The sequence below is a fragment of a genome, unplaced genomic scaffold (genome assembly GCF_019419815.1).
Source record: "Pyrus x bretschneideri cultivar Hongxiangsu unplaced genomic scaffold, Pyrus_bretschneideri_v1 Contig3, whole genome shotgun sequence".
Taxonomy (NCBI): domain Eukaryota; kingdom Viridiplantae; phylum Streptophyta; class Magnoliopsida; order Rosales; family Rosaceae; genus Pyrus; species Pyrus x bretschneideri.
Window position 1 is genome coordinate 2,619,629 of NW_025999612.1, and position 72,089 is coordinate 2,691,717.

Genomic DNA, 72,089 nt, shown 5'->3' on the forward strand with positions numbered 1-72,089 from the left:
TAGGCTGCTCTTTAAAACCATAACCCTAGTTCTACATTAAGGTTCAATATAATAACACAACAACACGTGTCACATTTGTGTTATTTGAGTTAGATATGGGGTAATTTTGTAATAGTATAGAGTCTCTTGTTATTATTTTCTCTCAGCTTCTATTTCCTTATTCTTCTTCGATAGCTTACACTTTCCCTATCTAGATTACTGTTTCTCTGATTAACATTCCATAGCTTCAGAACTGTGAAAACAATATGGCTCAGGTACTGCCAAGTCTTTAATATTCTTCTCGTCTTATTAGTATATATTGTTGGAAAATAACAATATATTCCTAGTTTGATAGCTTTTCGTTCACGCGTTCTGATACGTACTATGGTTTTCAACTTAATTATATACTAGTTGCATGTGAAGGAAATTAAGATCCAATTTTATTTCCAATGTTGTGTTTTTTTGTAGAAAGTTGTGGTGAGGATCATGACTATGGATGACGAGAAGACAAAGCAGAAAGCCATAGAGGCCGTTGCCGACCTATACGGTTTTTTATCTAATTTTTCCAAGTTTCTTTTAATTTATTTATGCACCTGCTCTTACTTGGAGCAAGACGCTTTCTTTTGTAGTTTATTAAATTTAGCTGGGAATGGGCTGGGGTAGACCTGGCAATTTCTGACACGACCCGATAACCCGACACGACACGACACGAAATTAACAGGTGTTTGGGTCGACACGATAACGAATCGGGTAACCCGATAAGCACCTGTTAAGATAACGGGTTGGGTCGGGTATACACGTGGGTAAACACGATACACGATAAGCAGAATATTATTTTTATAATTTTATAACCCTAAAAAAATACTGTAATAATTATATACATTAATTTTACAATTTTATACCCCTAAAAATTATAATATATATATATATATATATATTAAATTAACTATAAAATTTATAATAATTATAATTATTATATATACTATAATAATTATACCCCCAAAATATTAAGTCTATCTATACTAATTATATATATATATATATTAAATTTTATAAAAACTATAATGCATATTAATTAATAATTTAATATGCATGAATCATGATCATGCATTTGCCAACTTGCCGCCCTTTTTGAAAAAAAAAATGGAGGGAAAATGAAAATGTTAAGAAAAGTTGAAAATAAAACAAAAAAGTGAGGGAATTAGGGAAAGATGTTGGAGGGAAAAGTGAAAATGATAAGAAAAAGTTGAAAAGGAAACAAAAAAAAGAGGGAAAAATGAAAATTAATAGAAGTGGTGAGAAATTTTTTTTTTTTTTTTTTAAGTTATTAACTTTTTATCACACACATGACTGTCATGACATATCTCACTATTTTTATAATGACACACGTGACACGTGATGTATGTACTATTCCGTGTACCAGTCAATTATAATTTATACGTACAAAATAAATAGATTTAAATCTACTTAATAAATATATATACACACACACACACACACACACACGGAACTTGATTGATGGCATACGAATTCTCCAAAACTAATTTCAACGATCCCAACCGTCAAACTTGTTTGTATATGCTTTGAGATCACATCACCAAAAAATCATAAAAAATAAACATTCAGAGATCAAGTAACGGGACAAAGCTTTTCAACGGTTATAAACGAAAAATCATGATTTAACGATTATTTTAACTCTGATTTTGATGATTTTTTATAACTACACTCCTTGACCCTATATGAATACAATGACTGAATTCGATCTTCAATTTAAAATATTTACACAAGTGGATACCACAAAATCTTTTATTATACTTAATGAAAGTATAAATAAACTCTAAGTGTTAGTCAATCTATCGTTTTACGAATTCTCCAAAACTAATTTCAACGATCCAAACCGTCAAAATTGTTTGTATATGCTTGGAGATCACATCAGCAAAAAATCACAAAAAAAAAACATTCAGAGATCAAGTAACGAGACAAAGCTTTTCAACGGTTATAAACGAAAAATCACGATTTAACGGTTATTTTAACTCCGATTTTGATGATTTTTTATAACTACACTCCTTGACCCTATATGAATACAATGAATGAATTCGATCTTCAATTTAAAATATTTACACAAGTGGATACCACAAAATCTTATGTTATACTTAATGAAAGTATAAATAAACTCTAGGTGTTAGTCAATCTATCGTTTTACGAATTCTCCAAAACTAATTTCAACGATCCAAACCGTCAAAATTGTTTGTATATGCTTGGAGATCACATCAGCAAAAAATCACAAAAAAAAAACATTCAAAGATCAAGTAACGGGACAAAGCTTTTCAACGGTTATAAACGAAAAATCACGATTTAACGGTTATTTTAACTCCGATTTTGATGATTTTTTATAACTACACTCATTGACCCTATATGAATACAATGAATGAATTCGATCTTCAATTTAAAATATTTACACAAGTGGATACCACAAAATCTTATGTTATACTTAATGAAAGTATAAATAAACTCTAAGTGTTAGTCAATCTATCGTTTTACAAATTCTCCAAAACTAATTTCAACGATCCAAACCGTCAAAATTATTTGTATATGCTTGGAGATCACATCAGCAAAAAATCACAAAAAAAAAACATTCAGAGATCAAGTAACGGGACAAAGCTTTTCGACGGTTATAAACGAAAAATCACGATTTAACGGTTATTTTAATTCCGATTTTGATGATTTTTTATAACTACACTCCTTGACCCTATATGAATACAATGAATGAATTCGATCTTCAATTTAAAATATTTACACAAGTGGATACCACAAAATCTTATGTTATACTTAATGAAAGTATAAATAAACTCTAAGTGTTAGTCAATCTATCATTTTACGAATTCTCCAAAACTAATTTCAACGATCCAAACCGTCAAAATTGTTTGTATATGCTTGGAGATCACATCAACAAAAAATCACAAAAGAAAAACATTCAGAGATCAAGTAACGGGGCAAAGCTTTTCGACGGTTATAAACGAAAAATCAAGATTTAACGGTTATTTTAACTCTGATTTTGATGAATTTTAACAGCTACACTCCTTGACCCTATATGAATACAAAGAATGAATTTGATCTTCAATTTAAAATATTTACACTAGTGGAATTTATATACTTAATAAAAGTATGAATCAACTATAATATTAATAATTATATACATTTAATATTTGTAATAGATTAGTAGTGTATGTATTATTTTTTTTATTAGGCTTTCATTTTCGAGTGTAGATATAGTACTTGAACGAGAAATGTTTTAATGTTTTCAAGTAATATTTATGTCGCAATGTGTGATATGTGCAAATTGTAAAAAAATATATTTTTTTCTTAACGGGTCATAACGGGTCATAACGGGTCGGGTCACTTTACCCGTTGGGTAAAGTGACACGACCTGTTAAGGACCCGTTAAGATAACGGGTGTGACACGACACGACCCGTTAAGATAACAGGTGTTACACGAAAACGACACGAACACGACAGACACGACCCGTTTGCCAGGCCTAGGCTGGGGGCAGTTTCTGGTAGGGGTTTGCTAATGCGCCCAATCGAGGCCTCCCATAGTTATCTGTATCCATGCGGATTTTGCCATCCTTTTGTCCTGTACTAATGAGATCACTTTGCAGAATGACCAATTGTTTGTTGATAAACAGGGGTTGACTCAATTGCAGCTGATTTGAAGGAGCAGAAGCTTACGGTCGTTGGAGAGATGGACACTATTGCAATAGCCAAAAAGCTGAAGAAAATAGGCAAAATAGATATAGAATCGGTTGGTCCAGCCCAAGAAGAGAAGAAGGAGGAGAAAAAAGAAGTGGAGGGAAAGAAATGATCATGGCGTTTATTTGATGGAGATGGCCCTTATGTATACATGTACTATTTGAAATCAATAATGCTTCCGACCTCATTGTTAACAGTATACCATTGTATATAAAACGCATCCATATTAAAGGGTGTATCAGTAATGAATATGTGCTAAATATAGCGTTACTCGTTTGAAATTAATGAAACAAATCATGCATATTCTTGAGATTCTATGCGTGTCAATTATTCAACTAAAGATTAATAACGGTTGTGGAGTGTATGATTTTTCTTTGAATATGATGTTATTTTATTTTCATGTTTTTGATATGGGAGATAGGATTTGCACTGGGTATCTCTTCGAACGATATGGGAGATAGGATTTGCACTGGGTATCTCTTCGAACGAACTAGAAGGAGAAGTACTCCCGAATTTAATTAATTTAAGAGGCATAACGCTGATACAAATAAATCCATGCTCATCATACAAAACATGTCTAATGGCAAGGTAATGATACAACATGGAATCCCCTGCATGCCTCTTATTAATTTATTTATGTAAATTTCATCTTTCACCCGTTTTTGAATTCTATTTCACATACGCTTTCAGCTACAAGAAAATATTGATGAATTCTTTAATAGTTAGAAAGAGTGTTTTCTTTGCTTCTCATCATTTGTCATATTTTCTCACGAACCTTATACTAAAAATATAGATGACAAGTCATTATAAGGTGGGTATAGAAAAATAAGGTGGATAATTAGTAGCACTTAGCTAGAATTGCATGTACAAGAAAGCAAAATGTCATTTAGAATCTCTTTCGCCTTTGTACCAAAAGCACAAGCACCGGAGACCAACAGCCTTCCCCGGCCCTTCCTATTCAAGGGAGATTTCCCGGCTCTCTTTCCCTGAAATCAATCGAGATAACAAACCCGGACCTCTACCCCGTATCTAATTGAAAATATCTCTTTTTTTTTTTTTTGGGTTTATGTGATGATCTCTGTCTCGTCTTGTGTTTTTCTTAAGTTTGGCTTCTCCTTGTCGGTTGTGCAAGGTTTTAGTATTCCCGTCTTCTCCACGTTGTTCTCCAGAATTGGGTCGACTTTTTCTAACTATAAAACCAAATTTGATTTGCTTGCACCAGATTAATGCCTAAACTCAGTTACATCAATGTCGACTTTTATAAATATACTGTTTTTACTAAAAATATTCCAAGCTACACTCAGTTACATCAAGATCAACTTTTGCTTGCTGACACCATTAGCGCCCATGTAAAAGTATTGGCAGACAACAAATTTGGGTTACTTTTGGGATCTTCCAATCAAAACAAGAATAAAATGCCTCAATAACATTTTTTTTTTCTTTCGGGAATTGTATGTGGTGGTCGTGTTTTTGCCCTAGTTGAGAAGAAAGTAATTAAAATTAAAAAATGGTCTTTATTTTTTTTGGTGAAGAAAAAAAAAATGGTCTTTATTATTACATGATGACGATGGAGTCGTATGAAAAGTAAATAAATATTAAATAATGTTGTGAACGAAACAAATTTTCCTCATCATACTCCATAAACAAGCATTAGGGTTACGAGCATATCATAGGAAGAGCTATGAAATCTAGGGTGTCCACTAACGAAAAAAGACAACTGTGTTTGGAATGATTAGTAAAGGTTGCAAATTACAACAAGATAATTAGCGCATATTGGCATGCCTGTTGACGTGCAATCAAAAAGAGCAAGCTATGTATAAGACACATAAAAGGGCGATACAATGCCAAGTGAGTGTTTAGGTCGTATTAAAATAGTTTGGATTCGGGACACATATTTTTTACATATATTTTGGCGCACACTTTTATAAGACTCACTCCGTAATGTAGTTCAACAATTCAAATGTTTATCTTTTACATTTTCTCTCAAATATCATCTCTATAAAAAATTACTCAAATCCAAAACCATATGATCGCTGGATTCAATTTAGTGTTTCTTTGTAGAACCGTGTTCGCTCATTTTCATCACTACATATGAATTGCTTAATGGTTTTAGATTTATCTAATCTTCTGCAAGAATGATCTATGAATGATATACTAAAATATAGAAGGTTCAGATTGTTGAAATATATTACAAAATGGTGTCAAAATGTGTGTCAAAAGCGTATGTTCACGGATCCTAACATATATATATGTATATATAATTAATGTTTTTACACATATTTTAACACACGTTTTTATGACTTCCATTCCGTAATCTTCTATATTTGTAGTGAAGACATTCATTCATCATTCACATATCATCCTAACAAAAAATATATATATATATATTTAGACAAATCCAAAACTATAAGACATTTATTTGTAGTGAAGAAAATGGACAAACATGGTTCTATAAAGAAATACCAAATTTAATCCAAGGGTCGTATGGTTTCGTATTTTGGCGATTTTTCGTAGAGATGATATTTGAGGAAAGACATAAATGATAGATGGTTGGATTGTTAAAATATATTATGGAGTAATTCTCATAAAAACATATGTCAAAATGTGTGTCAAAAAGATGTATCTCCGGATCCTAACCCATAAATACATGCTTGTAAGTGTTTTTACTAAAAGTTCTTTTTATTCTAAGTATGTTTTGTTGTAAACATTGGTGGCTGACCACTAAATAATGTAATGGATGACTATATCAACCACTTTAGAACACTGTAGCTTAGCTAGCAGTAAGGCAGCAAGCACTATCATCTGTGCCTATAAAAAGGAATGTTGAGGATGAGAGCAAACACATAGAAGCCACAAGGCTCACGGAAGAGGAAGAGAGAAAAGAGAGGAAGAGGAGAGGAGATAATCAAGAGAGTTAGTTTGTACTCTTATTATTCTAAATTATAATGAAAGCACCACTGCTGCTCCGGGGACGTACTCCAGTCACATTGATTGTAAGGGAACCTCGTAAATTTTGTGTCTTGTTTTATTTATTCCACTGCACACACCGTCGAGTTTTACATCATGTTATCAGCACGAGAAGCTCTCGTGTCAGTGGAAAGCACAAAGCCACAAATCATGTTCACCTATGTTGCTTGGAATCTCACAGATAAGAAAATCTTTGTACTACTGATTTCCCTGAAGCAAATATATATATGTTGTTGTATGATTGTATATCATCATTTGCAGAAGCAAAAGTGTACATACTCAAAATTCGTATCTGACAGCCATATAAACAGCCTTGGAACTCCAACTTGCAGACCTCAGATTGAAATACTTTCTTCTTCAAAGTTGTTCGTCCGCCCAGCACCTACAACATATCAAATTTTCAAAAAATTCCATCGGTGAGATTATCACAGATGCCTAAAATACCAAACTAGCTTCCAATTTTCGCAGAAAATTGGATAGGCACCTTATGAGTACCAAAACTCCATTTAGGTAGCTCAGATCAAAATTGTTTCTTCACCAAATTTTTTCGGTTTCCTCTTATCCATATCATACTACAATTTGAATTAAATATAACGGTTTGATCTTCTCATAAGTTACCGACACTATTGACTCCAAAACTTATGGGAACCGTTTCGATTTTTTCAAAACTCACCGGAGGAGGAACACCAATTGGAAATTAGTGTTTCTATTATTTCCTAGATAACTAAAACGACTTTGAACTGTGAAATAATAATAAAGGTAAAAGGGATGAAATAAAAGAAAATGGCAGACCAAGAAAAAGAAAAAAAAAAAGCAAAAGATAAGGACGTAATCATTGCATTTTCTGTTTTGGCATATTTATGTGCATGGTGTTGGTTTAAAGCCCTATCACAAGTTCTATTTATTTATAGTGTGTAGAATTATTACCCTTTGCTTTAAAGCTTTGATATTTATGTGAATGGTGCTTAATCAAAGCCTTTGTCACAAGCTTTATTTACTTAAAAGCAATTTATTTACCATGGCTGGAATTACCGCCTATTACTTTAATTTATTTATTGTACTTCTTTTTGTTACGATGAGTACATACTGGACCCGAAGTTCCTTGATCATATAAGAACATGAAGTTTCTTGATCCTCATCACATAAAATGATTAGACCCGAAGTTCCATCATGCAAAAAGATCAGGAATGAAGTCCCTAGATCCTCAAGATCAGACATGAAGTTCCTTGATGAGTACCTTAAGTTTGAAGAGCCGAAGTGCCACAACTTAATTGTAATAAAGGCCATAAGAGTCCCAATTCATAGGCTATTAAATAAGGACCAAAAGTTCCTTGATGTATGATACATTTTGTTGGAGAGTTTACAACTCGAAGTTTTGATGATTATTGCATGTCATTGGGCATTGATGTTGAACACCATGTTCCTCATCTTCATACTAAAAAATGATTTAGAAGAATCATTTATTAAGCGAATGAAATTGATTACCCATGCTCTGCTCATGAAAACGAGATTGCAAGTTTTTCTATATGTGGACATACCATTATACATAATCCACTACTACGTTTGGTTGAGACCAGTTACCAACTATCAATATTTCTTAGTACAACTCGTGTTTGGGCACCAGCCAAACATTACACTTGTACGGGTTTTTTCATTATGTTATCTATGTGCCTATTATACTGCCACAATGTACTAGAAATGCGGCTTGAAGGCAAACTGGAAATTTATGTTGAATTTAATTCACCATCTATCATTCAACATTCCGAACCCTTGACTAGGGATATGTTTACCGCGTGGCTTGCAGACTAGGATTTTGATAAGACAGTATTCCCGCCGTTAGGGGGAGAAAATAACATCGTTCTAGAAGAATGATGAGAAATTATCATTCAAGAAGAATGAAGAGAAAAGACCGTTCTAGAAGAACGAAGAGAATTTGTCTTATTTTGATTCATGAAGCAATCAACATAAAAACGAAGTGAGAATAATTGAATGATGCAACGATATGCAAATCAAATGCTAGATGCATTTAATGATGCAACGAAAGTAATAAATCACATAGACTTGTTGCAAATGTGCTTACATGAATTGATGTTCCTGTTGGATAAAATAATGTGGTAACAAATCTGTTGCACGCTTGAAGCATCGAAGACCCTTAGATTCAAAAGGTTCAGTTCTTTGAAAGAAGAAGAATATGGCACTATTGAACTATTGCATTCCCAAAGCATAATTGTTGCATGCCGGAAACATGACAATCGCCGTATAGATACATGTCCCAAAAAGGACAATCCGCAGACATGAGAATGTTGATGTCTCATGCATGAAGCATGATAGACATATAGGTTTCTAATGACTCAACTCCCGGAAGTGGAGATTAAAATCCCAGCTCTATAACACTCTAGAGGAGGTTAAGATCCGCATTCTCTAAATTATGACTATCTTGGAAGAAATAGTGTAATGCCCTTGAAAAGGTAATGGATATCCAAAGAAATGAAAAGCTTTTATGCATGTGCATGCACATAAGAATAAAGACTCGAACCCCTGATTGTCATTTTGAGTTCGACCTTCGGATTCCAGTAGTTGGTCGAGCTTTCTTTTCATGCTTGTCGAGTAATTATTTGCAAGCATGTGTAACACTCTATTCTCGTGCTTGAGCCCTCTAATCTCTTGTTTAAGACTTGCCACCTCAGCCATCAATGATTCAACTTGGTAAGTTCAAGCAAGTAGGCGTTGGCCCATATTAGAAACAGAGCCCGCACACTAAACTATGAGAGCCAAGGAGTCTAGAACGGCTGACTCATCAGATCGGTTTGAAAGGATTCTGTTATCCTTGGGAATGAGAAGATCCCTAGCTACCACTGTAGTGGTTATGTTATTCTTCATCACAGAGTCTCCAACTGTAAGAGGACAATTAGAAGATAAGAAGGACGAGCGCTATATATTATCTTGACGTAGCTCGTTTGTATCCCTCCCGAGACTCAAATCTAAACAAAGGTTAAACGGGCAAGCCATTTTCAGAAATGATGAAAGAAAAATAAGCTCAGATAAAATCTCAAAAGTGCAAGAAAGGGAAAATTCTACATGCATAAGTTTTTCGAGCATACATTTTGAGCACAATTGATGCCTTTATAAAAGAAGATGCAACAGGGCCACTTGTTAAAAAATCGAAGAGACACCACTCTCCGAATTTCAAAAGCCAGATTTTTAGGATAAATTCGTTAATATTTCTCAGACGCAATCTCAACTTTTGGATATCACGTGCAACTTTGTCAAAGATCTCTGATAAAGTTGAAAACACGTAAATCTTACTGTTCTAATTACATCACAGTTGCTAATAAGCGTAAAGGCAAAACACCACTAGTTGCTATTGGGAAATCCCTATATATGTTGACCTCTATCTTCCATAACAAGGTAGACCTACAAAAATATCTAACTCTTCTTCATCTCCGAGAATGCATCTTCAACAAAGCATCTCGAAATACTCAGTTTTCTTCCTCTCCGAGAATACCTCTTCAAATAAGTCACACCATAGCAAGAGTATCTCATATCATCAGGGACGAGAGCAAGAGTATCTCATATCATGCAATCTCCCTGTCTTTTCCTTGCAGGACAATGAGAAAGAGAGCAATCAGTCGCCACATGGAATCAAGCTCCCGATCTGGAACTGATTGCCTGGAACCTTTGCCTGGTTGCTTACCTTGCATTGCTTTCGAGTACTCATTTTCAACTGTTGATATGATGTTGGTTATTTACACTGAAGTTGCCAAGCATGATGAGTCGCTGAGAAGTGATGTTCTGAATGACCTTTCAAATGCAAGGTTTGCATTCTACTCCTGCATTAGAGGACAAAAACTGCAAGAGAAGATGCCAAACCTGCATAGGGAAAATACCACTTCTGCAAAGGGAACATACAAGGCAAGTGATAATGATACATTAAAGCATGTGGAGACAAGCACAACAAAACACGTGCCGATTCATCCTCGACGAAGCTGAAGAACACTTGTTACGTGGAGCTGCTCGTGGTTCCATTTCATTCAAGAACAAGTCCCAAGGCCCTTGAAGAAATCACAAGTCCAATTCCAGATCAAGTGTTCACCACCTTTGAATCAAATTTAGCTTCAGATAAAAGGAGTAAATTCAGACCTTTGGAGGAAGTTCAGCAGAAAGTCCTCCAACCTAGTTCAACACCAAGCCTATGGAAAGTCAACAAGCACAACAGATGCGGTACTACTTATCAGGGGGAGCATCAAAAAACAGATCAAGATTTTAACGAGTCAATTGAAGATTTCTGGTCATCCAAGGGGGAATGTTGTAAACATTGGTGGCTGACCACTAAATGATGTAATGGATGACTATATCAACCACTTTAAAACATTGTAGCTTAGCTGGCAGCAAGGCAACAAACACTATCATCTGTGCTTATAATGAAAGCATCACTGCTACTCCGAGGACGTACTCCAGTCACACTGACTGTAGAGGAACCTCTTAAATTTTATATCTTGTTTTATTTATTCCACTGAACACATCGTCGAGTTTTACAACATGTTTGAAATTTTTATTATAAATTCAAATACTTTTAAAAATCATTTGAAGGTGTTTGATGAAGAAAGTTTTTATGACTTAAGAAACACATTAAAGTTTGATTAAAAATATAGTAGTAGGTTCACCATAAAGTGTTTCTATAACACGAAAGTACTTTAAGTTTTCTACCAAACTTGCTAAAAAAACGTTGTAGTTGCCAAAAAGTGTTTTTTCTCTTCAAGCAGTTCGAAACAAATCCTGAGTTTATGAAACCTTATCTCACTGCCATTGATTGACATTTATATGAAGACCAAGAAGTACCGTTAATCAATATTCATATGAAGACCAAGAAGTAGTGATCAATATCAAGCAGTCACGGCGATCGGCATTAAAATAAAATAAACCATCTTAATTCTTCAATAATCTCACAAACAACTTCTCCACCTTGAAAGAATTATAATAATATTAGATAACAAAAACATAATATTCTTGATCTCCAAAAGAAGGAGGAAATTTATATCTCAAAAGAAAATAGAGTAGAAATATTCTTTGTTAACCTAAATTAATTTCCCTCTTTTTTTTTTTTTTTTCCCCACCATATTTGTGAAGATATAAATTAACCACATCCAATAAGAGAATGACATGCATACTATTAACTCAATATAACGAATTTACTCTTGATGTCATGAGCAGACTACACCAGACCTTAGGAGGCTAAGCATCAACCTGCCCTGTAAGTCTTGGGTATGCATGTCAAGGTGTAGCGGGCTCATAATATTCCCACATCTGCCATCGTGCTTTTCTCGGCTCAAGAAGGTAAGGGTTGACTCTTCAAAGTCTCGCTTGCGTGTCCTACATGGCGCATCAGCCTACCAAGTAGTCTGTGAAATGTGGTTTGCACCATGCTAGCAGAACATAGTGGTTTGCTTGACTGTCTTTCCAATAAATAGTCAGTTTAAATAGGAAATCGATAATCACAATTTACTCACTATATTCAGTTTCTCTCAAAAAATTTTCTAACTTAGGTATCGGAGGCCCTTTGTCAGACACTGACACACCTCGACCCAGAATATCCACTAGGACTTCGAATCAAGTTTTGCTGGCCGACACCTGGAAAGTGACGAAGCTATAAAGTATAATGATGTGCACAATGTGAATAAATTTAAACCTAAAAGTGCCAAAAGACCAAAGTGCACTGCGAGCGGGAACGAGCCCGTTTCACACGCAACGTCAGAGCATAAGTAAAGTACAGTAGTGTGGGTAAGGATCATACCCTCAGAGGTAGCCACCTATACTAAGATTCGCCACAAATCCTCATTGATACGAACTTCCAACAGCTAAAACCTGGAGGGGTGCAAAAACAAGTGTGAATGAGCCTGAAAATAAAGTTTTTAATAAAAACCTTTTGAAAACATTATAACCCCTCGCTATAAAACCCGTATAATTTTCCAGAAAATAATAATACATACATATATAGAAATCATGCTCGAGAGTAGTGAAAACCAAGTATATGCCATGTCAAGTATCTCGGCAATGAAATAAGTAAGCTAGGTTGAATAAATCAATGTAAAATGATATGCCAGCCGGAGTCATCTAATGTGACTTGTACACTTCTAAACCTACACACGAGTCGGAACCATCTAATGTGGTCTGTACGATAGGCTGGGTGTAAATAAATACGCTCAAGTGCTACGATCACATAAAGGTTGTGTGAAGTGTTGCAAGTCACCTATGAGTCGGAACCACCTAATGTGGTATATACGACAAGCTGGCACCTGCCTTGGATCCAAGGTGAGCGTACGATGAACGATCACGTAAAGGCTGGCCCTGACCTCGGGCGGAGCACTAATACCGGGATGCAGGATAATGAGTACCAAATGCATCTAGGCATAACCATGTACATCACAACCACTAACATCATAATGTACTCACCTGTAGCTTACCTGGGCTCTGCAGCATCATGCAACATTACACATGACTACACTAATGCATATACTAAAATATAACGCAAGTATGACATGGCATTTCAATCACATTTCATTTAAAACGATTTTTTGGAAAAACATAAAGTATACACACGTATATATATAGAAAACTAAAAGCCTACTCACCTAGAGTCCGCGCTACAACTCCCTAGCACAACATCAAGGCGTCACGAACGATCGGCGCCTAGAAAAATTATCAAATCATATCTTAGAATTCTTATCAATAGAACATATAACTTATATGTCCTAATTGGGAAGATTCTTACGTCGAATTCCTGATCTGTAAATTTCTAATATCCTTAAATATTACGTATTATAACGTATCAAAGTTTGGTGACAATCCAACGGTCGGATAGTCGATTGCTAAAATAAAGTAACGCACCTTAATCAAACTAGATTCACAATACTCAAATCCACATCATATGGATATCAATTTAGTGTAAAATAGCATCGGCGGCCCATTGGCTACGCGCCACCACCGATGGCGATCGACCGCCCCGTCTTATTGGAAAATTTAACTATTTCTAAAAATTCTCAAACTTCACAGAAATGAAGATCTCAGTGAGTGGAGCAACTTTCATACCTGTGATTAAGGCCAATTTGGCCGGGAAGCACCTCAAATTCCCTTCGATCCGTCGGAAACCCTATAAAAGGTGATTCTTGATTTGTCCTCAAATCGACTCCGACGCTCCAACCAATGATTGGGAATTGTTTCTAGACTCAAGGGAAGTATATTGGTGGTGGCAATTGAGAGAAATCATTGCAGAAATGGTGGATTGCCACGAAGAACACCACGGTGCAGCCGATGCTCTTGTCACGAAACCAGACCAAATCTTGTCCAATTTGTGCAGAAAATCGAAGAGGAATGATCGATGAGAAGTTCCCAAGTAGTGGGTTGGTGCAATTCGCCGGAATTTGACCAGAGAAAGCATCGGATTTCATGCATTTCCACCGAGTTGGGTACGGGTCATGGTGAACTCGGCGGTTCTCCTCCTCCTCTTCTTCTTTCCTTTATCTCCTTTCTCTCTTCCCTGATTGGTCACCCTCACATCTCTCCTCTTCTGATTTACCTCACCTCTCTCTCCTTTCTCTCCTTTATCCTCCATCTCCACCGTCCAACTTTCTTCCTTTTAATCTGGGCCACACACGTGGCCTTCCTGATTTGGCTACAGAAATCTGGAACATTCCAGACGATAACCAATTTACTAAAATGCCCTTAGCTTTAAAGGTTAATATCTCCTTCATTATAATTCCAAATCACAATCCGTTTACGCCCACGCGTTCGTGGCGACGAGTACTATGAGGATACGCCAAGAAATTGAACCTTACGTGACACAACACGGCAGTCAATAAAAGTCAACACTTTGCCTCGAAGAGCATTTTTGTAAATTCACGTTTAAAAATTATAAAAATCGTAATAATTGGGGACGGGTCGTTACTGACACCGTTCTCATGTTTTTCTTGAATGTTCGTCATGTAAGCCAATAATATTATTGTTTTGCAGGTGTGATCGCCCATCCATATTGAGACTAAATTTGCATCCACACTATTAATGGGCTGGACGATTGGAAACTTGGGTGCCTAAGGTGAATTGACCGGATTACTTGGTTGGGAAATGGCACTTTCTTTTTTGCTAAGATCAATCCTCATATATTGATTTCTTTTTGACCAGCTAGTCCATATTGTAAACTATCAAATTAACAGTGGAAGGTTTTCCAACCCAAAACGTAATGCATTATGTAAATCAAGCCTTCGGTCAGCTCACGAGTCAGTCACGTAGTTCATGAAGACGTACATTGAACCTATATGCTCTCCCTGCAATGGTCAATATTGAAATTCAAAAACAATTCAGCGAACCTCGCAACTTGTTGATGGTAGGTGATCGTAAATTAATATAAAGTTCGTTAACCTTTTGAAAACAACAATCAAAATCATGCAGAAATGTATTTTAAGAGGTTAATAACATTCATCTTTACATATATTAAATCCACTTCTTCCAATGTAGTCATGATTATAAAGCAATTGCAATATGGCCGGTGTAGTATAAGGCCCGCACCTTGTGTAAAGGGTTCAAAGCAGTGTATTGGTTAAAACTCAGATGATATTCTTTAAAATTACATACAGTAAGGAAACGAAAATAGTTATATATTTAAACCAAAAGCATGTGTTTGGACTCTTTGGAAATTTAATGATGAAGAAAATAATAGCCTAGCAAGGAAACTGTGGAAATTTTCAGGTCGACGGGCCAAGGGCCCACTCCAACAACACCGATACTGTCCCCACTTAACCACCTGCACAATCCTCAGGTGTGGAGTTTTATCACAAAAGGCCTCGGTGTTAATTAGAGAGGGGTATTTCTATTTAAAGCACTCTTCTCCTCTCCCTCTGTCCGATGTGGGACTGGGGGTTCCAACACTCCCCTGCACGCACGTGAATTTCCACACATCGGCAACCACGTGGAGCCATGTCGGGACTCACCCAATCACGCGGGGCCAATGGGGACCCACCCAAACACGTGGCATCTTTGGCCTACGTGGACAATCACGCGGGGCCAATGGGGACCCACCCAATCACGTGGCAGTACGGGCCCGTCCCCTGGCTCTGATACCATGTGGAAATTTTCAGGTCGACGGGCCGAGGGCCCACTCCAACAACACCGATACTGTCCCCACTTAACCACCTGCACAATCCTCAGGTGTGGAGTTTTATCACAAAAGGCCTCGGTGTTAATTAGAGAGGGGTATTTCTATTTAAAGCACTCTTCTCCTCTCCCTCTGTCCGAAGTGGGACTGGGGGTTCCAACAGAAACGAAAATAATTATGGGTTGTGCTAACAATTTTCTCACTTCTATTCATGCCACATGTATTTTACTAGCATGCATAACTAAAGGTTTAATTAATTTTTGGTTGAAATACTAAAATTTTAATTAAACTAACAAGGGAAGAACAAAACTTTAATATAATTAAAATTTTAGTATTGAGTGATAATGGAGTTCACATTGCATGAGGAGAAATGAGAAGGTAAGTGAGAAAGTTGCTAGCATTTCTCAATAATTACACAAAAAAGCATGAGTTAGAATCTTGTAAATCTAATTAGGTTTAAATTAATGAACAAGTTGATAATATAATAATTGAAGCTTATTGAGCATAGATATATACATAATTAGATGGCATGATCATCCCGACATCCACCAATAGTTTAATTACGAAGTACTTCAAAATCCCATTCAATTTGTCCTTCGTCGCTGAGAAATATTTTGTCAAGACAACTCTCGTATAAAACAAACACAAGTGTGAAGTGATGTAAAATACAAATAATGGCGTGGCACTTTTTGTGAGAATGACACTGCGAATGATATGGTGGGGATTCTCTACCAAAATTTTTCACTTCATCTTCTTAAACGGCTGCAGCTCAATAAAGAACTGTCAAAATTTAAAAAAGAAGAAGGCTGCTCCATGTCTATTATTCTATCAGTTCGTGCGCGAATAAAACGTGATTGATTTTTTTTTTTTTGAACAAAAAAACGTGATTGATTTGAATCACATATTCTAAAATACATTGATCTTGGACCGCTAATATATGCTCAAGTCTCTTTCGTTCCCTGTCCCCCTACTAGTCAACGACTAAGAAAATGGAAAGCGCTCCTCCATATCAAAAGCAAGGACAATCTTAACTAATCATTAACCTAATTAATCCAATGATAATTGGATAACTAAATGCATGATCCCTAAGCTTCAGACCGTTCCTTAATTAATTAGATACTCAACATAAACTTCTGAAACATATAAATAAGCTCATTTAGACACATTTCTAGTTGCCCCCGTGGTTCTAATTTGATTTCCTTCATCTATTATGGCTCGGGTGTGTCCTCAATCTCCCCAAGTTCTCTCTATCTGTCCCTACTCTAATAGTTCATCAAAAAGAGAACCTTATACCATTTGGATGAAATCACTTGTATGCCATACAAATGGTTGCACTGTCTACAATTCCAACGGCAACATTGTTTATCGAGTTGACAACTACGACAAAAAGTGTAGCAATGAAGTTCATCTCATGGATCTCCAAGGCAAAGTTCTCTATACCATACTTAAAAAGGTATAATATAATATGAATAAATATGGTTACGCTTTCTAACCATGAATTCGAGTATTTTATGGTAGTGAAATGCTTTGATTATGCAGAAGTTACAAGCTTTTGAACGATGGGATGGCTATAGAACGAGTAGCTCTTCTAAGGAAAGCAAGGACAAGCCTTGGTTTCAAGTGAAAAGTTATAGTAGAATGCTAATGGGAAGCATAGCTTGTCAAATTACAGTGGAGTGTGACAAGTATTGGATAGTGAAATTGGCAGGGAAGAGTGGTGCTGTGGGATTTAGAATAGTAGACATTGACGGAGATATTGTTGCAGAGGTAAGCCTTGGCTCTCTTAATTAATATTTAATTATATATACCTTATAAGGATCAACCGTTTTTTTATTTATCATTTTTCTGTTAAAAAATTTAACATTTTTTTGGGTGGCTTGTACAGGCAAAGCAGAAGCTATCATCTTCTGGAGTAGTTCTGGGGGACGATGTCTTAACTTTAGAGGTGGTTCCTCATATGGACCATTCCCTTATAATGGCTATTGTGATTGTGTACGGATTGATTTGTCGCAAAATGTAAGTGTGATCACATTATAATTATATATAGCGTGGCTATTTCCAAAGCATGTAAAAGTGCGGCTTCTCATGAGTTACTGTTGTGCTTTCATTACAGCTAGAGATTGTGGTTCTTTGTAACTAATTCATAAATCAACTAGGCCCTTTTACTTCTAGTTGAATGCTATTTGCATCCCACCCGTGGTGGAACCTCCTCGTTCACCCTTTTTATTTAACGAATTTTTCCTGTACACATGATATAATTGGAATCATTCATCTGCTAAATCATTATTTCAAGATAATGTCTATGAAAAATCAAGCAAATTCGAAATCATTTAGTCATGCATATATATAAATTAAATGTTGGTTCACCATGACGATCTTGTTACCAAAACTGTGTTTATTTGATACACATATTGATGACTATATAAACTATCACCAATTTATTTGGATTTTGGTATAGATAATCCTCAAATGATGATTTAGGAGATGACTATATAAACGAAATATTTTTAAATAAAAATGGTGGAATGAGGAGGTTTCACCAACAGTAGGACGCAAGTATTATATAAATTTATAATTGGAACTTTCCAATTACTTAATCTACATTTGAAGATCATCTCTACAAAAAACCACTCGAATAGATATCATTTATGTATCTGATTGTATGAATCAATTTGACGATGTGAATACCAAGTAACATATTCATGATGAATCATCTATTTATTTGATACATCTGAATGACTAAAGGATCTTGGATTCATGTGATTTTTTGTATAGATCATCTTCAACTGAAGATTAAGAAATTGAACGAGTTTCATTATGTAATTTATACGGTAAAAATACGTTATTTGAAGGGGTGGGATATGTGGACATGTGCACTCCTCATTCGGGATGCAAGTATTATCCTTTCTTCTATATCTAAAGATCTATCTAAACATAGAGAGAAAATGAGAAAAATAAAACTTCTGGATGTAAACTATTCTGAATTTCTTTAGTTTTTGGTTTGGATGCACTACAACAAAGTAGCTATTTAGCGAGAAAAATAGTTGTTGCTACAAGTCACCATATGGTTGGATATTTCCATTCCTTTTAGAAACTTACGAGGAATGAGGAAATATATACATACATTTAGGACCTGTTTGATAATCATTTTATTTGTAGTTTTTTATTTATTTATTTTTATTTTTATTGTTTTAGAAACATTGGAGAAATAAAAGAGTAGATACAAAAATCCGACATTAGAATGAGAATATACTAGGCATTCTCAATTCTGATTTCGACCCATGTGAAATTAAGGATGTTTTTTTTCTTTTCGAAATGGATGCTCTCACAGCGCTAGGCCTTGACGACATTCCCCCACTCTTTTTCCAGAAGTTTTGGCACATTGTTGGCCCCGACATCATTACTGCAATCTTATCGGTTCTGAAGTCGGGTAAAATTATGAGAAAAGTTAATTTTACCTACGTTGCTTTGATTCCTAAGCAGAAGCACCCCACGGACATTTGCCACCTCCACCCAATCAGCCTCTGTAATGTCCTCTATAAGGGTATTTCAAAGGTGCTCGTGCTCACCAACTGTCTGAAGCTTATACTCGCTCAACTCATCTCCGAACACCAAAGAGCATTCGTTCCCGGTGGCTAATCTCTGACAACACCCTTTTGGCTTCAGAACTAACCCACCATCTTTTCCGTAGCAAGCGTGGTAAGAAGGATTATATGGTGATGAAACTCAATATGAGTAAGGCGTATGATCGGGTGTAGTGGGTTACTTAAAAGGTGTTTTGACAAAGTTGGGGTTCCCCCAGAAGATGGATTGGCCTCCTAGTGCTATGTGTGTCCACTATTTCCTACTTCTATCTGATTAATGGCTCTCACTGTGGCTACCTACATCCGGGGTGGGGCCTTCGACGAGGGGACCCACTTTGTGCCAAGGGTCTCTCGACCCTATTTTCGAAGCATGTTAGGGAGCAAGCGCTGCATAGGATTGCCATTTGTCTTGGAACTCCCCCTATTAGTCACTGATTCTTCGCGGATGACAGCCTCTTTTTTGCCCGGGCATCCGTGATTGACTGCTTCCAAATCTGCAAAAGAGCTCTGTTTGCTTCAGTAGAAATGTAAAACAACAAGACCAGGTTCTATTGAGTGGCCTCTTGGGTGTGACTCGGGTTGACAAACACGAGAAATACCTCGGCCTCCCCACACTTGTAGGCCTAAACAAGCGGGCATGCTTCTATCACATTAAAGAGCGACTGTGGAAGCGCCTTCAATGATGGAAGAGGCATCTTCTGAGTGTGATTGGTAGGGAGCTGCTTATCAAAATCGTGGGTCAATCCATCCCTATTTATGCTATGCAATGCTTCCTTTAGCCTAAGTATTTCTGCGATGATCTCAACAAAATGGTGACCCGATTTTGGTGGAATGGAACTGACGATTCTAGGAAGTTACATTGGCTTTCCTGGGAGAAGCTTTGCTTTGCACCCCAAAATCCAAGGGTGGCGTGGGTTTTCGAAATATGCATGCATTCAATCTTGGACTATTGGCCAAACAGGGTTGGTGTCTCCTTATTAGGAAAATATTTCTCATTAACTCTATCAATAACTGTTACACTGTAGGTATTTATACAAGTCTATTACAACTCGCAAAGAAAGATTGCTTAATCTCTAAGTATTTTCTCTTCCTGGTGTAATTACATTTGTATCCTTAATATCCCTCCTCAAACGAAACGGGGAAAGTCTCAGTTGAAGTTTGGAACGAAGAAACAGGAATCTGGGCTTGGACAGAGCCTTGGTGCAAATATCAGCAATCTGATCCTGGGAAGCCACAAAATGCACAGAGACTTGATTTGCCAGAACCTGTTCACAAATGTAATGGTAATCGAGCTCGACATGCTTGGTACGATCATGGAAAATGGGATTTTTGGCTAAGGAAAGAGCTGAGATATTATCACACCATAACTAGGGAGAATGGGGTAGAGGATAAGTAAGGTCAGCAAGGAGTTTGCAGAGCCATGTGAGTTCTGCAGCTGTGTTAGCAAGAGAACGATACTCGGCTTTAGTGGAGGAGCGAGCAACAGTAGGTTGCTTCTTTGCACTCCAACTAATAAGAGAATTGCCAAAGTAAATGCAATAACCTCCTGTGGAACGCCTGTCTAAAGAGCAGCCTGCCCAATCTGCATCAGAGAAGGCATGAAGAGATGGAGCCTGAGAACACTTAGAGAACCATAAGCCCAGGTCAAGAGAACCCTTGAGATAACGTAGAATGCGCTTCACAGCTTGCATATGGGAGATCCGAGGAGTGTGCATAAACTGGCAAACCAAATTAACAGCAAAACTGAGATCAGGTCTAGTCCAGGTTAGGTACTAGAGAGCACCAACGAGAGACCGATATTCAGAAGCATTGTCAAGGAGAGGAGAAGTGTGATCAAGCTTAGTGGTACTGAGAGGAGTGGTGCAGGGCTTGGCACCTTCCATGTTTGCCTTGGTCAGAAGATCTAAGGTATACTTAGTCTGATTTATAAAGATACCTGAAGAGGACCGTTTTACTTCGATGCCAAGGAAGTAGTGAAGAGCACCAAGATCTTTGATGGGAAAAAGAGCACTAAGATGAGATATAACTTGTTGACAGGCTGCAGAGGAAGGGCCAGTCACTAAAATATCATCCACATAGACGAGGATGAACACCAAAGTGGGAGAGTGCTTGACAAACAGCGAGTGATCACTTTGAAAGCCTTGGAACCCAAGAGAAGATAAAGCCGTATGAAGTTTAGCATACCAGGCGCGAGGGGCCTGTTTTAAACCATAAAGAGACCGGTGAAGATGACAAATATGATGTGGTTTAGCTGGATCTTCAAAGCCAGGTGGCTGTTGCATGAATACAGATTCAGTGAGAGTGCCATGGAGAAAGGCATTGTTGACATCGAGCTAATTGAGGAACCAATCATATTGAGCAGCAAGAGTGAGAAGGAGGTGAATGGTGACAGGTTTAGCTACTGGACTAAAGGTTTCAGTGTAGTTTAAGCCCTCTTGCTGGTGAAAGCCTTTTGCAACTAAACGGGCTTTATACCGATCAATAGAGCCATCGGGTTTTCGTTTGATCCGAAAAACCCATTTACAACCCACAAGATTTGGAGAAGAAGAAATAGGGATAAGGGACCAGGTACCAGTGTTGGTAAGGGCAGTAAACTCTTCTTGCATTGCTGTGCGCCAATGGGAGTATTTGGAAGCTTGGGAGTAAGTTGTAAGAATATAGTCAACAGCAAGATGGGGAAGAATAGGATGCTTAGTGGCAGTGAGGGCTTTAGGTTTAAAAATGCCGGATTTGGATCGTGTTTGCATGGGGTGAAGGTTGGTGGGTGCTGGAGACTGTGAGGAATTGGAAGGTGAGGGATCTGCAGGAGGGGATAATGAGGCAGGGTGGGAGGAGAGAGATATGGATGGGGAGAAAGGTGCAGGATTCACAGAAGAAGAGGGAGATGGGGATGAGGGTGAGGAAAGAACATGAGGTGAGGGGAGAAAGGAAAAAGTAAGAGAAGAGGGGATGGAAGATTGGGAGGAGGAAGAAGGAACATTAGGAGATGAAGAGGAAGGCAAAGAATGAAAGGGAAAATTGGATTCATCAAAGAGAACATGGCGTGAAACATAAATTCTATGAGTGGAAGGATGAAGACAGAGATAGCCCTTATGATTTAGGCTATACCCCAAGAAGACACAGGGCTTGCTTTTAGGGTCGAGTTTGGAGGATGTGTATGGCTTCAACCAAGGAAAGCAACGACAACCAAAGACCTTGAGAAAGTTATAATCTGGGGTTTTCTTGAAGAGAGACTGCCAGGGAGAAGGTCGGGAGATAGTAGGTAGCCTGTTGATTAGATAGACAGATGTAGCGAAAGCCTCAACCCAATAAGTATGGGGCACTTTAGATGCTGCTAAGAGAGTCCGAGCAGTCTCAACTATGTGCCTGTGCTTACGCTCAGCACACCCATTCTGCTCAGGAGTGTGAGGACAGGTGAGTTGATGTTGAATTCCATAGCTAGATAAGAACTGAGAAACAGCAGTGCTAACAAACTCTCCACCAGAATCTGAGCGTAAGGCAATAACCTTGGAACACAGAGAGTTTTCAACAAGTAATTTCCATTGCTTAAACACAGTAAGTACATCAAATTTACACTTCAAAGGATAGAACCAGCAATAACGGGTATAGTCATCTAGGAAAATGACATAGTATCGAAAACCCTGATGAGAAACAGTGGGTGAGGGGCCCCAAACATCCGTGTGAATGAGTTCTAGAGGCTTGCTGGTAGTACAAGTAGTTCGTGAAAAAGGAAGTCTGGAACATTTCCCTAGTGCACAATCTGAGCAAAAGGTTTTATTTAAACGATCAACAACAGCAATACAGGATTGAGAGGCCAACTTATTTACAATCTTCACAGAAGGGTGGCCCAATCTTTGATGCCAGAGATGTCTTGGAGCTTTGACAGAAGCAACTAAAGCATGAGGAGAAGGAGCAGGTAATGATGCTGTGGAGAGTGGATAGAAGCCATGTTGAACTGGACCTTTAAAAAGAATCCTCCCCGAAGAAAGATCCTTCACAGTGAAGTGAGAGGGATAAAGATGCATAGAACAGGAGTTGTCAAGTAGAAATTGATTCGCAGAGAGAAGATTATGCTTTAAGGCATGGACATGTAAAACATTCTTTAACAAAAAAGAATGAGTAGAAGTATGTAAAGATGATTCACCAGAGTGGAGAATGGGCAAACCTTTGCCATCTCCAATATACACTTGTTCTGGGCCAATATATGCTTCTGAATTATGAAGATGGGCAGTCGAATTTGTCATGTGCGAGCTAGCACCAGAGTCGACGATCCAGGTAGGAGTAGGAGTGGAAGTATTAGCAATCATGGCAGAATGAGAGGCTTTGCCAGTGTAGTGAGGATCCATGCGATGAGGACAATCACAGGCTTCATGGTCTGGTTGGCGACAGATCTGACAGAATAACTTTCGAGGAGAAGAGTAATATGGACGAGCGCCATGAGGGAATCGTTGATTAAGATTCCGAGAGTAGTTATTCCGTCCAGTGTTGTATCTAGAGTTGCCACGAGATTGAAAATTACCCCGATTTGGACGGCCTTGATTGGTAAAACCTTGAGAAGCATGCGAAGCAACAAAACCTTGAGAAGGAGAATTTGCAGGCAAATGAAGAAGACCAGCAGATGAATGATACGCCTAAAAAGGGGCAGTGGAAACAGGTTTCTTCCGATTATTGAGCTGAATTTCCTTACTAAGAAGTAAGCCATGCAACTCATCAATAGTTGTGGAACCAATACGGAACTGAATAGCATCCACAAACGAGTCAAATTCAGGAGGTAAGCTATGAAGTGTGACTGAGATGAGTTCTGAATCTTCCACGGGAGCACCAGCACTGGCAAGGGCATCTGTAATTTCTTCAATTTGCTAAAGATATTGAGCAGCAGTCAAATCACCTTTAACAAGGCTGCGAAGACGAGAACGAAGCTCATGAATGTGAGACTGAGAGGCAGTGGCGAGGCGCGATTCCAGTTTCGCCCAGAGTTCTCGAGCAGAGGTCACGCCAACTGTGTAGGGAATTAAAGATTCAGAGAGAGTGGAATTAATCCAAATAAGAATGTTCTGATCATTCTCAAACCAGGTAACATAGGTTGGATTGAGAGTTGCAGTGCGATGGCCAGAAGAATTAAGAAGATATTTGGGCGGCGCTACCAGAGATCCGTCAATGAGACCGGTAAGATTGTAACGATGGAAGATCAGAGCAAACAAGGCACTCCAGGTGAGATAGTTTGTAGTTGTAAGCTTGATTGGAACCATAGATCCAATGTTTTGGATCGTGATGGAAGAAATCGCAGAGTTAGGGTTGAGAAGTGCATCTGGAATCGGATGAACAGGAGAAGCCGATTCGGAAGATAGAGAGGCAGTAGTCACCATAGCTGAAGATTGAGGAAGAGATCGCGATGAGGAGCAAGAATCTCAAGCAAGAAGCACGATCAAGATCAAGAACGCGATCAACCGATCGAAGAAGATGAAGCCACGCAGAGAGAAGCGGGAAAAAGGGATCGAAAGAGGGGTCGTGAGACTAGAGGCGAGTGATACCATATTAGGAAAATATTTCTCATTAACTCTATCAATAACTGTTACACTGTAGGTATTTATACAAGTCTATTACAACTAGCAAAGAAAGATTGCTTAATCTCTAAGTATTTTCTCTTCCTGGTGTAATTACATTTGTATCCTTAATACTCCTCACTGATCCATCCTCACTGGTGGCTCAAACACTAAAGGCCAAGTACTATCCCTCGAGCTCTTTCCTCAATGCCAAGGTGAAGCCTACCGCATCGCTCGGCTGGAAAAACATTAATGCAGCTAGGGGGGGTTATTGAACAATGTTCCAGGTGGCAAATTGGGTTGAGGAATTCTATAAAAATTTGGGAGGACCGCTGGCTGCCTCTCCCCACTCGATTTAAACTATTCTCGCCAAAACCCCCTCCTATGATCTCGACTATGTGAACCAACTTTTATATCTTCAGCCACCCCAATGGAACGTCCCTCTGATCTCTTCCTTGTTCACGGACGTTGAAACAGAGGCAATTCTCTCTTTTCCTTTAAACCCCTTGACAAGCTTATTTGGCACTTTGACAAGAAGGGCCACTTCACTGTAAAAAACGCGTATCATGTCGCATGTGGTTTTCTTTCTGAGGACTCAAATCGGTCTTCTTCTTCCTCGGGGACTACCATCGATTCTCAACTTTGGAACCAAATTTGGACCGCTAGCATCCCCCTAAAAGTTAAAGTTGGTGCCTGGCGAATCTGCCATGATATTATCTTTACTCGTGACAATCCTGCCTTGCGACATGTTGATATTGACCGGCTATGCATGGTGTGCAATACCCATATTGAGTCCACCCTCCACTTACTGAAAGATTGCTGTTTTGCATCATGTGTGTGGCTTTCCACCATCAAATCTATACGGGATTGGGCCCTCTTCTTGGTCAGCCACCTTGACCATGCTCGTTTCAAGTTATGCCTCATGGTCTGGTGGGCGATTTGGGAAGCTCGCAACGGAAAACTTTAGACTAGCAAGTCGGAAAGTCTGGACACCATCATCCGTGCCATTAGTTGGTGGCAACCTTTTTAGTCGACCTTCTATGTGGCGCCTCGCGCATAGCCCAAGCCACTTATCCCCAAATGGTCTAAACCACCACAGGGCTTCCTCAAGATCAACGTCGATGGAGCATAGAATTGTTGGAAGCTAAACAGCTTCTGAAGTCGAAGGATCGAAGACAGCAAGGAACTCCTGAGCTTGGATTTGGTCTGCATCGAAGAAGAAAGAAGAAATGAAAAGTTTTGGTCTCCAACGGATAGTTTCAATTTGAATGTATGTGTGAGTGTGTGAGTGACAAGTGTACACTCCAGATTAAATCACTTAAACCCAAATAAATGGGTAGGATTAAATCTGGAGAAGTAAGGTAGAAATACTTGTTTAAGTCTCTTGTCAATCACTCTAAAAAAGAGTATAGGCTATGGCAATGCAACATACCCTTGAATCACTCATCTACTTAATGAAATTATAGCTGTTGCATTTTGCATAGCCTTGAAGCCGTCAATACCAACTCCAAATCTCTTTATTCTCTGCTATCCTAATCCGAAGAAACCAATCCAAAACTATCCATAAAAAAAAACACCTAAATAAACAAACTTTGTCATGGCCTGAGAGCCTAGTTTCTGATCTTACAACTTTCTGGGTGTAATTTATGCAAGTTGAAATCTTTAGGGGCACCTACGTAGTGTCCTCAACAACAATAACCAACAAACAACCCTGCAAATGAAGGGATCAAATAGTAGCAGTGAGCTAAAAGCTTCAATCTTTGATGGGGAGAACTATGATTTTTGGAGAATAAGAATGACAACTATTTTCAAGTCTTATGATATATGGGATATGGTTCAATACGGGTATGAACTACTTGAAATAAAGGTCGATGCTCTCATAGAAACACAACTCAAAACACTGAAGCAGAACCGGATGGAGGATGCTAGAGCACTTGGAATCATCCAAAGTGCTGTCTCAGACACCATTTTCCCGAGGATAGCAAATGAAGAGCCTGCAAAGGGAGCTTGGGAAATCTTACAACAAGAGTACAGAGGAGACACCAAGGTCAGAAAGGTAAAACTTCAATCCCTTAGAAGAGATTTTGAGTATACAAGAATGAGGGAAAATAAGCTATTGAAATATTACTTTACTAGGCTATTTGATGTTATAAATAAGATGAGAACATATGGTGAGGAACTACCTAATGAAAGAATTGTCCAGAAACTGTTGATTAGTTTGACTAAACCCTATGATTCAATAGTGAGTGTCATTAAAGAAACCAAAGACACTGAAACTCTTAGTGTGCAAGATGTGATGGCATATTTAAGAGCTTTTGACCAAAGGCTTAAGAGGCATGCTGATTTTGCACCTAAGAAAGCTTTTCAATCACTCTATGTTGGATCTAGTAGTCAAGCAAACAAAAACCATAGTGGAAGGGCAAGAACAAAAAATGGGAAGGAAAAGGATATCAAAACTGTAGACCTAACCAAGGCAGCAACTCAGATGAAGGTCCAAGAACCAAGCAACAATGCAAGCATTGTGACAAATTTCATCTTGGGGAGTAAATGTCACAAATGTAACAAGTTCGGGCACATCATGAGGGATTGCAGATCAAAGAATGTGCAGCAAGTGAACTGTGCAAATCAAGTGGAGGAAGAAGCAAATTTGTTTTGTGCCTTCAGTACAAAAGTGGAGAAAAACAATGAAGTATGGTACATTGACAGTGGCTGCAGCAACCATATGACTACACATGAGTCATTACTCATTGACCTTGACACAAACTTCACTGGAAAAGTGAAAATGGGAGATGGAAACATTATCAAAGTCACTGGAAGAGGAACTCTAGTCATTAACACCAAGAAAGGAAGAAAACGCATAAGGGAAATGATGCTAGTGCCTGGATTAGATGAGAATTTACTCAATATGGGTCAAATGATGGAGCATTGCTATTTCCTACTTTTTGGGGGAACTGTGGTTGAGATTTATGATGACAGGTCCTTATCAAACATAGTGACTAGAGTAAAAGTGAAAAACAGAAGCTTTCCACTTATGTTGAAGTACCTAGAGGAAGTGGCAAGAAAAGCAAGTGTGATAGGTTCTATGAAGCTATGGCATAAGAGGCTTGGTCATTTAAACATGACAAGCTTACAAAATCTACAAAAGCATGAAATGGTACAAGGGATACCAAAGATGGATCAATGCAGTGAAACCTGTGAAGGGTGTGTATTTGAAAAGCATCACAGAGATCCATTTGAAGCTGGAAAGGCTTGGAGGGCAACAAAAAGGCTTGGTGGGCAACAAAGCCACTTGAATTGATTTACACGGATATGTGTGGACCAATGCAAACAACAACAATCGGTGGAAACAAGTATTTCCTAACCTTCATTGATGACTACTCACGGATGTGTTGGGTGTATTTCATGAGGTTCAAGTCTGAGGTATTCACAATATTCAAGAAGTTCAACACAATGGTGGAATTGCAATGTGGATACCAAATCAAAAGACTGAGAAATGATAGGGGAGGTGAGTACACCTCACTTGAGTTCAATGCATTTTGTGAAGATGTGGGATTGGAGAAGCAACTCACAGTGGCATATTCACCACAACTGAATGACATTGTAGAAAGGAAAAATAGGACTACAATCAAAATGGGTAAGTCTATGATGCATTAGAAGAACATGCCCTATACATTTTGGAGTGAAACAGTAAATACTGCAGTGTACCTATTAAATAGGTGCCCTACTAAAACATTGGACAAGACGACTCAATTTGAAGTGTTAAGTGGCAGAAAGCCTTCTATGAAGCATCTAAGAGTGTTTGGCTCAGTGTGCTATACTCACATTCTTCAACAACTAAGGCAAAAGTTGGAGAAATCAAGCAACAATGGTGTTTTTATGAGTTATGGAACTGGGAAATGTTATCTTTGATGAAGACTCAACATGGAACTGGGAAACAAAGGTAATAGAAGAGAATGGCAATGTATCTCTACAACTTGATCTCAACGAAAGGCAAACAAGGGAGCCTATGGAGACCTTAATTCAAGAAGAAGTCACCGAGAATAATGACATACAAGGGACTCCACAATAAGGAAACATGGGTCCACAACCAACTCAATAACAGATCACAACACCAAGTTCAACTCTAGTGAGGTTGAGAAGCTTGGATGAAATCTATGCTATATGTAATTACTATGTAGTGGAACCAGAATCATATGAAGAAGCTAAGAAAGACAAAGCTTGGAAGAAAACAATAAAGGAAGAACTTGAAATGATTGAGCAGAATGACACTTGGGAACTTGTAAATCGACCAAGTGACAAACCTATGATTAGAGTGAAATGGGTGTACAAGGTCAAGCTCAACCTAGATAGTTCTGTACAGAAGAACAATGCTAGATTGGTAGCTAAAGGCTACTCACAGAAGCCTGGTGTAGACTTCAATGAAACCTTTGCTCCAGTAGCAAGGTTAGACACCATAAGGACCTTGATAGCCCTAGCAACCAAGAAGGGTTAGAAGTTGCATCAATTGGATGTCAAATATGCATTTCTAAATGGAGTGCTAGATGAGGTAGTGTTTGTGGAACAACCTCAAGGGTTCAGAAGTGAAGCATTTCCAGAGAAGGTGTACAAGCTAAGGAAGGCACTATATGGCCTAAAGCAAGCTCCAAGAGCTTGGTACAGTGAGATTGATTCTTATTTCACTGAGAAAGGATTTCAAAAAAGTCTTAGTGAAGCTACACTCTACACCAAGACAGAAAGCAACAACAAGATACTCATTGTCTCAATCTATTTGGATGATGTTGTATACACTAGAAATGATGTTGCAGTGATTGAAGAGCTCAAAGAATAAATGATGAAGAGGTATGAAATGTTGACCTAGGCCTCTTGCATTATTTTCTTGGCATTAGGGTAATTCAAGAGGCAAACAACATCTTCATTCATCAAAGGAAGTATGCTGAAACCTTACCTTAAAGGTTTGGTTTGAAGGGTTGCAAACCAATCTCTACACCCCTAATTGCAAATAAGAAGCTTAAGAAGGATGATGGAGGTGAAACTGCAGATGCTAGTCTCTACAAAAGCATAGTTGGCAGTTTATTGTACCTAACTGCAACAAGGCCGGATCTAATGTTCTCAGCAAGCCTACTTTCTAGGTTTATGCAGAATCCTAGCAAGATACACATAGGGACAGCAAAAAGAGTTCTAAGATATGTGCAAGGAACACTTGATTATGCCATCAAGTATGAAATGGGGAAGTCAACTATCCTAAGATTTTGTGACAGTGACTAGGGTGGCAGTGAAGATGATAGTAGAAACACATCGGGCTATGCTTTCACCTTTGGATCAAGGGTATTTTCATGGGCCTCTGTGAAGCAACAAAGTGTTGCATTGTCCATAGCTGAGGCAGAGTATGTGAGTGCATCAAAAGATATAGCTCAAGCTATTTGGCTAAGGTTTATACTCAAAGACTTTGGCGAATTGCAAGTTGAAGCCACACCACTTTTGTGTGAGAACACCTCTGCAATTGCCATGACAAAAAACCCAGTATTTCATCAGAGAACAAAGCATATCAAGAGACGATATCATTTCATTAGAGAGGCATTGCAGGACAACACAATCAAACTAATCTATTGTAGCACAGAAGATCAGATCACAGACATTTTCACAAAAACATTACCAAATGAGAGACTCAATTACCTGAGAGGATTGTTTGGATTGACTCCCATAACCAGTTTAGAAGGGAGCGTTGGAAGCTAAACAGCTTCTGAAGTCGAGGGATTGAAGGCAGCAAGGAACTCTTAAGCTTGGATTCGATCTGCATCGAAGAAGAAAGAAGAAATGAAGAGTTTTAGTCTCCAACGGCTAGTTTCAATTTGAATGTATGTGTGAGTGTGTGAGTGACAAGTGTACACTCCAGATTAAATCACTTAAACCCAAATAAAGGGGTAGGATTAAATCTAGAGAAGTAAGATAGAAATACTTGTTTAAGTTTCTTGTCAATCACTCTCAAAAAGAGTATGGGTTACGGCAATGCACCATACCCTTCAATCACTCCTCTACTTAATGAAATTATGGCTGCTACATTTTGCACAGCCTTGAAGCCGTCAGTGTCAACTCCAAGTTCTCTCTATTCATTGCCCCTTCACATTGAGGCTCTTAGTGCTTGTGAAGGATTATTATTGGCTTCGCATAGGGGATTACAAAACCTGATTCTTGAGAATGCTCCACTCCAGATCGCAACTACTTTGCAATCAAGTTCTCCCGACTCGTCCTTCATTGGACACATTTTGGATAACTCAAGAGCTTTGCTCCTTGAGATCACTAGAGCTACTGCTGCCCATGCGAGTTGCCAAGCTAACGAGGCTGCTCATCATCTTGCTCGTTATGCCCTCTCTTCCCATTGTGTGTGCACTTGGTTTGAGGAGCCACCGTAATTCATTCTAGATGTTTCACTTATGGTATTATGTAATGATGCTAATTTTGTCTCAACGTTTTGTATTAGCTTCTACCTAAACCTTTTTTATGAATAAAAATATCGCAGCTGTCAAAAAATTAAAAAAATCTGACACTGTTAAATGGAAAAAATAAAATAAATATACATGAATTCTATTGTGTATTTGGTGCATTTCTAATTACATGGAGGCTTTGTGATAAAACGCTACACAATGGTACGTTGTGCATGTTGTAATATCAAAGTGGAGGACAATGTCAAAGTGATATACTAGTAGTGAGTCGTTGATTTGTCTCTCTAAAATCTTGATCTTGTATTAGATCAGATTTGTGTGATTAGTCTCAAATTGAGTCTTTAATTACCTTGATTTGCCCTAATTACCTAGTTTACTACTTTGTCTTGCTTTCACTCTTGAATGACCAATTTTGGTTGTACATCTGTCTCACTATATGTCGGTCCCACGTGAGGAGAAATGTTGACGAGAAACGATACCAATTTCCTTATTGGTAATATGTCGTTATATCAAAATACAATAAAAAAAAGGGGTTTTCTAGAGAGTGGCCTACATTATGTCCAACTTTACAATTTGCAGTTTCGTCCAATATTCTCTTCTTGTGAGGTTTTGAGTCTGTCTTGGTTTACTTTTCAACGGATCGAATTAGCATTGATTCTTCGGTTACTATAATCTTGATTATTTTTGCATGAGCTTAACATATATGCTCGAGTGATAAAAAAAAAAAAAAAAAAAAATACAAAATGAGCGTGGTTATGAGAGATCATATGATAATCATTAAGCATAATTTCATTTGGAAAGACTGATAAATAGAGACAAAAGTATTAGTTTACTTTACTTACACATATATGCTTTATTTTCAATCTTTGCATGGGGCAACCTCTTTAGAATTTCAAGTCCAACAACGCTGCATTTTAATTTCTACTCGTTTTTCTTTCTAGAAGCACTAAAAAACGCATGCGATAAATGGCTTATGTGCATAAGAAACTTTTGTGCTGCTGTTTTTGTCACTCGGCAGAACTTTATGGTTGAATAATTCAATTAGAAGATTGAAGGTGTTTAATAAATATATTTTAATAATGGGATTCTACATATTTTGTGCAAGAAGAAAATTCTAATAAAGTAGTAAATCAACATGGTAAGCAAAAGTGAACAAATGAACAATCTCAAAATAAGTACACAAGATATTAATGTGGTTCAGCATAAAAGTCTACGTTGACAGACACAACATGATAAGAAATTTCACTAAACAAGCAGATTACAAAGTTTAACTCCCATAACAGAAATCTGACAAATTACAAACAATATACCAAATGAGTAGAAACCCCAAAACAAAAGGAGAAAATTCTTCCAAATTGTCCTCTAACTCTCAAACTCACAAATTAGCCAAACAAATGAGCTGTGAATTTGCCGCACTCATGACTCCAAACGGTCACCTCCACCCAAAACCAAAAGAGAAAACTCCTTAAGTCATGGTGAGGAACACAAAATAAACTTATCATATGGTCATTTTATAGTGCATAGAACTTAGATTACAATGAAAATCTTAATTCTCATAGGAAGTAAATCCAAATTCTAACAGGCAAGGAAATCAATTATTTATCCTAATAAAATGAGTAAATTATCAAAACTTCTCCACCAAGCAAAGAATCCAACCAATAACACGAAACCCAACCCATATAGGACACAAAAAACAAAACATGAAACGTCAGAGGATTTCTTTGTCCGTTTCCAAACGATTGGTTGTCACCTCCGATCGATTGCCCTGATGCCATAATTCTTCAAATACTTCTTCTCTGCTTTTGTCCGACGGGTTGGGTAGGTGATAATTACCAGGTTAGGGACAATATTTGTGTTGTTGGAAATAGGCCCTTGACTTGTCTCTCTGAAGATTCTACATGGTATCAATGCTAAGAGACGACCATGTACTGCGATGTGATTGGGTGGGTCTTGCTCTGCGTGTTGGGTGAGTCCCGACTTGGCTCCACGCGGTTGCCGATGTGTGGATCTCTCACGTGTGACCCACTAATTGGGTCCCATGTGTAGGGACATGTTGAGTATCCCACATTGTGTGAGGGAAAGAAAGAAAGGAAGAAGAGTTTAAATATGATTATCCCACTTCAACTAGTACCGATGCATTTTGTGATAAAACCCCACACCTGACAGATTGGGCATGTGGTAATTACCAAGTTAGATATAATATCAGTGTTATTAAAAATGGGGCCCTTAACCCGTCTCTCTGGATTTTCTACAAATTAGAATAATCTCTTTTGTTTCTTATTGTGCTTATATAAGTATATATAAGATTCGTAATGTGCGTAATTCGCACATTCGCAGGCAATGCCACACAATCTGACATTTTAAAAATATCCTCTACAACGAGATGACCGCGTGACATTTTAAAAATACACTCCAACGGAAAATTTGTAGCTGCCTTTGCCAGATGGTATGATGAATATTTACTCTCCGCTCCAAATTGAAGCTATAGCTGTTCGTGAGTGGCTTGGTTCTGGCGTCATCTAGGGGTTTACAAAATGTAACTTTGGAAAGTGACTCCTTTCAGATTGCAACAGCACTTTCGGCTGGCTCTCGCAATACGTCTTTTGTTAGACCTCTGGTAGAAAACTCCAAATTCTTGCTGTCCACGATTACTGGAAGATATTCTACCCACATACGCCGGCAAGCGAATGGCATCGCCCACCGTCTAGCACTGTTTGCTCTGAGCTGTGATAATTGTTTTACTAGGCTTGAGTATCCACGGGACCTCATTGCCGACCTTTTGTTAGAGGAATGTTTGGGCTCGACCCCTCTTCCGTTAGAGGTCTTTTGTACTGGTTCTTCGTTTTTTAATGAAGCTATTGTTTCTTTTAGAAAAAAACTCATATTCAATAATAAAAGATTATGATCAAATAGTAACTAGAAATAAAGAACTCGAATAATAACAAATCATAACCTATAATTAATTTGGAAATCATAATAATATATGTAGAAAACGGCAAGTCCTTGGTAGCTAGCTAGCCATGTTATGTGCCATCACCACCATCCAAATAATGCCAAACCTCCTTCAATAATTATGTGCCATCACTTATCAGCATATACAGTCAAAGAACTTCTTGATTAATGTTGATGTTTGTAAGTTTGTTACTCATCTAAATTGTTTTGATAAAAAGAAATTGAAGAAAGTTGGGTTCTATCATAAAATCAATTAGCAAAATGACTACTTTACTTCAGGTAAGGTCTCTTCTTTCTATAATGTGGGATTGATACTCTTAATAGAATCCATAATTTAAAGAATAATGCTACTCTTACCACCTCTAGCTCTAATAGAGATAGGGCCTATCAACACACATGAGTTTCATCTCTATTAGAAAGGTGATACAAATGTGGTATAAAAAATGTGATAAGAGTATATTTTATATTTTAAATCAAATATTTATACAATTTATATGCACATATCTCATACATTATTTTATCGAATTACGTGCACACATTAAATGTGGAGTTCTTAGTTAGATGAAAATACTGGACCATTTATATAATAAGGGTTTCTTCTCATTTGAAGGGAGTATAAATCATTAGTTTGATTGAAGTGGTCTCACACACCAAGTATTCTCTTCCACAAACTAAAATAAAGGCCTCTCTTATCTCTCTCTCCCAAATGGCCAAGGTTCATCCTCTTTTAACATTCAACAGTACTGGTGATGCTTCTTCCAGCTCTACTAGTACTCCTAATAATAAGTATTTGACTTCAAAGAGAGAAACATTCACCATATGGATGAAATCTCTTGTAATTCAAGGAAGCGGATGCACTGCGTTTGATGAAAATGGCGAGATTGTTTATCGCGTCAATAACTACGACAGCAAACACAGCAGTGAAGTCTATCTCATGGATCTCCACGGCAAGCTTCTATATTTACCCTATGTGAGAAGAAAATGTGTGGTTTTCCAAGTTGGAAGGGCTACAAAAGCAATGGTATCTGTGCCAGCAAGCCATTGTTTCGAATGAGAAAAAGTTATAGATCAATTCTTGGAAATAAAGAGTGTTCTTATAAAGTTACCATGAGATCTGATAGCAATTGCTACAGGTTAGAGGGTTTGAATGGTAAATCAACAACTTTCAGAATTATGGATAGCAATAGAAGAGCTGTAGCAGAGGCAAAGAGAAAGCAGTCAAGTTCAGGAGTAGTATTGGGAGATGATGTATTCACATTGGCAGTGGAGCCTCATGTCGATCACTCCTTTGTCATGGCCCTTCTCACTGTTTATGGCATGATACGACGCCAGATATGATCCAGAGTTTTGGATGTATCAAATATACATAAACATGCATACTTGTAGCAAATAGTGGTATAGAGACAAAGAATCAGCTGAGTTTTTCTTAGCCTGGCTAGGGTTTTTTCTTTTCCTTTCTTTTTTGTTGAAATCAGTTTAACCCATTGTAGTCGAATGATCGATGATTTAACTTAAATATGTTGGGGGTGTGATTCACAAACCCCTTATTAATTTCTGTCATTTGATATTCTTTAATTAATTCGATCCGACAGTTGAAAATTAAAAAGTTGTGTGAGAAGTAAAAAATGGTGTGTGGATAGCAAACCCCTATATATTTCTGTTAGGGCCTCAAATCCTGGGTTAGGCTGAGTTGTTAGGAGTCGGCCCAAAAAGGAGAAAATTGTGGATGTCGGCCTAGTGACCACTGTGGTGGAGGTAGCTAAGTCCTGGTAGAGCAAAGATTTTTTCAAGGATAATAATTGGTATTTAGATTAGTGGTTGGAGTACTTGGCGTGAACGGTCAAGTCTCTATAAGGATTGGGATTGGTTTTGGATGAGATTTGAACGGAATGCATTAATAGTCTAGGTTCAGAATCCTAGTTTGAGTTGAAGTGTGACGAGATTTGGTGGTGAGAGAGTTTCGGTTGGATCATGATTTGTGAAGTGAACACTACAAATACATAAACATTGGCAACATGAAGAGGACCTTTAACTAACAATACACAAATCAACATTCTACGCGAAACCTTTCACACCCTTCTATGAATTTGACTTTCTAACCATCAACACAAATTCCGACTGGGTGGACGGGTTTTGGTTGGTAGCCAACGGACGACAACCAACTAGATAAACGGGGTTTTCTAGAAGAACCAGTAAAGGTGACGACTTGACAAATGAGGCTGGAGCTATAGAGTCTGCTTGCTTAAGGAGTCCCGATCGACTGGATAGACGAGAATTCTTTCTTTTGTGACTGGCTATTTATCTTAAGTCTCAGCAAGGAAAAACCTTTGATTCTTTCACGAAAGAGGCCACTTCATCAATCTTCTCTGCCAAGTGAGGTGTTCTATGATTGGTTACTTTCAGGTCACATCCTGATTTTGACACACAGATGGCCAAACCACTTTTACGATTGAGACACTTATCTTTGTTGAGTATCTTTGCCCATTTAGTTTGATACCGATTTGGCAGACTTATGTTTTCATCAGTATATAGTCGAGGCTGCCGAACATGTTGCATAAGGCCTAGAACTTCATAGCGATTTGCATAACCTTATCTTCAGGTTTTAGAACTCAAGGACGAGAGTGTTCCTAAGTCGGCCGTAAAGTTCTAGTTCTACTAGGCAGCAAAAATAAGTAGTCAAGATTTGCATGTGGTCAATATTTTAGTGAAGGGGATTAGGTTTAAGCCCATGCGTCCCAGGTTCGAAACTCCGTCTGCCCTAAATTATTATAATAGTTACGAACCACTTAATAATAATAATAATAATAATAATAATAATATATTTAAAAAAAAAAATGAGTCATTGATAAAAAAAAAAAAAAAAAAAAAAAAGGAGTCAGGTTTAAAAACCCAAAAAAAGCAGTCAGGTTTGAAATTCTAGAAAATTCAGACCTTAATTGGGCTGATCATGATTTTGATTTTATTTTTTAACACAAAGATAACTATATAATGTGACAATTTCGAATTTTGCCGGCCCCCAATAGTAATAATAATTTGGTTTGATGTTTTTGGTATAACTAATTTGTTGAACTTTAAATGTGTTTGTCACTTAGTACTACGATTTAATGGTATTATAATTACTTGTTAATGACAAGTCCTAAAATCGAATCTCAAAAAATCGAGTTCGCTGTTAATTTATTTTCTCACCTTTTAATATACCGTTGTATAAAAAATGGTAAGTGTGCCTCAAAATTTATAAAAATTTGGTTGACTTTTCTTATGTATCAATTCTTTTCTTTGGTATCAATTTTTAAATGGGAACTATTATTAACACTCCAAAAATCTCATTCTACACTCCTCACAAGTGTAGTTTTCTTACTAATTATAGAAAGTTTGGAGTGCAAAATAAGATTTTTGGAATGCCAAAAATAATTCCCTTTTAAATTATCTAATCACCGATATGTTCGTCTTTCTCTCTTAACATTCAGCGCAAAAAAATAGACCAAAAAAAAAAAATTGTCAAAGCAAAAATTGATATTCTTGTTGCAGTCATATTTAGAATAGGAATGTGATTACGTAAATTCTAGTGTATCTCGGGATATATTGGAATATTCCTTTTAGTAGTTAATATCCTATAAGGCTAAGAATTTAACATATCTTGCTACTATAAATAAAGGCACAATAGGGTGATATAACACACACCTCACAATTAAATCACTATGTTCTCTCTCTTGCTGCCAGCCTTTCTCCCTCTCTAGTCCTAAATATAGTTAAGTCAAATAGGTCTACAACACGTTATCACCACGCTTTTGCCAGAAATTAAGGAACTGAAGGATCATAAGAGGAGGTTTTCTTCTACAAAAAGTCAAAGGCTTTTATTTATTTTCTGCCAATCAGGTATGCTTAAAATAAAGTAAGATATTTGAAATGTCCACAAAATATGAAAACATTCTCCATGATGCAGGAACCCCCTATGTTTATATTTTCCTTCCGATATATATATATATATATATATATATATATATATATATATATATATATATATATTAGGGTTTTTAAACCCTAGAGATGTCGAAAAAAAAATTATGGGAATTTAATGCGACATGCCCGAGGCTCAACGCTGCTGGCATAACCGCTGAGCACCGTGCTAGCTTGCAGCCCAGCCTCGTCGAGCACGTGACCAGGGTTACCATGGACAGCAGGTCATTTTTAATTAATTCAATAGATCGGGAACAACAGGGTTGATCGTGGAAGCAAAATAATGACAGACAAGTCATATTAGCTTCGGTTAGTGATAAACAAAGTGATAAATAAATTAGAATTAATTAGCGTAAACCAAAGTTCCCCAAAAAAAATATTTAGGCATGATTTATAACACGAGAACTTTAAAAATTGGCATTGGGTTGAAAAAGAACACGGCCTAGCCAAAAGTGGGATGGTAACGATGCGGAGACAAGCCTTGTAACTCGGCTGCAGGCCATTGGGCTTCGTAGAGGGTTGCGGGCCTCTCGGCCATCTGGTATGGGTGAGCCCAGTAGCAAAAGTTGCTGGTTTGGGCCAAAAACAAGACACAGGTGCAGGCCAAGGGTGTGCTGGCCTGTAGTTTGGTGTAGGGAAGCCTAGCTGAGGCTGGGTTTCGAGTTTTTGGGTCAGGGCAAGTCAAGCCCAGCAGCAAAAGCTACAAGCAAGTAGGCCAAGGGGTGGCGAAGCCCAACAAGCATCGTGGGATTGCTGCAAATGGGCCTGGGGCATGAGGTGGACCTAGCAAGCTCTGGCCTTTTTCAGGTTTGGGCTAGGGACTTAGGAAAAAGCCCAGCAACTCAAAAGTTGTTGGTTTTGGGCTTGGAAAGGATGCAGGCCCATGGTAACCCTGATTAGGCTAAAGCCTAGTGTCCATGTAGGCGCAGCAAAGCCCAAAGGGCTGCTGCCATGGTCCAAACCCCTTTACATGCAAAATATCACATGATAAATTCATTCAAATAAGCGTTATATACATATTTGTAAGTCTGGATACACACTTACAAGTTCAAAATAGTAATCATCCATACGTGCATTAAGTAACCATCACCATGATCAATTACTATGGGCCTCACTAATAATCAGTAAATATGCATATGGGCAATTCAAACCATTACCTAAGGGATCAACTAGTGATACATATCTCAAATGATTTCATTAACATAACTAGCGTCTGTATCCTTATCTAAACTTATCAAAACCATAACTTAAGAGATCAAGCTCATGAACGACAAATTTAAACAAGTATTCTGATCAAAACTAAAGTTGCTACCAAATATAAAAGAGCAAGTAAAAGAGTAAACTTATCTAATGACCAGCTGTCTGCCAAATGCAAAGAAAGCTTTTCCCTCATATTCCAAATCGTGCGGCACTCTCCAGTTCAAAGAAAAGTTTGGTCCCCGTTGAAGCAGTAGAAGAAGAAGCCAAAACAGATTTCTAAATGGTGCACCTTCTCCTCTCTTACAAAATCAAAAGTACTCAATCTGACAATAGGTCTTAGTCAGTATTGAGTATATGTTTTGTGAGAGCAGAGGTCACTATTTGTATTGAAATCAACGTAGGAAACAAATGCAATTCCAATCCAACTATGAGTGCTAAGTATCAAGGTTTAATTAAAGTTTCAATCCCAAACTGATTAGGACAACCTGAACTCTTCAACAAAACTTTTCCATACCAATTTGAAACATTATAGCCGGTTTCTAGCACTCACAATGATACTCATATTCTAACATATATGACACCAAAGAGAGAAACATTTACTATATGGATGAAATCATTTGTAAGCAAGGAATCAGATGCAATGCGCTTGATGAAAATGACAAAGTCGTTTATCACATAGATAACTACGCAACAAGCACGGCAAAGCCAACAATATTTGTAGTTTCCCAAAATGGGAGGGCTACAAAAATTAACAATATTGGTGCCAATAAGCCATTGTTCGGTAAGAAAAAGTTGTAGATCAATTTGGGAAATAAGGAGTCCTCATACAAAGTAACAATGGCATGTGATAACAATTGCTACAAGTTTGAGGGTTTGAATGGCAAATCAATATCTTTCAGAATTACAAATAGCAATGGAAGAATTGTAGCAGAGGCAAAGAGAAAGTAGCCGAGCTCAGGAGTAGTATTACGAGATGATGTGTTCACTTTGGTGTCGGAACCTCATGTGGATCATTCAATTATCGTGGTCCTTGTCACAGTCTGTGGCTTGATAAGAAATCAAATGTGACTCATACATGAATGAAATCAATTCATGAGTTTGTTTTGATCAATTTTCTAGTGACTTAAAGGTTTTGTTTTTTTTTGTTTTGTTTTTGTATTTTTTTTTGTGGGAATTCAACCCATTGATCTGTGTGTCATGTTTGTAAATACACACTACTAAGAATAAATGCTTGGGCGACGAAGGGGAAACTGTTGCGCAAAGACCAATACCGTCGCCGGAAACATTGGGCAGCGAAGACTACGTCGTGCAAAGCTCGTGACGTTAGGCATTATACGACGGAGGAAAGCACAAAATGAAGATTGTGCGACGGAAATTGTGGTCGTTGCGCATTCTGAGCGACGAAACTTGATTTGACCCCCAAATTCTTGCGCAACGGAGGTAGAGATTCGACCTCCAAGCTTTGCGCGACGGAGGTAGAGATTCGACCTCCAAACTCTTGCGCGACGGACATAGATCTTCGATCCACAAAATCTTGAGCGATGGATGTAGAGGCCATAATAGTTAGATAATAAAATTAATTTTGTTAAATAATTTATTTATGATTTATTTAATTTTTTTCCTTTCAAATTTTGCTAATATTGTTTTTTATGTAAAAATTAGGTTAATGAAATTAAAAACAGAAAAGGTAAAGAAGAATATTGAATTAAAAAATTATTGAAAATGTACATACAATGAAAAAAAGTATTTTTAAATTTGAAAACAATTTAAAACAAAACTAATATAGGTAGTCATCCACATCACAATTGATGGCTAGTGGTGTTGCTGCTGCGTCGGAGGGTTGGGAGGTCGTAGCTGCTATAACGGGCAGCTGGGAGGTTGTTTCTAGAAGTGGTTCAAAGTTAGAGAAATGAATGCCGGAGATTTAAAGTGCCTGTCGAATTTGGTTCATCAAATTGTTTTGGGCTACAATCTGAAACTGCTGGGCGACAATCCGCTCATGCAGGTCCACCACTTCAGATGTCAGTGTTTCGACCTCTTCAATTCTCTGCCTGGAGGATGAGGCAGACGGGTCCCAAAGGCGGGCTTTCCCAAGCCCCCAGTTAACATTCCCATGCTGAAGACCGATGGTCTGATCGAGTGTGTCTGTCATGATTTGAAAACCCAGCATCCTTAGGGGGAAGCACCTCGTCGATCGAGGTCTCTAGGGGAAGCTGGGAAACCACCTCTTCCAGAACGGTCTAGCCCTTCTCTACCATGGTGGATTAGAAAAATGAAATAAACAAATCAATTTGAATATACATGTAATTAATATTAATACTAATTGAATATTAAAAAATTGAATTAGCTTACATGAAGCTGCTCCGTTAGCTCATCCCTGGGCTGAACATACACCTCCTTGAACATGTCAATTTCCGGAAACTTTAACCCCCCTAAAATTTTTTAAAAAGTGTTAACATAGATTACCAATTGTGTAATAAAGTGTAAAAGGATTGAAAACTTAAAATAAATATACACATCACTTACGTCACTCCTCCAACCTATAAGAGAAGTGTCGTGAGCCGGATCGGTAAAGAAGTTTCTTCTTCGATTGATTGATTGAGTTTGCCTTCACTTTTTTTCTGTTGAATTAAACAAACATATTAGTTTAGATATTTATAACAAATGAATGAAAAAATGAAAATTTTCTTTAAAATTGTAAATTTTTTTTATTAAGATATTATTGAAATATATATTATACGTACCAGGTATTTCTCGTCTTCAAAATGGCCTCAGAGCCACTCCCATTCATCTTGATGGTCCACCAACTCTATAGGGCACCTAACTTCTAGAGTGATCTCCAGACCATCATATAGCTCATAATGCTTGTGGAGGTCGCTCTTCCATTGAGTGAACTTACCGGAGCAAAGGTCGTTGATGTACTGCATTTGATTGGCATCGAGGTTGAAAAGCTCATAGTGATGTTGCAAAACTCAACAAATAAATAGTAGTTACAATTTATAATCCTTGTATAATTTAATAAAAATTTAGTATTTGAGGTTGAAAATACTTACCGATAATTCATGAAGAACAACTTCCTTGACTTCTTGTGGGATAGCTCTCCATGACTTCCACATGAGGGGGCAATGGTTCCTAATAACCGACCCAACGTCGGTGGCCAACACACTGTGTTGCTCCTTTGTTGCAGTCGCACGACGTCGAGGATCACATGTAATGGTGATCTTCTCGGTCATGGTGCGAGTGGTATGTGACGTCTTAAGTAGTCTACAAGGGCCCCCGGTTTTTTTTTTTTTTTTTTTGACCTATCAAATAAACAAAGTAAACATTAGACGAATTCACTGAAAATTCGATAGAAGCTCCCCTAAAACTATAACATTTCCTAAAACCTGTAGACAATATAACAATAAAAACAATACATCCACCCAACAATTCAAATAGTTTATACAATTTTGGGACGTTAAAACAAAACTTATAACTTGTTGATATGACTTCAATTTACTCAGTGCTACTTAACAATAATTAATATGGGTCAAAATCACAATTCAAATTAACTAGCTAGCATGCTTGTTATTCTTTGCAAAAAAGGGATCATCTCATCGTTGACAAAGAAAGACGTAAAGTAGGTTGATTGCTATTTAGATTAGCATATTCAGACGAATATAACAACTTTTTGAACTACAGATCAAACTGTTCAACCCAATAAAATCCACACCAATTTTTTTCAGTAAAATTAGTTGGAAAAATGGTTATATATGTGTGTGTGCCCGCGTGTGTGTGCATAGTACAAACAGTTCAAAATAATACAAATACTGGAAAACATTTTTATCCATTAATGAAGGCTATTCTGAATTATTGTTTGCAGTCAATTTGCAAGCCAAAACTTGAGAAAATATTAGAAAACACATGTGCCACTTGTGTATTTGTAAGGAACATAGCATTATGGCTATGAATAAAGATGAAACCAGAAGCAAGCTTATAATGGACACAACAAGCTTACCTGTTTGGGACCCTTCTCCATGGACAGAGGAAGCCTCACTAGACTGCTGGGCTTCCTCAGAACTTTGGGGCCGTCGATGAGTCCGCAAGGTGCTTAGTACAGGATGCGTCACCGAAGAAGTCGATGACGCAGGAGCTGTAGACACCGTTGACCCCAAAGGCATGACTAGAGGGACACCCTCCATGGCCATATCAAGTGTGGAGGTGGCAGCAGCACTACCTCCTGGAAAAGGTGTTTGACTGCCTCTACTAGCTACCCGCCAGTTTGATATTAAGTTCGACATTTACAAAAACATTTAATTAAAAATTTACATTCCACAACTTTAATTTGGTTTGGATATACTAAAATATATCCTAACCTTGACAGTTACAAATAAATAAATAAAATCGCAAACAAAAGTTCCAAATACATTCTAAGTTACAAAATATGAATGGAAGACAGTTACAAAACTTGAACAAACCGACAGCAACTGGTACCATGACAGTTACAAAACTTGTTGCATCCCTAACATGTGTAATGCAAATGTGAATGAGGCTGGAATGTGTGATATAGTGGCTCAATGTCTTAGCGAATGGGATAACTATGGTTAAACACGGAGCTCAATTGCCAACAACCAAATAAAATGGGAACTTAGAGCAAAAGCATTCTTAAAATGACATAATGAAATTAATTCCAACTAATTATCAAATGCATGCCTTAACAAAGTCAAAACCAACATATTATCAAATCAATAATAGGCAGCAGTTAGAATCTGTTATATTTAAGTACTTTAACTAATTATCAAATGCTCACTCTCAGAGTTTCTCTCTGACTCAGTATACCCCAATATAAATATTAATTAATTAGTCACACTCAAAAGACGAAGGTAGCTAAGGCCTACACTAAAAATATGATGCTAACATAAGGGGTAGAACATATTATTTATGGCTTTTTCGAATGAATATAAAGTAAAAGACAAACATAACTTGAATTTGGTATATTTAAGTACTTTAACTGATCAGTTGAACTTGTCAAATGCCTACAAGTTGGCTTAATGAAATTTGAGAAAAAAAAAAAAGGAATGAAATTATAGAAGATATTCTACTATCATAAATTTTCGCAAGTAGAGGTAGAAGTTAAGGTCACCCCAGCTAAAAAAAGTTTCTTGCTCTTTCCCTATACTCACGCTAGATAGTAAACACATTACAAAATAAACAACCCCACAACGTGAAGAAATTGAACAAAAAATGTTCTGATATTATGATGAAGGAAGTTGGGATTGCACTCTAAACTCAATTAACAATGAAGTGAGCAAACCAGTTCTTTGCAAGGCCTTCTAAGGTATGGTAAGTTTCAAGTTCAAGAGATTTCTTCACATCTTCACAATTCATAAACAATAGGAATGATCAAGTAGTGTGCTTGTTTTCAGAGTAGCGTCTTCACAATTCATAAACAAATAGGAATGATCAAGTAGTGTGCTCGTTTTCAGAGTAGCGCTTTCACAATTCAAAAACCATATTGTTATAATGTTTCATGGAAAAACATTGATACTGGAATGACAACTAAGTGCTAGCTATATGCACCTTAGAACTGATGATTCCCTATGCAAGATGCAATGAATCAAAGGCTCACAAACAAAGATGTCAATCATAGGTTTGTTTGATTGACATCGCTCCAAACTCCACGTGTTTGTTAACCCTTCTTAGGAAAAGGAAATAAGTAAGCCACTTAATTATTTTGTCAATGAAACAAGAACTAGCCAGTACACTTGTAGTATAGACAAAACCATGTGACATCCTAATATTTTTTTTAAATTATGCATATCACAATATAACATACTTTGTGAAAAATATAGACAAACTATAAATTCTGTCAACATAGTAAAACAGGCAAGATATGATTAAGGCCAATGCAAAATTCAAAAGCGCCAATCCAGTTTCAGTCAAGCATGAGAACAGAGAATAATGACAACTACAATTAGCCCATATTTAATTCATTGTTTGATGCACACGTATAATAATAAGCCAAGAAATTTTTTCCTTTTAAATCAAAACCATGAATTACCTGAACCTTCACTTCCTTCTTCCCTTACGCGGTAGAAAAGTTCTTGGATGGCTACAAATACAAATGCAAAACAAGTATCAAAGAGAAGATCAATGTAGAACAATTCAACAAAAAAATTGAGAAGAACAGTCTACAAGAATCACACTAAGGGTAATATCATTCAATGTTTTATACCTAGAAGCCCACAAGGAATAAAAAAATGATTTTCCTAAGGTGAAGCCACAGTGTCTTCTTTATGCTTAAAGTGTCCCTATTTATACTCCACCAAAACACCAAAAAAGCACAATTTCACAAGGTGATGAATATCTTGTTAAAACCATTAACCAAAAAGAAATTGCTGAGCAAAAAGTAAAAGTTTCTTGGAATCACCCTGTCCACCCCAAAGGAATGAAGCACAATGCACCAAATTTGAGTTGCAATGGAAAAAATGTAAGATGTGATCCGAATATTCACCATTAGAGCTGTATTGTATACACCAATGAAGAAACAATGAAATGTAGGGCTTTCTTTTTTTGAAACAAATCCAAGGTTTTAAGTTTTTCATTAAACTAACCAAGCAAGAATGTGAACTTTAGTGAAATAATCTTATAAGGATGAAGGGCGAGAACGAAGAATCACAGCATTACTTATTTTGTTTACTTTCCGATGAGCCTTTTAGGATTTTAATGAGCCATTTAAAATTTGTAGCAGCCATTGAGAATTCTATTTCCCAATAACTAAGGCTATTCCTTATAAAGCAAAATCAATATGGCTTAATGAAAAAGTATGTCATGTTAAAGGCTAGCTACACCTCCTACTTTACTTTCTTCTCTCTTTGTCCTCCCTATTATTTTCCATTTTTCCAATTTCTTTAAAATCACATTGACCCTAAACTTTCTTGCTTTAAATAATATCTATTACTTAGTCCACCATAATTATCGGCAACACCCACCTTACATTGTCCTACATCGTAAACACTTAGTAATCCAAAGTGTATGCAGATGGCAAGGCTTTATATAAGGCTAGCAAACACCTCAAAAATCCTTGAAACTACAACTTGGGATGAATGTATAGCTACATGCATGGAGATTTAACCCAGGATTCCCAATTCCGACCCAATTTCAACCCTAAGTCCCTAACCCAAGATTCTTAATTCCAACCCTAAGTCCCTAACCCATTATTCCCAATTCCAACCCTAAATCCCTAACCCAGGATTCCCAATTCCAACCCTAAATCCCTAAATGTTGTAATTAAAACAATTCAACAGAAAAATTGAAAAAATTGCACTTATAAATAATTGAATCAAGGGAGATGAATTAAAGGGAACTGGGTGCTTACCTAGTAATGTTGTAGCAGCGGGGAAACGGTATGGCGTCAGAGTGCGGCGGATGCGATAGGGAGAGTGATAGAGAGACAGAGAAACAGAGAGAGTGTGAGAGAGGGGGAGAGGAGTCTGAGATAGAGAGAGTGCGAGAGAGGGAGAGATGAGCTTGAGTTTAGACAAAAATTGAGAGAGAGATTGAGTGAGTCTGAGACAGAGAGAGAGAGAGAGTTAAGGCATCAAAATAAAAACGCGCCCAATTTTGGCAAAAAAATCAAATTTTTACATGTTTGCACGCTGAGTGTGTTTAGACTTTTGTCGCGCCACCAGTTTATAAAAAAAAAAAATGAATTTTTAAATATTTACGCAACAAACATTTATAAAACGTGGTTGCGTATATTTGTAAATTTAATTTATTTTTTGGGTTAAATAAATAAATAATTTTTTTTATTAATTTTCTTACAATTTTTAAAGGAACTTTTGTTTGTATACAAAATAAATACCATTCAATACATATCATTACATTTACATCACAATTTTTCATTAATCCTCGTCTAAACTAGAATAAATATTATCACTATCGTTAGATTCAGACTCCCATTCCTCCTCGTCTATAGGCACGTCAACATCGTCATTCGTGCGCTCTGGTGTATTGTGTCACGGTAGATCCCCAAGGTCAATCATAATGGAGTCAATCAGTATCTCAATATCAGGACTTTCGTCTACCTGATACGGTTCTTATACAATAGTCATATCCCATAGTATGTCTGCACCAAGTTCTGTTGAAGTCTCCAATTGTTGGTCAGCAACGTCACCATAATCATCATGAGCAGCAGGATCTCGTTTTGGAATATCATGCAACCTTATGTTCTCAATCTTCTGAACTACTTTCCATCCCCTCCCGCCCTTAAGGTCATCTATATAGAAAATTTGTTTGGCCATAGTCGCCAAAATGTAGGGGTCGTCGTTATACCAACATATATTAGTGTTGACCGATAGTAAACCATTATCTTGCTTAACACCACCAACCCTACGTGGGTTTATATCAAACCGGTGACACTTCAACAGGATAACTTGACATCAGTTTTCCATAGAAATCAATGTCCGCAATGTCGCCCGCACCGGGGACATGTACCCTACTATTTTGCGTACAAAGCTTGTCATCGTGGTCAGTTGCCAAAAACTTGATGCCATTTACATGACAACCGGAGTACAATTTTGACCTTAGGGGCCCAATTGCTAAGTTGTACAATTCTTCAGTGTAAGCGGGCGAATTCATTTCCTTCAATTTCTTCACCTAAATAAATGAGAAAAAGTTGTTGTGTTAGTTTAACATTTACAATTATGCAAATAACCCAAAACACAAACAACTTACATTTTCACGAAACCATCGAGGAAACAATTCACAATGCTTTTTGGCATATAAATGTGAAGGATGTTCCCGCTTCATTAACTCTTCATGCTCATCTAGGTAGGTAATTGTCTCGTCACAATTGTTAAGTACAAACCAATGTGCTACTTCCATGTCCATTTTGTCAAACGAATCCTCTCTAATTGGTTCGCCAAAGGGTCATGCAATTTGGGCAAAAATAGAAAGTTTTTCAATTCTCACACCATTTTCATTATTGCATTGTTGTCGGCTAAACATAGTCTCAACGTCTTATAGGTACATTGCACAAAATGTAAGCGACTCAAATGCGACCCATGCCCCCATGATAGATCCTTCGGACTTTGCCCTGTTCCGTACACTCTTTTTTAATTCACCTAATAGTTTGCAACAATAACAAAATATCATACAAAAATAGTCAAATTGCACATACATGACGAACTAAAGCATTTATGGCGATTAGATACCTTTCTATTGAATAAATCCATCGATAGTTGACTGGTATGGCTAGAAGTGTCTCATCCGGCAAGTGAATCATCACGTAGATCATGCTAGTGAAAAAAGCTAGGGGAAATATTTGTTCAAACTTGCATAGCACTTCAATAATATCATCGCACAACTGTTTAACATCAAACTTGCGCAAAGATCTTGCAGTTAATTGAGAAAAATATCTCGCCAACAACATAATCGGCTTCACCACATCTTCCGGCAAGAGGTGTCGAATTCCCACTGGGAAAAGGCGTTGAAGTATGACATGACAATCATGACTCTTGAGGTCGAAAAATTTTCTCTATCCACGTTTGCGCAACGACCGATGTTTGAAGCATACCTATCTGGAAACTTTATAGAAGATAGAAACTGCAAAAACTTTTTCCTCTTTTCCGGTTTCACTGAAAACGATGCAATCTTCTTTTTGGCTATGTCTCCGTCCCTCGTCATCCATAAACCTGGCTTAATGCCCATTTTTTCCAGATTAATCCGAGCATTTATTGTGTTGTTTGTTTTTCCCTCGATGTCTAGTATAGTTCCGACCAATGTATCAAACACATTTTTCTCAACATGCATTACATCAATGTTGTGTCTCAATTTTAATTTGGACTAGTATGGGAGCTCGAACAACCTCGTCCTCTGTGTCCAGCTTAGATATGTGTTTGGTCTTGTCCTATTTACAGATTTTCCCAGCGGAGCAAAATCCAACTGATTCACCTGAGCCAAAATTTCATCGTCGAACCATGCTTTGGGTCTTGGCCGAAGCTCTGTGACGTTGTAGAAGGCTGTCTCATTATGACGATACTCATGGTCCCACGGCAACCACCTACAATGCCCTAGGTAACAAACTTTTCCCGCTTGCCAACTACATGTTGTGTCCTCTTTGCAAACTGGGCATGCGTAATAGCCCTTAGTGCTCAACCCAGACATCATAGCATACGCATGAAAATCATTTATAGTCCACATCATGGCTGCTCTCAAAGTGAACATCTTCCCAGTAAATTTATCGTATGTGGGAACTTCGTTTTCCCGTAATTCTTTTAGTTTGTTGACTAACGGTTGAAAATACAGATCAATAGACGTGTCCGGATCTTTGATTATCAACAACGTCATTATCATTTATTCTTTTTTGATGCTCTTCCAAGGTGGCAAATTATACGAAATTGCAAAGATTGGCCAAGTGATGTGATTTTGGTTTAGAACGCCGAACGGATTAAACTCGTCTATCGCAAGTCCCAATCTAACATTCTGGGGCTCACGTGCAAGTTCGTGGTACAACCGATCAAACTTTTTCTAGGCCTCTCCATTTGCAGGATGTCTCATAACATTGTCATGCACTCGTCTGTCCTTATGCCACCTCATGTCGCTTGCAATGTGTGTCGATATATATAATCCCTGCAACCTAGGCTTTAATGGGAGATAACGCATAATTTTTTGTGGAAACTGCGTTCTTCTATTCTGAGAGGTCATTTTAAACCGCGTCTTATTACATACAGGGCATTTATCTAATGCTTTATTCTTTTTGTACAACAAAATTAAATTATTTTTACACTCATGAATTTTTTCAAATCCCAATCCAAGACCACTCAGCACCTTCTTTGCACTTTTATGATCTTTAGGAAGGTAATTTTCCTTTGGAAGTATCATCTTGAAAACCCCTAGAAAGTAATTAAAACATTGGCTTGACATACGAAACTTTATTTTGCCATGCATCAATTCAACAATGGCCGTGAGCACCGAAAATCCTTCGCAACCAGGGTATAATTTTTGCTTGGCACTTTTTAATAGTTTTTCATATTTTTCAAATGCTTCACTGTCCACGATGGGAGGGACGTCATCTTCTACTTCCAAATTTTTATTCAAACTAGCAGTTGGAAAACCATCTTTGATAATGTCCATAATTTGGTAATTTGGTTCCACAACAGATTCAACTGTATCCACTGCTCGGGTAATGTGGGAGGATGAAGCGTATTGTATTTGTTCTCCATGATGATTCCACGTAGTATAGGTTTCCATCATCCCATTTCTAACTAAATGGTATCGAACAGTTTCAAAAATATTCAATCATAAAGTTGTTACACTTTCTACAAGGACACTGAATTTGAGTTGAACGCGGTTGTTTGCAATTGCAAAATCAATGAACTTATTTATTCCATCCAAATAATCATCAGCACATTTGTTAGGATTATGTATCCACTCTTTGTCTGTAACATCCCGTCCCGGAATTATTAAAACGTACATGGAAATTACAATTTTACCCCTAGTTGTTATTTTTACGTGTAGTTTTGTGTTGTGTGGTGTGTAGGACCACACACACACACACACACACACTCCTACACCTCGTCTCACTCCCCCGGGATTCCCTCATTCCCTGTCTCTTCTCTGTCTCTTCCCTGTCTCTCTCTCACTCTCCCCGAGTTCTTCTTCTTCTTCCTTCTGCAAACACACAAACACACTCAAACCTTCACCAATCGAGAAACCAAGACCACCATCGTGTTCGTGGAGCTGAGAGGAGTCCAGTGGTGCCATTTTCAGGTAAGGATATCGTTGTTTTCACGTCGTTTCGACGAGGTCCGATTTGAACACTGTTCATGCAAGATTAATCTAGCTTGTTTTAGGAGATTCTAAGCTTGTAGTTGTGCTTGTGAGGTTCCCAGGAGCTTGGGAGTAGTTCGTTGGACGAGTTTGGACGTCGGGAAGGCTAGGTTCGAAAGTTGGCCGAGTTTTGACCTTGAAAACAGGTATGATCTAGCAATTTTTAGCCCTTGAAACTAGTCTAACGTTGTTCTACTAGTCCTAGGCTTCATTTTGGTATAAAGAACGTGAAAAATGGTTGAAAAACGAAGGAGAAAACAAGGTTTGAAAAATTCCCAGTTTTCCGGCGACGGCGCCGGCGACGGCGGCGGCGCCGGCGACGGCGACTGGCCGGAGAAGAAAGGAGAATATTCCGTTAAGTTTAACGGAATATTCCTAACGGCAGTGGACGGCGTCAGTTAACGGCGTCAGTTAAGGTTAACGGAATATTCCGTCAGGTTAACGGAATATTCCTGACGGCGTCTGTTGACACCGTCAGTGTGCAGTGCACGTGGGCCGCGCGTGGGGGCGCGTAGGTCCGTGCGTGGTCAGGCGCGTGGGGGCGCGTGCGTGGTCCAAAAATTATTTTAAAAATATGGGTGTGATCCTGAGGTTGTGTAGATCACGTTGGTATATTCAATTGTCCAATTTGAGCAATGTATGAGAAGTTATTACGAGAAGTTGCTTAGGTGCTTTTAAATTAATGTTTTCGTAACTTTGTCGCGTATAGATGATTCGTTTTCCGAGGACGAGCGTACGCACTCGAGGCAGGGGGGCTACGACCCTTCTAATTATCAGTGAGTGGGCTTTTGTTTTCCGTATATACCTATATACAGTTATATTCCCAGAAATTATATAGAAAATGTTATTTGTTTTATGCCATGCATTATATGAATGTTATTTACGCATCATTGCATGTATTATTGGTGATATACATACATATATACATGTGTATTTGGTGCGGTGGATGCACAGGTAAGTGCTAGGTAAGCGGTATTCAGGTGGTTATGCATTCCTGTTTATTATGCAATAGTAGTTTGAAATGCTTAGAGAGCTCATAATCTGCACCCCCGGTGTTAGTGCTCCCGTCCAGGGCCAGGGCACAGCCTTCACGTGTATGTTCACCAGCACCGCATGCTCGTCTTGGATCCAAGTTAGGTGCAAGCCTGTCGTAGAGATCACATTAGGTGGTTCCGACTTGTAGGTGACCCGCGATTTATCGCCAGCTTCACGTGATCGTAGCACTAGAGCATACATATATATTACACCCAGCTTGTCGTGCAGACCACGTTAGGTGGTTCCGACTCGTGTGCAGATTCAGTGATTGAGTTGAGCGTGGAGCTCTATATGCAGCGGTACATGTCACGTTAGGTGACTCCCGGCTGCCAGTTTATATGTGATTGATGTGAATTACGCTTGAGCATTTATATTTGATTATGAGATTCTGTTGTGACATATTCTCAAGCATGAATGGCATATTGTGAGCATAAATGGCATATGTGGAGCATGATTGACATACCTATACATACGTATATATGTTCATTTTCTGGGAAGTATACAGGTTTTACGGCGAGGGGTTAGAATGTGTTTTGCTAAAGAGTTTTCAAAGAACTTTGTTTTTGCCCACTCACGCTTTTGTTTTTGCGCCCCTCCAGGTTCTAGTGGTCTAGCAAGTTCGGTGGTTTTTCCCAGAGGGCGTCCCGGCATTTCTGACAGACACTCACCATTGTAGGGTCACCTTCGGGTGTAAATACATCGTATCTTTTCCTTTTTGACTGCTGTAGACTTGCTCTGAATTGTGTCTCACATATACTAGTACTTTGTATGCTTTTAGGATTTTAATTATTCGTACTTTTATATTACTATTTTAATAGCTTCCGCACGCGCACATGGTTACGTCACCTTCGTGTGACGGCCAGCATGCCCTGATCTCGGTCGGGGTGTGTCATTGTCCATTTCACTTGTAAACAAAAAAAATTTACAAGGGTTACAACAACTTCAATTATGACATGCCACCTTATGCCTCCGGTATGGGTCCTATCTCATTCGGGAATGCACAATTACGTGCTGTAATTTACAGTTCCAACACATTAGAGTTCGATTGTGGGAAAATTTCGGCATCATCTCCCTACAGTTCTTCAAGTGCACGATGTAGATACAAAAAACTACGATGCACCCAAAGAACGCAAAGAGATGCTACCACATTTTCCACTTTCAAACTCTAATGCGTAAACTGTAAAATACAACATGTAAATGTGCAATCTCAAACTGTCCAAAATTTTGGGACAATTCAAGAATTAATTGGACCATAGTCATGATTTCGCATCCATTCGCAAAATCCAACTAATTCTTTAATGAGAAACTAATCTCATATGAACCTTGCAAACCATTTTTTGTACATCCAAATAAAAAATGATTACATACAAATACATAAACTCACAACACCTATAAACTACATAGAACACAATTTAAATGAATGGAAATTAAATAAGTTAGTTAAGAAAAATTATACCTTTACCTGTTGGAAATTCCACCAGGGGAAGGCAGCTGCTGCATTTGTTTTGCAGCTTCTACCTTCCTGCAATCTAGTTAAGTTCAATAAAGTGAAAAACTTTGTGTGACGAAAGCATTGTCACGCAAAACCTTGGGCTTCAACTTTTTGGCGCCATCCAACTACGTTTTCCTGCATTTTTTAAACCCATTGCGCGACAAACCACAGTTCGTTGCGCATTATTTTTATTTTATTTTTTACATTTTTTTTTCGGAAAACAAATTTTTCCATTCACTCTTCAAATTATTTCAAACCACATACATATTTAATAAATAAGAACTTATTTCATTATACCGCTTGTGAATATTTAATTAATAAACATATTTATTAAAATACATTAATTTTATTCATAATAAACATTAAGTACATATTTAATAAAAAAATTTCATACTAAAAAAACTTAAAATTCATATCTAATTATTAAATAAGCAATAGAATTAAAATAAGAAACCTTATTCTACTCATCCGCCAGTAGTTCTGGTTCTTGCTGTAGTTCTGCCCATGCGTTGATTATCAAACTTCCACTCCCGGAAACACGACTTAAACATGTTGTCGATAACCTTCATCAGATTTAGGTCACTTTTGTCAATGTCCCAATCGGGCTGTCAAGCAAAAATTAAAAAATTAAAATGTCACTATTATATTATATTTAACAAACATAATTATTATTTAACTAATGTAACTAAGACATTCAACTAACTCATCAATCATGTGCATCTTCAGCTCCTCGGGAATGGATCTCCAAGACTCCCAATTGCAGTACATTTGGTACGCACCAATGTTCCCACATCGGACCAAAAGATGGCACGTTTATCTAACTTCATAACCCCTATTATTTCGTCAGTAGTAATTCGGTAACGGCTCCCACCATAAGTGTGTCTGACCTGTACCGCAGCTCTTTTCTTCTTGTCTATCAACAAAATATATTTCCATAATACTGAAGCTAAATAAAAACTTTATACAAAATGCAAAATTTACAACACAATCCTTTTCTAGAACCTTTGCCATCCGTTGTCTTTGACAAACCCGCACCACTGTCGACCATTGTACTAACAATCAAAGAACAAACTGATTATAGTTGTCAGAAATGAAATGTGAAGAATAAGGAGAGCAGAAGTGCACATTGATTGGAAGTTTAGGGACTTTGTGCGACGAAGACTTTGCCACGCAAACATCTGCACTAAATATGGCATGAATTTCTCTGATTCAAATGAACCAAATATGCTGACCTAAAACTAAACACCATTTGCGCGACGAAGCCTTCATCACTGAAGGTTTTGCACAGCGACATCCTTTGTCGCGCAAAAGTTCTAGCGACGAACTTGATTGATTGTAATTTTGAAGTTTACGTAAACATAGATATCTATGTTTTCGTAAACTTCATAATTGTAGACAAATTTTCAGTTATAATATGTATTCCAAAAATAATTACTACCTTAAATAAATGGATATTATATTCCATTCAATTAATACATTAAATAATTAATACCTTAAATAAATTGATATTATATTCCATAATATAAACAAATTACAAGCAAATTTTTAGTTATAACATGTATTCCAAACATAATTACTACCTTAAATAAATTGATATTATGTTCCATTCAATTAATACATTAAATAATTAATACGTTAAATAAATTGATATTATATTCCATTCAATTAATACCTTAAATAATTAATATCTTAAATAAATTGATATTATATTCCATTCATTTATTTAAATAACCAAACAGGAATTAAAACCTAATTAAGTCCAAATACATAACTTATCAAAAAAACCTTAAATTTAAATATTGTCATGCAAAACATAAATTAAAAACTACTATTTCGATGATCCTCTATTCCGCTCGACGTCATAACGCCACCGATTATAACCTCCCTCCAACACATCCTCCATCAACTTCATCAATTGTTTGTTCGTATCATCTTCAAGAATATACTTACATTGTTACACATATATGCAAATAATTAATTCTAACATATAACAAAAAATTTTACAAAATTAATTATTGATCCATCAATAGTATACTTACTAATAATTCATCCATCACTGCCTTCTTCGCATTCTCGGGCACATATTTCCAAGAACGCCAGTCAACATTTGGACAATTATTCTGCATAGCTACAACAATCGCATCCGCAAACTCAAAATGCTACCTCAAATCATTCGGGTTGGCTGCGGGCACGCTCTGATCCTTTTTTTTATCCTCCATCCTAGCACAAACAAAATTGTGAAGAATAAGGAGAACAAAATTATGAAGAATAAGGAGAGCAGAAGCACGTATTTATAAAAAGGACTATGCCTTTGCGCGACGAAAACTTTGTCGCAAAGACCTGCACTAATTACAATCCAGATTCCTTTGATTCACACGCACTGAATTAGTTGAATAAAAAATGACAACAACTTGTGCGATGAAGCCTTCGTTGTGCATATGTCCCTTTGATTCCTATATGTCGAATGCTCTGCCCCGAAAATTGAAGGATCTTTGAATGACGAAGACTTCATCGCGCAAAGTTTCCCTGGGTGTACCTAATTAACCTGGGGTGTTGAGTTTCATGATTCATCGAAATACCAACTGAAAATCATCTTGTATGCAAGTGTGACATGTGTGGAGAAGAACCTTCTAGCTAGCATTCCATCCATATTTTCATCAAATTTGTATTTACATTCTGTCTTTATTTCATTATGTGCACTTTGTTTAATTTCGTCAAAAACTAAATCCCCCTTTACTTTAGTGTTCAATTTTGTTAGAAAGTGTCTTAGTTTGTGTTTCTAAGTGTTTTGATTCAATTTATCACCCAAATTCGTCCAAATTAGTGTAAGTGCTCAAAACTGCCCAGATTGTGTTTTTAAGGCAGTTTTGAGTGTTTTGGTGCTGTTTTGAGTGTTTTGGTTTGTTTTAGTGTTTTAAGTGTTTAGTTTTGCATTCTTTGAGTCTAGTTTAGTGTTTTAACCTTTGTTTTACGTTTTTGAGTCAGTTTTCAAGTGATTTAGCAATCCCTCCTAATCCCCGGTTTAGAACGATCCCTACTTATACATATACTACAATTGTCAAAAGAGGGTTTTAATTTGTGTGCTTATATAATATCGCATCAAATTTTTGGCGCCGTTGCCGGGGATTAGCAACTTTGCTAATCCCTTGGATTGTTTACTTTCTGTTTATTTTAATTTGTTAAAGTTTTTGACCTTGTTTTGTTTTTCTTGTTTTAGGTACTAGTCTATGACTCGGAGTTCTCAACCGATTCGTGAGCATATCTTGGACTTTGATAGCGATTTCGAGAGGACTTTGAGACGAAAGAGGAAGCAATATGAATCAAATCCACCAAGCCCGGAACCTGACCTTGAAGAACAAGTCCTAGAAGAGGCCACGACAAGGATTTTTGAAGAACCACAAGGCATGGCCGTGGACAACCGGACACTCAAGGAGCTTTCTGCTTCGGGATTGGATAATGCCACACCTTTATGTATCCAATATCCCCCACCTGCCCAAGGTAAGACCGAAGAGTTCGAGTTGAAGTCAAGTTTGCTCCACCATATTCCAAAATACCATGGGTTGTCCATGGAGGATCCGAACAAGCATCTGAAGGAATTCGAGGTGGTGTGTTCAAGCATGACTCCCGTTAATGTCGATGGAAGTATTTTGAAGATGAAGGCTTTTCCATTCTCTTTAATGGACAAAGCCAAAGATTGGTTGTATGAATTAGCTCCCGGAACTGTCACATCATGGGAAAGCATGAAGAGGGCATTTATGGAGAAGTTTTTCCCAACTTCTCGAATCATCCTTTTACGTAAAAGGATAAGTGGAATTCAGCAAGAAGAAGGTGAGTCTTTTCCTACATATTATGAACGTTTTAAATCACTTGTTGCTTCTTGTCCACAACATCAGATGAAGGAGGAGTTACTTCTACAATACTTCTACGAGGGGCTCCTACCAATTGAACGTCAAATGCTCGATGCCTCGGTGGGTGGAGCATTGATGGACAAGACACCCATGGCTGCCAAGGTCTTAATTGCTAATCGAGCGTTGAACGCTCAACAATACGAAGGAGTAGGCCAAAGAGGACCCCCACGGCAGCAAGTTCATGAGGTAAGTTCCACACCCGACATTCATTCACAATTAGCTAATCTTACTTCCATTGTGTCTCAGATGGCCGAAGGAATGAGGATGCAAGGACCAATTGTATGCGGAGTGTGTTCTATCTAAGGACATGCTTCAGAGAAGTGCCCACAACTAATCGAAAATGGTGGATGGGAGAGCGCAAATGCAATTGGATTTCAAGGCCAAAACCAACCAAGGCACGATCCATATTCTAACACATATAATCCAGGTTGGAGAGACCACCCAAACTTCAAATGGAGGGAGCCCCAACAACCACCACAACAAGGAGGCTTTAGACAACAACCCCCGGGGTTCTTCACTAAGCCATACGCACCCACACATGCTCCACAACAATATGCCCCAAATGCATCAGGTACATCCCTAGACAATGATACACTTCTTAAGTTACTAATTAATTTGTCTCAGGGGCAAGAAAATCAAGCCAAAGCCATGCAAAACCAAGATAAGAGGGTGGATCAATTGGAGAAACAAATTGGGCAAATTGCAGATTTTTTAGGGAAATTTCGTGATCAAGGCCAACTTCCTAGTTCTACCATTCCAAACCCAAAGGGAGGCTTCGAAAGTGCAAAGGCCATACTCTTGAGAAGTGGAAAAGAAGTCGGGGCAGGTCCTACACCATCACCATCAGGTCCTAATGAGGATGAAAAACTGAGAATTGAAGAGGAGGAAGCAAGCCAACCCACGGCAAAGGTGGAAACACCTTTGCCGCAAGCTTCTAGTGACCCCAAACTGTCCAATTTGTCCAAAAAGGGTAAGAATGTGTCAAATTCGGTTCCTACTAATGTTTTTCCTTCGAATGTGCCTTTTCCTAGTAGGTTCATGCAAACAAAGAAAGAAGAAGCTGAGAAGGACATCCTTGAGACATTTCGGAAAGTTCAAGTTAACATACCCCTTTTGGATGCAATCAAGCAAGTTCCGAGGTACGCCAAGTTCTTAAAGGAGCTTTGCACCACTAGGAAGAGGATGTCGACCAAAGAGGTGGTAAAGGTAGGTGAAAATGTCTCCGCCATCTTGCAACACAAACTACCCCCCAAATGCAAAGATCCGGGTAGTTTTACCATTCCTTGTGTCATAGGTAACACTCGTTTTGAATCTGCCATGCTAGACCTAGGTGCTTCTATAAATGTCATGCCATATTCAATTTATGCATCTATGAACCTAGGAGTATTGAAAAATGATGGTGTAATCATACAATTGGCCGATAGATCTAATGCCTATCCAAAAGGAGTTTTGGAAGATGTGTTAGTGCAGGTAAATCGTTTAATCTTTCCGGCGGACTTCTATGTGCTCGAGATGGATGAATCTGACCATGCCCCTTCATTGCCAATCCTCCTTGGACGGCCATTCATGAAGATGGCTCGGACGAAGATTGATGTGTTTAATGGAACTTTGTCCATGGAATTTGATGGGGAAGTTGTTAATTTTAATCTCTCTGATTCTATTAAGTATCCTAGTAAGGATCATTCATGTTTCTCCATTGATATAGTTGACTCTTTGGCACAGGGATACCTTGAAAAGTTGAACGCCGATGCACTCGAAAATGTCATTACACGAAGCATGGAACTCAAAACCAAGGGAGGGGGACTGTTGCTAGCCCACAGCACACACACTCCATTGCATGTCGTGCCCCCTAGTGAGGAATGCATGGAGTTGGTTGTTGCCCTTGAGTCATTGCCTAAGCACGATGGTAAGTTTTCTAACTTTGAGTCAATTCCCATTTCGACTAACAAGTTGCTTCCATCCATAATTCAGGCACCTACCCTTGATCTTAAACCACTACCTAGTCATTTGAATTACATTTTCTTGGGGGAAAAGGAGACCTTACCTACCATTATTTCTTCATCACTCACGGCACAAGAAGAAGAGAAACTAGTGCGTGTTTTGAAGGAGTACAAATCTGCCCTAGGTTGGACCTTGGCCGATATCAAGGGAATTAGTCCCGCCACATGTATGCATCACATATTTCTTGAGGAGGGGGCCAAACCAACTAGAGAGGCTCAACGCCGTCTCAACCTTCCGATGATGGAAGTGGTGAAAAATGAGATAATCAAACTCCTTGATTGTGGAGTGATTTACCCCATCTCCGATAGTCGTTGGGTTTCACCTATCCAATGTGTTCCCAAGAAATCTGGAGTGACGGTTGTGGAGAATGCAGAAAATGAGCTTGTGCCCACCCGAATCCAAACCGATTGGCGTGTATGCATTGATTACAGGAAGATAAACGCCACCACAAGGAAGGACCACTTTCCATTGCCGTTCCTAGATCAAATGCTTGAGAGGTTAGCGGGTCATTCATTTTATTGTTTTCTTGATGGATATTCTGGTTATAATCAAATTGTTATTGCCCCGGATGATCAAGAAAATACCACTTTTACTTGTCCCTTTGGAACGTTTGCATATCGACGCATGCCATTCGGTTTGTGCAATGCTCCTGCCACGTTTCAAAGGTGTATGGTTAGCATATTTTCTGATTATGTTGAGAGGATTATTGAGATAGTCATGGATGACTTTAGTGTGTTTGGTGATTCCTTTGATCATTGTTTAAATAATCTGACCTTAATTTTGAAACGTTGTGTTGAAACAAATCTTGTGCTTAATTGGGAAAAATGTCACTTCATGGTTAAGCAAGGTATTGTTCTAGGACATATTATTTCTGAAAAAGGCATTGAAGTGGATAAATCTAAGGTAGACCTTGTTCGTCACTTACCCTCTCCAACTTCGGTTAGAGAGGTTCGTTCGTTTCTTGGTCACGCAGGTTTTTATAGGCGTTTCATAAAGGATTTCTCCAAGATTGCGCAGCCACTATGCCGATTGCTTCAAAAAGAGGTGGTTTTCGAGTTTGATGATGCATGCTCCACGACATTCAAGCACTTAAAGGAGGCTTTCACCACGGCACCAATCATCACTCCACCAGATTGGTCCATTCCCTTTGAGTTGATGTGTGATGCATCGAATTATGCCCTTGGAGTTGTTTTGGGCCAAAGGAAAAACAAACAGCCACATGTTATTTATTATGCTTCACGCACTTTAAATGATGCTCAATTGAATTATTCTACAATCGAAAAAGAACTTTTGGCGGTTGTATTTGCATTAAATAAGTTTAGATCATATCTAATTGGTACTATAGTAATTGTTTTCACTGACCATGCAGCTTTGAAGTATCTTCTCACCAAAAAGGAGGCCAAACCAAGGCTCATTCATTGGATGCTCCTACTTTAAGAATTCGACATTGAAATTAGGGACAAGAAGGGATGTGAAAACGTGGTGGCTGACCACCTAAGTCGAATGGTGCGTGAAGAAGAGGACCTTCCCATTTTAGAAACGTTTCCGGATGAACAACTTCTGTCCGTTGAGGTAAGTACCCCTTGGTATGCCGATTTAGTCAATTTTTTGGTGTCTAAGCAAGTTCCTAACACCTTAAGCAAGGCCCAACGTGATAAACTGAAAAAGGATGCACGCTTTTATGTTTGGGACGACCCTTATTTGTGGAAAATCTGCCCGGATCAGATTGTGTGTCGTTGTGTTCATGAATCTGAGTTTAATTCCATTTTGAGTTTTTGCCATACATATGCATGTGGTGGACACTTTGGCACACAACGCACAGCGTTTAAGGTTCTTGAAAGTGGTTTTTATTGGCCTACATTGTTTAGAGATGCTAGGGCTTTTTGCTTAACATGTGATCGATGTCAAAAGACAGGAAGTTTAGGCCAAAGAGACCAAATGCCGCAAACCCCAATCCTTGTTGTTGAAATTTTTGATGTTTGGGGTATTGATTTTATGGGTCATTTCCCTATGTTTTTTGGTTTTACTTACATTTTACTTGCCGTTGATTATGTGTCAAAGTGGGTGGAAGCTAAAGCCACCCGAACTAACAATTCTAGAGTTGTTGCAGATTTTGTAAAATCTAACATTTTCTCTAGATTTGGGATGCCTCGAGTGCTCATAAGCGATGGTGGATCTCATTTTTGCAACTGCACCATTGCGGCGTTGCTCAAGAAGTATAACGTGATGCATAAGGTTTCCACACCTTATCACCCCCAAACAAGTGGCCAAGCCGAAGTTTCAAATCGAGAAATAAAGCAAATCCTGGAAAAGACTGTTGGGCCGAATAGAAAAGATTGGAGCTTGCGTTTGGAGGATGCATTGTGGGCGTATCGAACGGCTTACAAAACGCCCATTGGTATGTCCCCATTTCGGCTAGTCTATGGAAAGCCATGCCATCTACCCGTGGAGCTTGAACACAAGGCACATTGGGCGGTCAAGACCTTCAATATGGATGTGGACACGGCTGGAACCCATAGGAAGCTACAATTGAACGAGCTTGAAGAGATTAGGCATGAGGCGTATGAGAATGCCCGGATGTACAAAGAGAAGATCAAGGCCGTCCACGACAAGATGATTAGAGGCAAAACCTTCTCAATCGGGTAGAAAGTGTTGTTATTCAATTCCCGTCTTCGGTTATTCCCCGGTAAGTTACGTTCTAAGTGGGTTGGTCCATTTGTTATCACTAATGTTTTTGTGCATGGTGCAGTCCAAATACAAAGTTTGAAAACTGGACAAGAATTCAAGGTGAATGGCCATAGGTTGAAACCCTACTACGAGAACTTTGTTGAGCATGTTGTGGAGGAGATCCCATTGCATGTCGTGGGCTCCAATGGGGAAGGAGCATACCTTCGTCCGGCTGCAAGACGCTAAAGCAAGCGCTTCGTGGGAGGCAACCCATGCAATCACCAAGGAGAGGATGGCATTTACACTCCATAACCAGATTTGCGTCCCTAACCTCTTCTCTTTGTTATTTACATTCTGCCATGCTTAGTGTGTTTAGCTGCTGTTTGTGTGTTTACTTTTGTTTGGTGTGATTTTAGGCTTGAAACATTGAGGACAACGTTTGATTTAAGTGTGTGGGGGGGGGGGGTAACTAATGTTGTTGATGAAAATTCGTGGGATTTTATCACCCATAACTTCCAATGTTGTTCCTTACTGTTTTTAAGTGTTTTAAAGCTATTTTAGAGTGTTTTAGTGTGTGTTGACTTAAAAATCCGAAAAACCCATAAAAATTTGAAAATTTGTTTTGAAAAACCCAAAAAGAGTTGTTTTTGTGTGTTTGTTTGTGTCGTAGGTTACCTTCCAACACAATGATGAGGATTTGGTTTTTAATTGCATGATGGTTAAAGAAAGTTACAAACATGGATGGACGTTTGATATACTCTTTGGTTTATGCTTGGTTGTAGTTATAGTTTACGAATTCACATGTAATCACAAAGGAAAATTAGTTTTTGTAACATGCTTGAAGGAATGAACTCAAACTAACGCTACATCCCTGTGAGACTTGAGCCTAAACGTTTATTTGGAGAGTAATAATCTGTGCATCATTGTTTTCTAAAGTCGTTGCATGATCTCATTATTCTTTGCTTGGTTACTACTTAGAAGGCGTTTCATCACTTAGTTCCAAATGCTAGAACTTATGCCCATTTCATTCAAAGCATGTTATTGAATTGCATAACACATATTCAAGATGAAGTTGTGTAGTGACCACCATCGAAGCCAAATAGCCGTGTGCCCTTAACTCATTTTGTGTTTAAGTTTAACCCCCATTGAGCCGTGTTAGCCCATGTTCGTTGTTAACCCATATTATCCTCACCTAGCCTAGATTAGGACCACCCATACCCTTGTTCTTGAAGCATAGTAAGCATGACTAAAAAATGAATTCCTTTTGATTAAAGGTGTTGCAGAAACTAAGTGTGGGGGAAGGATTATTGATGTGAGTTGTTGTGCCATAGGCACGGCTAGAAAAAAAAAGTCGTGAAAAAGAAAAAAAAAAAGGAAAAAAAAAAATGTGAAAAAGAAGAAAGAAAGAAAAGGAGTTGAAAATAAGTGAGAATGAACTCACAAGTGTTGGTTGTTGAAGAAATGGTCCAAAAAGTTGAATATGGCCCTAAGTTTTGTGTGACTTCCCCTTGGGTGTTCAAAGTTGATTTTTGCGTTCTAAAGGGAATTCTAAGTGCCTAACTCATTATTTTGCTCACTATTGCTTAAAGAACTTTTGTCTATCCCTATCTTTCCTTGTTAGCCAATACCCCAAGCCCCGTTACAACCCTTGACTTCTATCTTGAGTGTTTTGCATTTCAATTTGTGGAGTTTGAATTTGGTATGAGCATATGGTGTCACTGGTTCTCGCATCTAAGTAGTAGCATTTCATTCATGAGATCATATCTAAACATGTTTAATTACTCCAGAAATTGCTTTCTTTGTTATAACGTATGTGAATACTAGTCTTTCATGTTTACATCAATCTTCTCACATATAACTATTGTAGGGTGTGTAGTCAGAAAATCTGAGTGAAAATTGAGTGCATAACTAGTGAGGAATTGAGGGAATTCTCTAAGGCATGTTACTACATTCAAAATGTGTTTTAATTGATTAAATGCGAACTAGTGAATGGTGACTATGATTAAGTATGTGCTCGAGGGGAAGGAAGATTAAAAGCTATGTGAGTAATGATCTTTGACATGTCATGTTTCATTGGAAATCCCTGAGGCAAACGTTTTAAGGTTTAGGTTATGTTTTGTTTGTTTTGTTTCGTCTTGTTTTCTTTAGTTGTTTTGTTTTGCTCGAGGACTAGCAAAAGCTAAGTGTGGGGGAATTTGATAGGAGCATATTCATGTGACTTAATTGACTTGTTCTCGTGCATTTATGTTGTGTTTCCTTAGTTATTTTAGTGTTTAAAGTCACTTTTGTGTGTTTTCAGATTATAAGGCCAAAGTGTGCAAGAAGATGCAAATTGGAGTCTTTTGGAGCGAAAGAGGAATGAATGAGTTGAAGACTTGAAGAAATATGAATTCCTACTCCAACGAGGATTCCTCCTTCAACAAGGATTCCTACTTGAAGTAGGAAAGTTAAGCCTAGGGTTTCCCATTTTGGTAACCTTTCCTAATCTTAAAAATCCTTATTTTCCAGCCACTTTGAAGGCCTTGTAGGCACTTTAAGACACAAAACAAAGGCCCTAGCCCCCTTAAACCCCTTTGCCGTGGGTTTCCCTTTCTCCCCTTCCCTTGCTGTGCAAGGGGGGGGGGCATTTTTGTCCTAGGTTATCATGCTCCCTTCTAAGTTAAACCCTAGCCGTACCTTGCAGCCAATCCCTTTTTAATTTCTGATTTAATTCCCTAATTCTAGAAGCCTTTGACTTAATTTTAGTTAATAAAAATAAGCTAGGGTTTTATTTTCTGAAACCATATATATATTAAACCCTAGCCGCACCCTAGCATTCTCTATTATTCATTCTTTTATCATTCAGCCACCATCACCCTAATTCCCTCTCTGCCGCAGCCACCCCTCCATCTTCTCCCTTCAATCCGTAGCCTCCCATCCATTCCAGCCACTTCTCTTCTCTGCCGCAGCCTTCCCACCATTCCAGCCACCATTCCCAACCTCCATACACCTTCCACAACCCTTGCCGCAACCCTTCACCTCCCTAAAACCATTCCTAAACCAAAATAACATCCCAAATCATCCTAAACCCTCTCTGCCGTAGCAAGGAGAAGAAGAAAGAGGAGCTTGACGTGCAGAAATTCAACGTGGAATTGTTGGGCGTTTTAGGTGTAATCAATCTTTTGTTCTCTATGTGTAATTTCAATTTTGTTTCTCTTTCTGTGAACATGAGAGGCTAAATCCCTAGTTAGCTAGGGGGTGATTCAAAACCATGTTTATGCTTGCAATATAAATTGATTACCTTCGGTTGGAATTTCATGAGTTGTAGATTCAATTTGTTTAACTGCTTGATTGATAACTTATTTGTGTATGTTTATTGAGAGTGCATGCTTAGTTTTCATGCATGAATATGATGCTAGAATATAAGTGAGTTTCACCTAATAGTTACAAACTTATTTTCACAAGTAGTGGAGGTCGCTTATAAACGATCGCGTTAAATGAATTCTTGGCACTAGTTTCATGCTCATCATAGTAACGAATGCCTCGTCAACACTTATAGTTTTCATGTTGCTTAATGATCTTTGATTGTATCTTTATTGTGCTTTTCACGTAAAGGACTTTTGGAGAATGTTTTGAATTGTGTATGCGCTGTCCCATCCAATTCATTAACTTAAGGAGAACTTGAAGGTTAATTTAAGCGTACCTAATTAACCCGGGGTGTTGAGTTTCATGATTCATCGAAATACCAACTAAAAATCATCTTGTATGCAAGTGTGACATGTGTGGAGAAGAACCTTCTAGCTAGCATTCCATCCATATTTTCATCAAATTCGTATTTACATTCTGTCTTTATTACAATCTGTGCACTTTGTTTAATTTCGTCAAAAACTAAATCCCCCTTTACTTTAGTGTTCAATTTTGTTAGAAAGTGTCTTAGTTTGTGTTTCTAAGTGTTTTGATTCAATTTATCACCCAAATTCGTCCAAATTAGTGTAAGTGCTCAAAACTGCCCAAATTGTGTTTTTAAGGTAGTTTTGAGTGTTTTGGTGCTGTTTTGAGTCTTTTGGTTTGTTTTAGTGTTTTAAGTGTTTAGTTTTGCATTCTTTGAGTCTAGTTTAGTGTTTTAACCTTTGTTTTACGTTTTTGAGTCAGTTTTCAAGTGATTTAGCAATCCCTCCTAATCCCCGGTTTAGAACGATCCCTACTTATACATATACTACAATTGTCAAAAGAGAATTTTAATTTGTGTGCTTATATAATTTCGCATCATTTAACGATAATATGCAAGTTGTAAAGTTGAATCTTCAACTCGGTGCAATCTCTGTTAGAATGGTACATGATTATATCATTGGAAAAAAGTTCAACTAGTTTATATTCATTTATGAATTAGAGTTTTCAGTATTAAACCGAACACAACAATAATATTAAAGGGTATCAAATCAACAAAGAAGAAGAAACACCAATAATCTGGTAATTGATGGATATAATCATATGTTTCGTTAAAGCTGTTTTCAAAGCATATGCATGCATGGTTGGTCCAACAACACAATGTGCCAAGCATGTACTGACGTGCCCACTATACCATAACCGCGTGATACCCACCCTAGTTAACTTATAAGCTAATCATATAATTATAGTTAATTTGGAAAACAAAATATTATATGATTTTTAAGTTGATTAAGAAATCGATACAAGTACATTAATTAATACGTGTCAAGTTCTTGTTAGCTAGGTTTTTTCTGCTTCATTTTCAATAGAAATCCTTTGGTTAGCTAGCCAACTAGTGTGTCATCAGCACCGTCCGAATAATTGAAGTCTCCTTTGTTTCTTTATTATTTCCTTAGTTTGTGTGTGTCTCTCATAAAATACGCATGAGAGCGTAGAAAAAGTCAGAAATTGTCGAAGATAAGGAATTGGATCCTCTCTTGACCAACACATAAGGGTCATTGGATTTTGATCCAACGGCCACAAACAGGGCATCCCCAAAAGTTAAAATAATTGTAGCCGTTGGATTTTGATCCAACGGCCCTTGTGTGTTAGTTAGGAGACTCATGAGCCCAAACTTAGGAGAGGACCCAATTCCCGAAGATAAGATCAATATATATACTTGATTGAACCACTTTATATATATCAGGTCCTTTATTCAATGGGATTCCATTTTTGGATAAAAATAAGGAATAGTTGTAGGGCCCACTCTACGTCGAACTTTAATGATCCGAACCGTCTATTTTATTTTATATGTCTCAATTCATAGATCATCCTTGCAAACATTCAATTCAGTCTGAAACCATTTGCCTATTTAATTATCATGATGAAATTTCATTTTTCTTTATAAAACAAAGTGTTCATCAATTTTTTTGAACTCAATTAGATATCTCAAATATTTCTGATTTGGCTAATATTTTGGAAGGATGATCTATGAGGTGCAACTTGAAAACAATTCGGATTGTTAAAGTTCAATGTAGTGTGTTCATATATATATTGTTGTAGGTAATTTACTGAACAATTATGGAGGCCAGAGAGAGAGAGATGTGTAATTGTGAGGTGTGTTATTCCACCCCCATTGTGCCTTGATTTATAGTAGTAGGGAAGGTTAATTCCTTACCTCAATAGGATTACAACTCTAATAGGATATTAACTACTAAAGGGAATATTCAAAGATATCCCTAGATACACTAGGATTTACACAATCACATTCCTAATCTAATAAGACTGCAACACTCCCCCTTGAATGTGTACTCAAAGAAATAGCACATCAGGTCTTTAGTGATGAAGTAAGTATAGTTGATGAAGTCGTCGGCACAATGAGTGAATGGGAGTCTCAAATTAACGGAAGAATGCATAAAAGGTAAAACTTACAAAAACTCGCTTTGGTAAAACCCAAGGTGGGAGAAAAACCCATATACTAAGGAGAAAAGTGAGAAGTTACATTAAGTCAAAACTATACGTCTTCTGGAAGCAAGTAAAAGAGCTCACAAGGGTATGACCAGCCCAGGATGGGTGCCTCGTTAAAACCTAGTTAGGTAGTAAAAATCCAGTGGGAAAAATACTCCTAATCGTAGGGAAAAATAGTACATTAAGATCAAGTGAGTATATTTCTGGATACTCCTCCTGAGTTTGACAGAACTTCCAAATGAGAACTACAAGCATTGCATATGAATAGTTAGGCATACCAATTCCTTGGACAAGCCTCTGGAAGGTTGACTTTAGCAGTGACGTCGTGTAGAGGTCGGCAAGGTTGTTTGGGATCAGTTTGCATGACTTCAATCTCTTGATGCTTTGCTAATGTGATGTAGACGCAATATGTCTTGGTGTTGACTTCGTTGATATATCATGTCTTGGTCGGGTTAATACATGAAGCATAATCTTCATGGATCGTCGTTGGGACTTAAGATGGATGAAAACAACAAGTACTTCGAATATGCTCAACAAGAACTCCTAACCATGTCTTACATATGGCATAATGAAGTAAGGTGAGTCATGGAACGATTCGAAGATTTCGCAACTAAGGTCATATCATGGACCTCCAAGATATTGCGATATCCCTAACAGTAAAGACATAAACATTCGAGGATATGCCTTGTGCGTGTTTGATAAGTAACCAGCGTCAGAATAACAAACAAGGCAAGCATCATCCCAAGGATCAGGGGGGTTGGATCCGCTCGAGATGCGTTTGGATTTGCCCAAATCCGTAGTACCTTAAGGGTACGCTTTCAATACCAATACAGTGGTTACGTGTAGGCATAGTGCTGCATCTTACCAATAGATCAACAATGAAGGAGATATCATGTCTAATTGCAATGAGCTAAGTACAACAAGCACAAAGTTGAACTCAGATATGGAACTTCGGGTTTCATAACCTCTTCAAGGGTTTTTTTTTTGCATATAACGTATGGAAGTTCATAGGTATATTTAAGGGTAACACCTTGGGGTTTATCTCGACTGGTATACTAAAGTACCGTTTGAACAACACTTGAACATCAGGTCAAGGCATAAACAAGTTTTCTTAAGATCCTTCGTCTCAAATTCCATCTTCAGGTGTAAGGCAGTTTTCTCAAGCTCTTTTAGAGTCTTAGTGAGATTCATGTCAACGACCATAAACTATAACTTCAGCATTTTGGAATAAGATTTCATAGTTTAACACACAAGGGCATTCATTCATATCCCTGACTAATCAAATAATCACTTGGATGGGTATACCACATCCACCAAATTGCTTCAATCCATAAGTGAACGCCCCAAACAAGTTGAGAGGGTGTTCTATGGTTTGGAACTTATTTAAACCAGTCTATGTAATTCTTCAGGAACTTACATGTAAATTTTCATATCAATATTCCCATGGAGAAATAGTAACCACATTTCATAATGATGCAATCAATCACAGGGCGTTTGAGAGAAATCTTGTGTCGTAAGGCGTGTATCGTATCGCACTATTTCATTCATCTCAATACACTTCCTTTCCCACTTGTAACACAACAGGGTTACCTTGGACAGTGTAGGAACGATAGGTCTAAACACAGTTTGGTAAGGAATTTAACCTCGATTGTAATTTCGGTTATCCAATCAGTTCTACGTTGTCACTTAATTAACGGAACATGGTTCGATATTGTTGTTTTTCATTTAAGTCGATAACTACCATATAAGTGAAAACATCATTAATGGTAATCTCATTTCAGTTCCATTTTCTCATCTAAACTAGTATATTGGACTAAGAATTCAAGTCTCAAGAGTAATCCGAATTAATCTCATGAGATGGAAATGAACTGAGACATCAATCAAGTATGGATTCATTGTTATGTCGTGATCTTCCTCTTCTAAGGAAGTGAATCCTATGAACCGAGTGATATGTTATGCTCCAGGCCAGAACATATTGATTGGCTATTCGCTGATGTATTGGACCGTCCAACAGGGGCAGCACACCATTCAGGGATGTTAATTCAACGTCCGTTAAGTACGTCTATCCTTACAGGCATGTTTGCAGCTAATATATGATCTTGCCACTTTAGCTAGATCAGAGGAATGCGTCTGGAGCAACATTTTGAATGATATAATTCATCACACTTATGTGGTATGGGGATTGAGATAAGACATAGTGTGCAACTCCACGCATATTCGCATTGTTCTACAAGAGCGTTGACGTTCTTATCTCCCCTTAACGATGGAAATATTGTCTCATTGAAGTCACTTTGCAAATGAGTGGTAAAGAGATCGCATACAAAGGCTCTAAGAGAGCTAAGGTGAATGTGAATCATAATCGACAAAGATTCACATCCTTATTTGAGGACCCATGTTGGTACATTGCGGTGGCATAACTTGGCACATGGAATGCACACCCAAATGCGTAAATATAAAAAACGTCTGGTTCGTACCCAGTAACCAACTATAACATCAAAATGGTTAGGTGGCAATGGGCCTTAAGGTGGACCAACATAGTTGTATACAAGATTGCATAGCCCTCGGCAGAAACCAAAAAAATGGGTGCGTTCACCATGGTTCGACCTAAGTATCCTAAATGGTCGTGCCAAGGCAAGTAAACTATTCGAATCTCCTGGCACCAGGCCGGCCACATGTGACGTGTTCCTAGTTGGAGGCAACCTATTTGCCCCAAAATAAAGCTTCAAGCTCATTTTTGGAGGTGGTGCAAAGATATGCAACTCTATTTTCTTCAGTGGTTTCATTTATGATCATTGTCATCTCTAATATCCTTAAAAACCCAGAATGGTGAGAATATTAGGTCTCTTAAATGGTAATTTAGTACCATTTATACAACGAAGAGTGTGCTAATGCTCTTAATTAGGTTGGATAAACCTGAAGTCCTTGCTAGAGATGTGATTTAGGCGTAAAGTTAGTGTGCATAGTATTGCATTCATCCAGATAACTAATTGTCCCACATTTCCACCTAATCATGTGTTTAATTGAATTCAGTCACATGTATACAAGAAACATGATTCAATTAACTCATATTCGAGGACAAGATCGATAAGATTATCCATAACTAAAACAAACACCAAATGTGAATCCAAGAACATAGAAACATGTTCACAAAGTAAATGGTTTACTGAGGGGATTTGGCCAACAAGGCCATCCATCTCAAAATTTTGTTTTTCCAACGATGTTTGGTGGAGCGAAATTAATCTCACACATTGACTATGAGAATGGTTCTCCTCAACGACATTGGTAAGGGCATGAACATATGCATAACTAATGATCTATTCCATCGAGACGGAAGTAGATTATGCAAGGTTGAGGTTTGGAAATATTATCCCTTATTCTTGAATTTTTCAGTCTTAGGTGCCAAGGATTATGCTTCGGGCATGATGCCACACCTTGGCATGTCCTGATTCTACCATATATTGCAAAAACGAACTCGAGATTGGATTGTGAAAGTGACAGACCCAGACTTGGGTTCGATAGGCTCTAGCCGAAACTGGAAAGGTCTATTCAGTAGGCTTTTGCCGAAGCAAAGAAATATTATTCGGTGTGTCTCTGTCGAAGCAGAGTATGCCCTTCGGTGCATCCCTATCGAACCAAGGCATCACCATTTGATAGGCTTTGACCGAACTGGGTTGAGCCATTTAGTAGACTTCATCGGAACTGGGTTTATATCGTTCGATAGACTCTAGTCGAAGCTAGTTCTATACCTTTCTCTCACGTTTGTGGCAGTAATCAGATTCGAGAA

The 72,089-nt window shown here is 38.0% G+C and overlaps 2 protein-coding genes and 2 pseudogenes across 2 annotated transcripts; all 4 read left to right on the forward strand.

Annotated features, from left to right (window-relative positions):
• Nucleotides 1-127: 127 nt before the first annotated feature.
• Nucleotides 128-4,023, forward strand: LOC125479873 (heavy metal-associated isoprenylated plant protein 39-like). Its single transcript, XM_048590010.1, has 3 exons — nt 128-254; nt 448-526; nt 3,666-4,023. The coding sequence occupies exons 1-3, from the start codon at nt 246-248 to the stop codon at nt 3,839-3,841; spliced, it is 264 nt and encodes an 87-aa protein (XP_048445967.1). The 5' UTR covers nt 128-245; the 3' UTR covers nt 3,842-4,023.
• Nucleotides 4,024-16,568: 12,545 nt separating this feature from the next.
• LOC125479578 (protein LURP-one-related 4) lies at nt 16,569-17,995 on the forward strand. The gene is made up of 3 exons (XM_048589073.1): nt 16,569-17,294; nt 17,381-17,608; nt 17,727-17,995. Exons 1-3 carry the CDS (start codon nt 17,052-17,054, stop codon nt 17,859-17,861), a joined length of 606 nt encoding a protein of 201 aa, XP_048445030.1. The 5' UTR covers nt 16,569-17,051; the 3' UTR covers nt 17,862-17,995.
• A 16,974-nt stretch (nt 17,996-34,969) lies between these two features.
• Nucleotides 34,970-35,911, forward strand: LOC125479796 (annotated as a pseudogene).
• Nucleotides 35,912-40,091: 4,180 nt separating this feature from the next.
• On the forward strand, nt 40,092-40,585 carry LOC125479739 (annotated as a pseudogene).
• The last annotated feature ends 31,504 nt before the right edge of the window (nt 40,586-72,089 follow it).

Excerpts from the sequence above, each read along its gene's own strand:
- LOC125479578 (XM_048589073.1), top strand. The coding sequence starts at position 17,052 with ATGGCTCGGGTGTGTCCTCAATCTCCCCAAGTTCTCTCTATCTGTCCC. Across the intron at positions 17,295-17,380 it reads TCTATACCATACTTAAAAAG|AAGTTACAAGCTTTTGAACG; the intron begins GTATAATATAAT and ends TTGATTATGCAG. Across the intron at positions 17,609-17,726 it reads ACGGAGATATTGTTGCAGAG|GCAAAGCAGAAGCTATCATC; the intron begins GTAAGCCTTGGC and ends TGGCTTGTACAG.
- LOC125479873 (XM_048590010.1), top strand. Across the intron at positions 527-3,665 it reads GGCCGTTGCCGACCTATACG|GGGTTGACTCAATTGCAGCT; the intron begins GTTTTTTATCTA and ends GTTGATAAACAG.